The sequence below is a fragment of the Mus musculus genome, chromosome 18, assembly GCF_000001635.26.
Source record: "Mus musculus strain C57BL/6J chromosome 18, GRCm38.p6 C57BL/6J".
Classification (NCBI taxonomy): Eukaryota; Metazoa; Chordata; class Mammalia; order Rodentia; family Muridae; genus Mus; species Mus musculus.
The window spans coordinates 62898128-62967173 of NC_000084.6; the positions used below are offsets into that span (position 1 = coordinate 62898128).

At 45.3% G+C, this 69046-nt stretch overlaps 1 protein-coding gene across 1 annotated transcript; it reads left to right on the top strand.

Annotated features, from left to right (window-relative positions):
* The first annotated feature begins 24199 nt into the window (after positions 1-24199).
* On the top strand, positions 24200-55688 carry Apcdd1 (adenomatosis polyposis coli down-regulated 1). The gene is made up of 5 exons (NM_133237.4): positions 24200-24594; positions 35748-35931; positions 38779-39310; positions 51748-52069; positions 53703-55688. Exons 1-5 carry the CDS (start codon positions 24537-24539, stop codon positions 54149-54151), a joined length of 1545 nt encoding a protein of 514 aa, NP_573500.2. The 5' UTR covers positions 24200-24536; the 3' UTR covers positions 54152-55688.
* Positions 55689-69046: the final 13358 nt, after the last annotated feature.

Sequence of the window (69046 nt, forward strand, 5' to 3'; positions counted from 1 at the left end):
CCTTGAACAGGACATGACCCATATAACAAGACCTGACTTCTTTTGTTGGATAGAACCGTCCTCCAAGTCCACAGCCCCATTCCTCACCCTGGGCTCAGATCCATTGGCTGATAAACAACTCCACCTATGCCCAGAATTTTTGGCTGAGGAAACCTCAATCCACTTGCACAGGGCCCTTCAACATAAATACAGAGATAAAGTCCTTGAAAGTTATTAGGGTGATTATCTGTGCCAAATTTACATTTATAAATAGAACAATGAGGATTGTGAGTTAAACTTGAACTAAAACTAGATTTTTAAGATTTGTAAGTTTAATCGGTGAAGTATTCATTCATTTGAAGCCAATTATCCCATAAATAACCTTTTCAGCATATAAAATCATTGACCCAGCCTTTAATAAAAAGAATTCTATAAAACCGTGGGGGGAAGGAGGAGTTGTAAATAAACACATTGAAGTAAATTGCAGAGCAAGGGAGTTAAGCTGAGCATCAAAGGGAAACCATTACAGAATGAAAACGAAGGTTAGGAACACCAAGAACAAAACAGAGCAAGCAGTCAACCCCTAACCTAAAAGTCTGGCTCCAAAGAATCCGGTTAAATGTAAAGAGAACACGATGCCTATTAAAGAGTGTAGTGAAAAGAAAAAAGGCAACAGGATAAATTCTGAAAATATCCAAAGTCACAACAGGAAAGAAAATGTCTCCTGAGATGTAGAGAGAGGGGGACTTCCAGTTCATGATTCCCAGAAAACAGAGACAAAAAAAATGGTGACTCTTGAGATGTTTGCGTATTGTTATTCACCTTCAAGGGAAAGCTTCAAGAAGTCTTCAATATCAACACAAAGAAGTTCATGGGCTCTGGCTAGCTAGCCTCAAACTTGTGCATAAAAATATTCAGTGGAGCAAAGCAACGTGTGTGTGTGTGTGTGTGTGTGTGTGTGTGAGAGAGAGAGAGAGAGAGAGAGAGAGAGAGAGTGAGAGAGAGAAACAAAACAAAACAAAACAAAACAAAACAAAACCCAGAATCTAAGGATGTTACACCCTATAAAGATGGCATTCAAGGTCAAAGACAACAGATCTGAACCCCAGTGTGAAAGAAGTCAAGAACCAGAATACCCAGAGCCTTGTTTAAGAGGTGTGGATGGACAGCAAGCCCTCAGACCCTTCTAACCAGAGAGTCTGAGAGAGGATCAAGGAATCGGACATCCAGCCATGTTTTCCTTGCTGGCATTTAAGAATGAGACGTAGCCAACCAAGCAAGTGATAAATCAAAACAAAGGAACCACAACCGTAAAAGAGCAACCCGGGGATCGACAAATAGCTGGTGGCTACAGAACGGAATAAACAGAAACCTCAATGGAAAAAGAATACCAGAAGAGAGGAATCCAGGAGGGGAGCAACCTACTCAAATGCCCCATTTTCCCAACAAGCACAAACCTATCCCATCTAGAGTTGAAAATACCAGCACTTGGAAACTGCTCCTAGGATGGAAAGAACCTTTCACAGTAGAAGAAGAAAACAAACAAACAAACAAACAAACAAAAAAAAAAAACAAAAAAAACCCCAAAAAACAGCAATCTGGAGTCATGAAAGTTCTTTATTTTCACCTAAAGTTCCTCTTAACTTGATACAAGTTATACTTATTATTTTACTTACAGCCTGCACAGAGCGACACCAGACTGAGACCACTTCATGTCATACATGAGGCAGTTATTACTTTTGTGTCTTCATAAAGATGGCTAGGAACTGCCTCATGCATTACAATTGACATTCAATTCTTTCTGATTTTAGGTGCTTCTCCCCCTACCCTTCTTCCTCTGTATTGTTCTGTATTCCTTGTATCTTTATAACAACTGTGACTTGTTTTGAAAACAGCATAGGGTAGTTAGTTGTTCTTGAAAGGAAGTGACTTGGTCTCAGACAATGGGAAGCTGGTGGGAAGGGAAGAAAGGGCCATGAACAACCAGTCACTTGTGAAGAGCCTCCCCTTAGACACAGAATGCCCACTACTCAGTCTCTATGAATGGAAGAACACAAGAAGACATCAGGCACCCCCAAATATTTATTCTTTCCAATGGTCAACTATGGCTACATCAAAGTGTGTACCAGACTCTCTTCCCGGATGATGCCTGAATGATTAAGACAGATGTGGGATGGATGCCTGAAACACAGGGAGGCTAGAGGTGAAGGAAGCAAAGGTGACGGTCAGAAGCAACACTTGGTAAGGAGGAAAGAGCAAACCAGAGATGCTGGGATGCAACACAGCAAGGAAGGATGCCAGCTTGAGACGCAACATCAGTCAGTAACTATGGGGAAGAGGCACTAACTAGACAAAGCAACGTGTAGATAGAAGCATAAAAGAGATCTTTTTTGCAGGGCTGGGAGATGATGCAGTGGGTACCCAGGATCCACATTAAAAAGCCAGCACAAGGATAACCTCAGTGTCGGGGGTTGGGTCGGAGACAAGAGGGTCATTGTGGCTGGCAAGTTATCAGCCTAACTCTATATTCAATCAGAGAGACAGACAGAGAGAGAGAGAGACAGAGAGACAGACAGAGACAGAGACAGACAGACAGAGACAGAGACAGAGACAGAGAGACAGACAGACAGACAGAGATTTTCTCTAGGAAATCAGATGGCCAACGACATAATAAGATTCCCAGCTTCCACCTCTGATCTTCTTATAATGCACAAATATATACACTAACACACGCGCACACACACATGTATATACACACGTGTACACTCATAAACAAGCACAAAATTTTTTATTTTAAAAATTAGGAAGAAAGAAAGGAAACGTTCTTCTTTGGATTGAAGGGATTTGTTTGACTTTTATTTAGGAGGACCCTGGTTCGAATGTTGGTTTGGGCACCAGAAGTGTCCAATTGTAAGTCTAAAATATTAGGCATGTTCTAAGATGGGTTCCCCAACTACCCTCAGACCACTAGGAAAGTCAAATTCCAACGTTGAAAAAAAATGTGTGCTTAAGAAGGGTAAGGTGGCCAACTTCACATTTCACATCCTCCCTGTCAGCCGGATGGTCTCAGACCAACTGAGTCTACAGGACATGGGCTTTATAATAAAGTGAGCTCAAGGTAGCTAGGAGTCCATGGAAAAGGTTGCAAGCAGCTGTCTTCCTCTGTGCAGAGTAAGGGCCACACCTGCCCTGTTCACTCTGCAATCTGCGGTTTCAGAGCTGTTTACCGGCTGCAGAGCTCTGAACTGAGCAAGCCCCACCAGAGGCAGTAAAGCAAGCCAGGCTGTTTGCACAGCAGTCAGCTCTATTAGGCCAGTTGACTCACCCTGAAACCTGGATTTACTTCCAATTAGTAATGACGTGTGGTAGAAGGTGCTTCCCTTGCAGCCCCGAGACATTCCCACTGTGTCAACAGGGTTCACAAAAGTTGTGTTGGCAGCATCCACACACCATCGGCCAAAACTCAAGAGGGGATTAAGTCTGAGCCATAGAAATTCACTTAGAAAACAATGCGAGTCACTTTAGTGTACACCCAAAGACTGACAAAAGGCCAAGAATGCACACTGTTAATGGGAAACTTGGGACAAAGACTAGAGAAACAGGCGTGCAGAAATTGGACCAGGGACAAAAAGCCACAACTACCGGTGAAGTCAAGGGTGACCCTCCAATGGAGAGGCTTGACACTCCCTTAAGGAAAGTCAAGGCCCCAAAAGATTCTCTGAGTACCAAGCAGTGCACAGCCACTCTCAGGAGCACTGACTGGGTCAATGCTCTGCCTAGCCTAGACAAGAGCTGGGGAGTGGGGGGTGGGGGTGGGGCTAGAAGAAGACAGGATGTGCTCTAATGAGAGAAATGGACAGCCAGTAACAGGCTGACAATACAGGGACCCTGTGCTCACAGCTTCTGGGCCACTTGATTATCCTTAGTGCAGTCATCACTCACTCTCAAATCTGCTTTCTACCTCTGCAAAATACCATAGCATTTTGGAGAATGGGTCTCTACTTTATTCTCCTATAACACTCAGCCAACCATGTCCTTTGTTTGCCAGGCCGTCGCCCTCCCCTGGGAACTTTCTAGGGCGGTGGACAGAACACTGAGTAATTCTGTATTCCTTAGGAATTGTCTAGAAGTGTCTAGGAATTCTTTCCTATGTCATCGAACTTACAGAATCCGATATGAGGAGTAGAACCCAGGACTTTGCACTTTGAACAATTTTCCTGTAGGTTGCGATGCATCTTTCCCTGCTAGCAACTGATTCCAGAACACCAGAGCCACGAGCCCGCCCTCCCAGAGCCACCTTGCTAGCCCCTTTACATAGAGCAGTGAGACCTAGCTCCTGCTACCATGTATTTTTTAAAAAAATAACATTTTCACATAATATATTCTGATCAGAGTTTCCCCCTCGCTCATCTCCTCCCCGATCCTCCCCTGCAGAGTTTTGTTGTTGATTCTGGTTTGCTTCCTATTCTCATCATTGTCTTCCTGCACCACACTCACTTGCCCACACGTCTCTCCACAATCTGATGGTAAATTCTTTGAAGGCCACACGGCTACATGCTGCAGTTTTTCAGGTATGACCAATCTGTGTTTATAGTGCCGTGGCAGTTTTATTGGACCTTTTATAAAGAGAACGGACTTATTAATCTATATTTAGCTTCATAAATTGTAACCACGTTGGAGAGAAATATGTAATCCTAGGAAAAAAGAGTGTCAGAGAATGAAAAGGCGGCTCCCTGAGATTGCCTCTGAGCATCTGTGTGGGTAAAGTTTGCCCTAATTCTTATTAAAAGCCACAGCCTTGACTGCCCTCAACGAAGGTTGGGGTGACAGGTGGAGGCATCCTTCCCTGATCCAAGCATGGCCCCACTTTTCAAGCTTGCTTACCCCTTGAACTTTAAGGCTGGTCATGGAATATATATTTTTTTTTTAGGCATTTTGAAAGAAAAAGAGAACAGTAACTCAAAGGATTGAGAGTCATTTCTGAACATGTGACCAACTCCCCGTCCATACTGTCTCTACCAGGAAGAACCCCCACTTTTGGTCTCAATTAAAAACACGGCCACATGTCTGCTATTAATAATGACAGCCATTTACTTCTGTTGAAATTGAAAGCCTTTGATTCCCTTTGGAAACCCTAAATGCATCTCACATGGCACACAGACGCATTTCAAAGCTTCACTCTCTTTACAGCACCCCTCTTTTTTTGTTTTCTAAAGCGGAGTTAATCTTCAAAGCTCGTGATTGCCATTTGGTGTCTGAAGATACAGATCTAAACATACCCATATGTATGCATATGTGCACACATATGTCTGGGGATATTGTTTATATGTTTTGGTCAAACAGTTCTGCCTTCTATGGCAACTTGTTCATGTGAATATAATTTAACTGTATTTTTTCCTAACATTTTTTACTTGACATTTAAAGTCAGTAAAACTAATGAAAAAGAAGGGGGCCAGAGCGGTGGGAGCCACACAATGAAGAAGCTTAATTGTTTTCAACAAGCCACGTGCGACACTTCAGATGTGTGCTCTATATAGAATTGTCTTGAAAGAGTATAGGTTCAGGGAGACCTTTAAAAGGAAGTCATTAAGAGGGAACCTAAAACGACTAATTAACATCCATCAAGCACATGAGAAGAAACGGGGACGTCGACCACATCAAACGTCTCTGACTTTTAGCAGTCCGGCTCTGTGCACTGGCACTGCAAACGCAGACTGTAACTCAGGAGGAAGCTGCCATCCTCGAGCGAGCGAGGGCACACGTTCGGGAAGAGCTGGGAGGGGTTCTGAAGAGACACCTGCAAGCAATTAGGAATCTCTGCTATTCAATAGGAAGCAAATCCTATCCAGGGTCTTGCATTGCTAAAGAACTCAAGAAGAGCTGAAGGTCCAGCATCAAGCAGACAGCTGTCAGTTCACTAACTCTGGAAAATTCGTTTAAAGTTTTCTGAAAGCTGTGAATAAAACAGTGGGGGTTTCGTGATTGGATCGCCTTCATCGTTCATGTCTGTTAAAAAACCACTGAGCTATCCCATTTGGCTGACCAGATACAAAGTGCAGTCCCACTCAATCTTGTCACTACCTACAATGCTGTTGATCCTGGAGGCACTCCACACTTAGGAAGGACTTGTGGCACAGCCTCACACACTCATTTACTCACTTACAAATGCTAGCATCATGGTTAGCCCACTATGGAGTCAATGGAGATAAGTTTTCTCCTCAAGGTTCAGCTTCCAGCCACAACCTTCCCCACCCCCAAAGCCCTCCACTAACATGGGATTACTGCAGCGGAAAAAGTAGATCAGAATTTCTGAAGTACGTTGCCTTTTATTTTTTAGAAGTAGAGGATTTCTCTGAGTCAAATTTATTTAAGCTAATGTATAAAAGTATTAAAATATGAATGCGTATAAGCATCACAATGTTGTTTCAGAGAATACTCACATTGCTTGTTTGAGTCATGTCCTTAAGTACTTATCTTCTTGATAGTGTCAATACCTGCAGCCCTTATCTCAGAGTGTTGAAACCTAAAGAGTGAGATCACTATAGTCACCATACAGTACCCAGAACTTTCTCCAAGCTGTTGGAGCTTAGTACTCAGTGAGCAGCCTTCCCCCTTTCACTCTCCTCATTTCTCATTAATGAAATATATACTCATCGTGTATACATTTGGAAACTCTTCAAAGTCGTTCCCATAAGCAAGCAGGAAGCTCCCCATGGTACAGAGATTCCCGTGATGACTCACAACCTCGCCGCAAAGCCAATGGGTGAGCCCAGAGCACAGGAAGTAGGGAGCTGGGAAGAAGGATTCGTCCATCCTGCAAAGCTTTGGAAATCCCATGGGGCCTAGCTTGCGACTTGCAGCCTGGGACTTCTTGATATGCACACCATAGCCAGCTACCCTATGAAGTTAAAAAAATTATTATTTATTTTTGTTTCACTAAATTCAGTTATTATTGTTGTTATTGCCCAGAGTAACACTGAAAAGACATGCCAATGTGTTCTTCCTGCCCCCTGCCTCTCAAGAGGTGAGACATGCGCACTTGATCTGTTGCTTTGGAAACCAACCTCTACCCTCATGGCTCTTCCAGCTGCATTTGTTCGCAGGAAGCTCTAGCCTCCCTTCTCTACTCTACGGCCTGGGCAGAGGCCACCAAGCATCCACATCAAGTGGTATGGAGAGATGGCTCAGTGGTTAAGTGCACTGACTGCTTTCCCGAAGGTCCTGAGTTCAAATCCCAGTGACTAACAACCATCTGTAGTGAGATCTGACTCCCTCTTTTGGTGTGTCTGAAGACAGCTACATGTACTTACATATAGTAAATAAATAAATCTTTTTTTTTTTTTAAATAAAGTCTACAACAGACAGTGATATGCTGAGAAGGTAGCGTGAGCTCTCCATAGAGAGTGACCTGGAGCCAGGGAAAGAGTAGGTATGTTTTCCATGTTCCTGAGGATGAATAATCCTTAAGCAGTGAGGACAGGCCAGAGAACTTTCTCACCTCACCAGTGGGCTTCAGGGCCTGTGCTGGGCCTGAGGGTCTGTGCTGGGCCTCAGGGCCTATGCTGGGTCTCAGGGCCCGTGAGAGTTCAATACTACCAGTGGTATATGCTGATTGTACTTTCAGCCATTTCAGACCCTTCTCCTACAAACTCACACATTCCCTAAGAAGACTGAGTTCTTCTGAGCTCCAGAGCAAACCCAGACAGGTTTTCGGGAAGATATCTGAGGAGGATTTGGGGGACCTGAGGGGCTTTGTGCCAGATTACCCTTATGCACAGAGATTCCCCTTTTTTTCTTTGCAGTTTTGTGGGATGAGCCTAGAGATCAGACAGGCACTCTGATATATAACCCCAGCCCAGTTTTTGTTTTTGTTTTTCGTTTTTGGTTTTGGTTTTGGTTTTTTTTTTCATTTTGAGACAGTGTCCTGGCCAACTGACCCAAGCCAGCTTTGACCTACTCTGTAACCAAGATAGGCCTTTCCCATCTTCCTGCTTCAGTAGCTTTGAATGCAGGTGTCTTCCATTAGGTCTACCCACTATATTGTGGCTTTTAGATCCGTACATCACAGGAGGTAGGCTGGGAGACCAATGGGCTTTACCAGGAGTATCAGCAGGCAGGCCCAAGGGGCAGCAGTATAGACAGTACCCCAGGGGGTAAAGTACTCCGGACATAGAGAGTCAGTTCCACAGGCGAATCTCAGGAACAGAACTTTTGTTGGAGTATTGCCTGACGTGGTAACGGAGGCTTGCCCATGCCTGAGCTGGGGTGTTCCACACCAGTGCTTCTGTTCCCACCGCTGTGCCTTTCATTGTCTTTGACTTCTGTTCTTGGCTTCTTGCCAGACTCAAGATGTGTATTTTCTCATGATCAAAGAATCTCTGGGTTCTTGTTTGACACTACAAGCCCAGACTCAGGCCACCAGGCTCCCATGCAAGATCTATTCCTCAGTGCTGCTTAAAAAAAGAAAAAAATCTAAAGGAAATGAAGCTTGAGGTGTTGGGGCACAGAGGGTAGCAACCACCACAGCCCCTGGGATGATCAGAGGGCAAGAACCAGATCACTCAGGGGCATCAAGCACTGGCTGCATTCCAGGCTCCATCATGGGCCTCGCTGCTTGCTTTGTTTGTTTATTCTTCACATCCCCATTAGATAGTTATCCTAAGGGCTGTGCCTACTTTCCCAGTAAGCACACTGGCATCCAGGGATGTGCTGTGACTAATCCCAAGTCACAAAACTAATAAGAAATTGTCAAGGCCTTTCCAAAGCACTGTGTTGTCACACAGTGGCGGAGTTGCTTTCTTCAGAGAAGACCCTGGGCTCTATCTCTGACATGAAAAAAAAATTACTCTACATGCCCAGACACCATCCACAATAGAACCTGAATATTCCAATGTGCAAAAGACCTTCCACCAAGTGAGCTCAATTTCAGTCTTGAGGCTGTGAGGAGTGATCTTTCACTCTCAGCATGAAACCAGTTAACATAACCCGGGGTATAAGAGAAAATTTCCTTCCCCGTTCACTACTCAGAAAGCCTGCTTTCAATCTGTGATTAGTGTGTAGTTCATTATTACAGGCTAAGCATTCCTCATCCAAAATGCTGGGGACAAGAATAAGGGTTGTAGATTGTGGAGGTTTTCAGATGGTAAATTATCTATATTAAAAATAATGAGAGAACTTGGAGATGGCAGTGAGTTATAAATACAAAATTGATTTGTGTCTCATGTGTACTTTTATATACCGAGCCCGAAGTTACTTTTATAAGATACTCAATAATCTCCTGCATGGAATTTTTCAATTTGTGGGATTTTTTTTTTCTACTTGTGGCGTTGCCCTTAGCACTCAGAAATGTTTTAGACTTTGGAACATTTCAGTTTAAGGGTGCAGAATAGTGAAAGCTAAGGGGGAATGCTAAAGACATCTCCTGGGGACCTTGTCATGGACACCAGTCGTGTTTGCCAGACCCCAAGAATATAAATACATGTCTACTGATGGAATCAACCTCCTTTGAGAAGCTATGAATGCCAACCTCTTTGCAAGGCAAAGGTTTAGGTATGTGATGAAGACATGGCCAAACCAACTTATCTACTTTAAATTTAGGTCAGAGGCTGATGCCAACAAGGTGAAAAGCCTCTAAAAATCTATTGTGATTGAAGTGGAATGGAGACAGCCAGTCACCATCTTACAGAGCAGGAGAGAATAGATGTACTGGCTCTCTCCAGGGTCTAGTGTGCACAGTGTCTACCCAACTGTCTGCATGGTTTGGCCCAAGGGCCTTGCAGTTTTGTATTTACCCACACGAACTCTTTGCTTTGTTTTAATCAATCCAGGCAGGTCGGCAGCCTAGCAAGGGCACTCCTGGCTCAACCACTCGCATAAGTGCATTCAAGGCTTGCTGGCCATTTCTAAGTATTGGTCCTTAAATGGTGGTTCTCATTCACCAGGCACTGGTCCAGAGCAGCCAAGCTTTTCTCTTCAGACCTTCATAGTCTCCCTCAGCTTTTCTACCATGTCACAAAGGCACAGACAAGGTGTTTGGGAGATTTGGGGGTTGTGCTGTTATCACACCACACAGTAAAGATTTGAAATGGGGCCATTCGGCTACCATCTGCACCCTTAACTACTGGACCTCTTCAATCCCACCCTCTGTGTCCCCAGCACACAGATGTTCAGGTGTTGGTTCCCAGGCCTTTATGAAATTCACCCCAAATCCACTGTAATCCAGTTTTCACAAAGAAGACCAGTTTTCAGCCAAGGTCTTGAAGACAACAGCTGACTGAGCTCAGCACAGCTCAGTCTTAGCTGCCAATAGGAGCAAACTTAAAAATGGCTACCAGAATCACCAAGTCAAATCAGTCATCCATGGCTGTTGCTTCAGTATAACTAAAAGAAAACCAAGCAAAACAAAAGGGAAAGAAAAGGAAAGAGAAGAAAAGAAGCCCTTCTTGAAACAATGTCAAGTCCCTATTGGTAAGGAGGAGACCAGACAAAGGTTTCCACCGCTTGTCAAGCTGTGGCACCCACCCATGGGAACCTGGTACACAGGGCTGTTCTTACGGCCAGCTGCTCTTCACGAAGCAAGCAACTGGATGGGCCACATCACATAGTTGCTCAAAGTACTACTGACATCTCTTCTCAGCCCTGTCGGAACTTAACATATCTATGTTTTAATCCAATGTCTCTGTTATGTGTTAGGATTGGCCTAAGCCATCATGGTGCTTAGACAATAGAAAATCAGAATATCAAATGCCCATTCAATGTGGCTACAAGCCCCAGCACTGACTCCTTGTGCTGTGGTCTTCTTGAACAGATGGTTTACTTTAGCTTGACAAAGCAACATTTTGTAATCTGGTGACACTGTCTATACTTCATACATAAAAGAAGTTAGTTTGGGGCTCTACACTTTTAATATGTTCCTTCTTTTGGTGAACATTCATGTTAAAATGCTCAAAGAAGAGTAATCCAGCTGGAAGTATTAACTTTGTCCATTCTGTTTGTTTTTCTCTAATGGATTCATATTACCATGTGTATTTTGTAAACACGAAGAAGGCACCACAGAGAGAGGGAGGGATGGAGGGAGAGGAGGAGGAAGAGAAAGAGGAGAAGGAGGAAGTCATTTCAAGTAAATGTACTTGGTTGTTTATCTGCTGCCTGAAGATCGCTTCATTTGGATAATAAAGTAGAATACAATATCATTTAATACTCTTATTTTTCAGATGCAACCTTAGCTGCTCTGTATATTTTATGAACTGTGAGTTTCCAAAGAGCATCCCAAACAGCAAACGAATTAAAGCTAAGCCATCCATCTCTGCTTTGTAACAACTTCTCCACTTGAAATGAAATTAACTTAATAGTTTGAAGATGCTATGCCTTCATTATTCTAAAAGAAGTTGTTCTAGTTTGGAAGAAGAAAATACACAAAAGAGAACTTTTAAATAAACACAGACAGTGCACTCCATAGAACAGAAGAAAACTTTGCTCTGTGTTTCCCAACTCTTAGGAGACTGCTAAGCTGACCAAGGACAGAGAGATGTTTTGAAGTTTACTGTTTCTTTTATGTCCCTTTGTTTCTATTTATTTTAACTTCAAAGCATTTTGAATTCAAATGGAATGCAAAGAGGGAAAAATTTCTTCAGAAGTCTGGTAAGAAAATAACTCTGCTTGCCTCTGCTAAAATGGTGAGGCTCTTTCTGCAATACAAGCTGACATTCTAAGGTACCCAACTGTCTGCCTGAATGCTTATGTAAGTCAGTAGGCTAATATTCATAATGAAATATGCATATGTACATATGAATATATGCATGTCCAATATGAAACATACAGAGATAAATGGCTTCACTTTTCCTTAGATGATACTGAAATGCCAATGCCATTTTCTTGGGTCTCAAACCAGCCATAACTCACTCTGTCCAGCCCCACACCACTATTGTCCCTTTGGGAATCTTTGATCCATCTCAAGATTCATCTGGAGTTTACAAGTCTAGCATGCTATACGCTGTTACTTTCATGAGTCTTTGGCATCTTCCCATTGGGTTGCAGTCTTGTGTGATGTCGGGGGTCATCACCATGTTGCTGAATGATGAAATCATTGCCGCTCTTGAATGGATCCAAGACCCTGTGTTGTAGAGAATCCTATGGAAGAGACCACTGGCCAGCAGAGGAGAAATATTGAGAAGTTCAAAGAACCTTGGCTGGCTGGTAATGGGGAATCACCAACAATCAATCAAGATATGGGAACATGGCACAGTCATGGCATAGTCAGGGGAACATGGCATAAGCATGACATAGTCAGGTCAAGGCTTAGAATGGAAAACAGGAAGAGACTTTCATAACATTATCAGTAATTGCTTCAGCTTTGAAGCTATAGTTACTAGGCTTAAGACCCTGAGATACATGAGAGAGAGGAACAACAGATGGGAGAAAAACCCTGACATCTAAATGGGGCCTTCTGTAGCTATCCTTCTTTCTCTTCATGATCCGTGGGAAAAGGTTTCGCAACCTGACCCAGTCCTCAGCTTATTGAGATATGGGATCTATATTACACAAGGTGGAAAACAGACAAGAATTAGATAACATGCACAAGTCAGAACAGAACCAAAAGTCAACACCCAACGGCGTTACCAGATTCTCCATCTAAAAAAAATAAATAAAAGGATTGGAGCTCTAATGCAAAGGGAAGAAAATTCTATCTTCCTCTGAACCCAAAACAAACACAGAAGATGCAAGCCTGCCACACACATCTCTGCTCTCCCCCAAAGAGAAGGACAAGCAGACTTCCCTCAGACCAAGTGTTCACCCCTTGCTCTGTGAAGTGCTGGGGATGGTGGGTGGTATTCCAGGCAGCGCCTTGTGTGAATGCCATCCAGTTCCACCTTCACAGAGCAGGCTCATGGATTCACTGCCATTCCAAATTAAACCCTGATGAAAGTAGATGGTTAAGGTTTATGGATTATTTATATTTTAGTATATGAGCTTGTCACAGCTAATCTTCGTGGACTCTAGAATCACCAGGGAAACAGATCTCTAGGAATTATCTGCGATCAGCCATCTTTATAATGATCACTACAGTGAGAGGATCAATGCTAAATGTAGGAGGTACCAGTCCATGGGCTGGGTCCTGCACTGTATGGAAAGAAGGAAACAAGTTAAGCACAAGCATTTCCTCTCTCCACTTCCTGACTATAAATGCAGACTAACCAGATGCCTTAGGCTTCCATCTGCAGAACTTCCCCACCATGATGGACTGTATACTCTAACCATAAGCAATACAATCTCTTCCTCCCTGGAGTTGCTTCTGGTGAGTATGGTGTTGTAGAAATAGGACAAATAGCTAATAACAAATCAGCTGTTATCTTGTTAAGGGAAAAGCAAAGACCACAAAATCACTCTGCTTGGTCCCTGTGATGGTTTGAGTAGTTGTGGCCTTCATAGACTCCTGTCATTGAAAGCTTGGCCCATAGAAGTGGCACTTTTAGGAGGTGTGGCCTTATTGGGTAGGTGTGGTCTTGAGGACGTGTGTCACTGTGGGAGTAGGATTTGGGGTCTCATGTTCAAGCTAGGCCTAGTGCTGACTGTGGATCAAGATGTAGAACTCTTAGCTCCTTCTCCACCATCATGTCTGCCTGCACGCTACCATGCTGCTTGCCATGATGATAATGAACTAAATCTCTGAAACTGTAAGCCAACCCCAACTAAGTGTCTTTCTTTATAAGAATTACAGTGGTCATGGTGTTCCTTCACAGAAATAAAACCCTAAGACAGTACTTCTCACTAGGAAGAGCAATCAGAGAAATAAATTCTGAGCACGGGAAAGCAGACTCCAATCCAGAGTTGCACCAGAAGAGAAGAAGATTTGTAACTAAGAATCTATATCTAAGCCTGATATTTTCTTGTGTTCTTCTGATGAAATGGACCTCATATGCATGCAGACCATAACTAATACAGGTTGGTGTTGACTATACACTAAATGAATGATTTACCACAAACGCATAAGGGTCCTGTCATGTTCCAGGAAATGGCTATAACACAGGGCCCAGTATATGGGCTAGAGGAGGATGACCTGGGAACTGCAGCTTCCTGGGTGCCTTGCCCCTTAGTGCCCAATGTTTGCCATTGCTGAGGTCTCTGCAGGGACCAAGCACTATAGTAAATGTCTAATCCCACTTCTTAACCCACTACTCATCCTCACAAGGGACTTCACCACTATTAAGACCATTGTACACCCCACAAGGGCTCTGGGATGGTACCCCAAGAGCCAATTTTTTCCCACTTGACAGATCCCAAGACCTGAGGAAAGGGGAAGAGAAAGGAAAGGGGGGGGGAAGGGGAGGGGAAAGGAGGGGAAGGAAGAGGAGGGAAGGAAAACCAACCTACATGGTGAGCAAAGGTGCTAGTGCCTTTCCTGTTGAAACATAAAAGTACATTGCCAGGTGTGTCATGATTCTTTCTCTCCCCACATGTTTCAGAAGGAGCCAGGAAGAATGCAAAAGATGCTCATGGAAAACTCAAGAAAACCGGTGGCTTCCGAATAAGCATTGTGTCTGCCAGCAGAGTCCCCCGTGCACACGTGATTAGACTTGCCCCAGCAGAAAGTCCATATTTCAAAACCACATGTATAAGAGGGGGAAATGAGATTATTTTCAGTAAATATTTGTCAGATCAAGAAGACAACTTCCTTAGACAAGAGCTTTATTCTAAGTCTTAGGGTTTCCATTGCTGCCATGAAACACCATGACCAAAAGCAAGTAGGAGAGGAAAGGGTTCATTTGGCTTACACTTCCACTTTGTAATCCATCACTGAAGGGAGTCAGGGCAGGAACTCAAACAGGGCTGGAACCTGGAGGCAGGAGCTGATGCCTTGCTCCTATGGCTTACTCAGTCTGCTTTCTTATAGAACCCAGGACCACCAGCCCAGGGATGGCCCCACCCACAATGGTCTGGACCTTCCTCCATCAATCATTGATTAAGAAAATAACCTACAGGCTTGCCTACAGCCTGATCTTATGGAGGCATTTTCTCAATTGAGGTTCCCTCTTCTCCAGTGATGCTAGCTTATCTGTCAAGTTGACATAAAACTAACCAACACAACTTCCCACCGTGTTTCTTTTCTATATTATTTTTTATTATTTATTGTTCATGCTCGTTGGCTTTAGGGAGAATTCACATTTTTCAAGTTGTTTGACTACAGTATGATTTCAGTTGTGATATATGAAGAATCCTCAGATCATAAGCATGTTTAACATCCACCTTATTTCTTTGAGCTAACATTACCAGTGCTCGGCAGTATGACATGTCTGCATAGATATAATTTTACATGTCCAGGGGGATGATAACAATAATATTAGAATTGGTCACACATGGATGTGTGCCCTGGTAGCTACTGCAATAACTAGTTTTGTATGGATTGTGCCTTATGGTGTCCACTCCAGCACTTTCTACACCCCCAGGCTCCGACCAATACATATGCTGGGCTTCCCTGGCCAGGAAATTTCTTCTTGCCAGAGATGTGGATGCCTGTTGTAGGAAAAGAGAGGAAGTCCTTTATATGCAGGTTGTTGGACCAAAATGTTGGTACATCATTCAATATACTATGCTGGACCAGTACTCTTGAAATGACCTTTAAGCAAGGCATCAAAAGGAGTAGAGGCTATGTTGGAACAATGGCTTTCATGGAATTGGTGACAATGTGTAATACATCAAATTCAGCTTGAAGTAGAATTGACTTGGCCTCACTTTGGTGAAGCACAGACCATGCCTGCCTCTCCCCTCTAGCCACACTTTTGTCTCTCTGTATTCTGTATTTTGGAAAGCCACCAAGCCTTAGCAAAATCATCATAGTTATGCAATGGAATAGACAATGTTTCCAGACTCTGTTTTTCATTAAAATATTAGAAAAGGGGGTGGGATGCTGTGGAGGTATTGGTGGCCTGTGTGGAAAGGCAGCCTCTCCCTTCTCTCTTCCCCTTTTTCCTACTCTTTTGGTTTGCTATCTAACCTGATTGGACTCTTCCCAAGCAATGTTCTTCAAAGCCCCACTTACAAGAGCATAATGGCTTATCACAAGAAAGGGACACAGGCAACTACACTACAATGAAGACAAAGCAAAACCAGGAGTGCCACAGATAGTGGCACTGTTACAAACTCATCGCCACACTGTTACAAACTCCTACAATGAGAAATGTGCATAGTGGTGTGTGCCTAGAAATCCTTGCACTCAGGAAGTTGAGCAGGCCTGCTCGCTTAACAGTCAAATCCTGCCCAAACAATAAAAACAACTAAACTATGTCTATCATCTATACATCCAGTGGTTATAAATCAGGAGCTTATAGTAAAGTAAAAGTCTACTTGGTTGCTTAGACAGAAGAGCCAAATGCAACTCCATAAGTACCAACATCAACAATAGAGACAGTAGAGGGAAGACTTAGGTCCCTTGATATTTACAAGGGACTTAGTTTGAAAACTCTCTATGGGTATGAAAATCCTTAGATGCTCAAGTCCCAGGCAAAATACAGTTTTCCAAAGAACATGGAAAACACACACACACACACACACATACACACACACACACACACACACACACACACACACACACACACACACACACATACACACACACACACGTGCTGTTTGCCTACCACTGTAGACATTAAATAATCTCTAGATGACGCTACAATATAAATGAAATGTAAATAGTTGTTACACCCTAGTGCTACAGAATAGAGACAATTAGAGAAGCCTGTGCTTGTTCAGTTCAATTGCACCCTTTCCCCCAAGGATTGCATTGGCTTTTGGTTGAATCTATGATATAAAAGGCCAAAAGCACCCACTTAAAAGAAAATACAGAATTGATTCAACAGTTTAACAAACAATACTTCATAAGACCCATGATTTCCAACTTTTTAATCATCGTAAGAGAAAATATGGACGTAAAGGGTGGAGGCGTAAGATGGCCTGATTCCCAGATATGTGACCTGGAACTCTGATTTGGAAGGAGCTCATGTCTTTCATCCCTCTGGCTGGGTGTCCCCTGTCTCACAATCCATCCCAAGAAAGGCTGCTACTGCCTGCGTTGCAGCAATCACTACAGGATTTTTTTTCCCTATTGATTGTTATAGAGTTTCTTAACATTCTCAGACTCCAAGGGAAAAAAAACCTGAGGGCATACAGCTATGTGGTGTGACTCCCTGATGCTCTAGGCATCTTGTAGAATCTGTACATTAGGATACCTATCCTTGCTGGGGTATCCTCATCACTCTGCGTCTTCCCATCTGAATCAAGAACAGTCAGCTGGGCCCTGTTAGTCTGCACTCAGAGTACTCTTCTTTCTTATACATGCCAGCCCTGTGACTTGAACTGGGTGACCTTGCCACCACGTCTGATTCTTGGTTCAGGAACTCCCTAAGGGCTCAGCTGAACACTTGACTGAGTTTCTTATTTCCCTATTGAATGCCACAGCCTTGTATGCTGGGGGTTTTATTTTGTTCTTCATTTGATTCCGTATGCCCATTGCCATTAAATATTTGGTTTTACCTCATCCACTGAGAATCTGAAAAACTAATAATGTAGGCACTTGCTAAAGCCTGTGAAAATTTGGGGACAAATCAGAAAAGATGAGCTCTAAGGATATAATGGTTTTCTATGGTTTGGGGGTTAATTTTCAGGCCACAGGGGTCAGAACACCGGCGGTTATCAGAGCTTGGGTCTATTATGGAATTGTCTTGTTTGCTCTATAAGGATGAGAACATCACAATCACCAGGTTCTGCAAACACGATGCTAGATTAGGGCTAGCCTTTCTTTTCCTGTCAAAAGAGCCCTGATGTCCCCTGGACTTCTCCAACTTGCACGAAGACCAAAAGATCTAGAAGTCTTTTGAGAATTAAACAACATCACACAATGTGGAGATTAAACATCACTATAGACTGTTGAATCTGATACTAATGCTGACCCCCTACTAAGAGAGCTACAGAGAGATGGAGTGTTAGTGAGCAGGACCATTCCTACATGTTCCATTTATCTTTCTATACACAACTAAAAGCACAGATTCACAAGGGAATAGATGTCTTATACAGCTAACATTCAGGGTCCCAGAGCACTAGGCAACCTTTAGTCAGCAGATGGGTCCACCTGCCTACCCTAAAGATGGTATTGTCCAATTGTCTCCCTCTTCACACATGAAACTATGAAATTAACAATGTCAATAGATATGTAAACATCTACAGATGGGTAACAGACATTTTTGGCTTGGGGGGGGGGTACAGGATAGGAAATGTATGATAGAGATTTAAAGCTGAATAAATGTGGTACTTGCAAACCTAAGGGAGAAATGCTATTAAGCTGGGACTTTGCAGTAGGTCACTTGACTTCTTTGGCCTTAGTTTCCCACCTGCAAAGATAGACTGAGAGAGCTGAGCTAGATAAATAAAAGACAAAGGAGCTCAGGCAGAGCTGCTGGACTTGTAGGGAGCCATGGCATCACTGCGTCAGACACTACAGATTCATCCCACTGGGTCCTGAGCATGCAATTCAGAGCAGAGTTTTCTTCTTAGCTTTGACTTTGGTCTTTGGATGGTGGTCAAATGGTGGGAATACACTTAACCTATGTCTCTGGGAAATCAGTTATATGGAATTGATAACTGTGTTATTAAATCAGGCATCGGTGTAACTAATATAGCGAGAACACATCATATCATTGGATTTATTCTGTTTGAGTGTTATCATTCAGCTCTCTAAGTTTGAAGTTATCTTCAAATAGATACTTCCTTCAACTACGTATGTTGAAATTCTGCCAAGTAATCTCAAGTTGTAGTTGTGTATGGCAAGTACAGGGTGCTGAGCTTAAGAAACATAATGTGATTTTAATTGTCCACAGACTTAAGCTTTTAGTTTATTAAATATGAATCATATTAACGATCAATGTAAATAAAGCACATTACCTAAATCTCTTCATAACATTCAGAATTACATCCTTTTCGAGCCAAGCCTGCATTGATGAAATTTTACAAGATGCCAAACTAAAATAATGGTTCTAAGTCATGTCGTGAATATGGTTCATATGGAATTGTTAAATTATACTACCCACAGTACCAAATAAAATAATCGTCAAGAGCTATAAATAGCAAAAAGCCGTATTTCACTCTCCTGGGAGGGCAATTTTGCCATGGTTGAGAATGCAGGGTACAGTATAAATTTATTCTTGTCAATGAGTTATGTTTGATAATCCACTTATCTAATTCTTAATTAGGTACAGGCATCTGGTTAGATATGATACAGAGCTTGGTCAGAATAACATGTCCAAAGTCACACAGACAAATCACCTGGCTCCTTAGCATTTGGGATGCTCTTGATCGTGATGGGCTGTTGTCATTGTGGTTGCTACCTGCAGTGCTGGGAATGAAACTGGTGATATTGTATGTGCTACACAATGCTTGATCACTGAGCAATGTCCTTGGTCTAGCCATATTTGACACGGTTGCAAAGGGTTAGAGCTCACATCTAGGTATATCATAACATCTTCTGGCGGGCCCTGGTGAGTGCCAGTGTTCTTATGTCTTCCCGTGGCTGTCACACTGTGTCTTTTCAGTGGCTTAGAGTACTACTTAATGCCTTACTAAGACCCTGCACTGATCATCTAAGCTTATCATGTCTCATGTACCCAACTGACAGTCTGCATTATAAAAGACTTGTGAAGACACAATAGGAAGAAGAGAACAAAACCAAACAAAAAAATAAGCATCAACTACTTTTTTTCTATTCTCAAAATGCCAAAAGCTCCAACGAGCTGATCAAGCTCTTAGATTAGGCAGACAATCATCTTACAAGAATGTCAGTTTTAGTAATCACAGAGTTATAAATCTCCCAACAACGGACATTGTGGCATGACCCCAAGTGTTCAAGGTCTGAAACTTCCCATGAGTCACACCAAACAAACTGGTGACAGATGGTGAATGGCAGGCTAAGCTGTATCACTCTCACATGTTCGTGCTTTTGGAGGCACTTGGTCCTCTGCAGCTGGCCAGCACACCTGGGATGTGCACACCATAAATGAACTACTGGGCAAAGGAGTGGTCCCCTCTCAAGCCCTCATCAATTTCCTCTGGAAGCCCCCAGGATCCAAAATGCAATGTGACATGTAATTGATTAAGGTCAGAGTCTGTGCCATTCAGAGTGACATCTAATCTGTTGTATTATTTTAAATCAAGGTCGATCTAGGAAGTGAGTTTAAAATATACAACTCTCAGGAGAAAGAATCCTTTCTAAGGATACCCTGGCTGAGCTGAGAAGACAATAGCCAAGACAGTAATTTCCAACCTTCCCTCCTTCTAGTCTCTAGGAATCTACTCAAGTCACAGGCCAGGCTCAGACACTCAGCATGCTGTGAGGGGATCAATTCCTGGGGACACCTTCCAGCCTCTGAGAAGAGAGGTTGCAGAGTGCTTTCAAATGTGTCTGTTACTGGGCAGGTTTTGGGATGTGTGCTTCCCATTTCTTTGCACTCCCTTAAATATATCAGTTTCTTCAAGAACAGAGAGTCCTGGATCCTTGGAACATCTAGTGGCTCACGTGATAACACACTGTTAGCTTGATTTTGTAAGAATTATATTAGAAAACTAGATGGTGGCATGGGGGAGGGGTCTCACTTGCTGAGTAGCAGTGATGTTGGGCTTGCTCTTACTGTTTTGTGGCGCTTAAAAGCTGTGACACGGCTTTTATGTGTATGTGTATTAGTTATGTTTTTATTGCTGTGATAAAACATCATGCCCAATACAACTTCTAGAAGGAAAGATTTATTTGGGGGCTTACAGTTGCAAAGGGTTAGAGTCCATGATGGCAGAGTGGAGGTAGTTGGTAGTGGGTAGCTAGAGCCGTGGAGAGCTCACATCTCAAACCACAAACAGGAAGCAAAACACCAACTGGAAATGATTTGAGTATTTTGAAGCCTCACAACTTATCCTCAGTGACATATTTCCTCCGACAAAGCCATATCACTAATTCTCCTCATATACCTACCAACTATGCACCAAGCATTCAAATGCCAGATGACATCTCATTCCAACAACTGCTGCAAATCAAGCCAAATTGATCCCTGGCTGCTGTGAGCTGTACCACACCCACTTCAGCATTGACCCCTGCTCAGAATCCACCGCAGATGGGACATGTCCATAAAAATACATGGTTTGGTGAATGTGTTGGGAATGGCACAAATCTTGGGAATTCTGAGGGTGCCGTGTGGCTGAGAACATAGCTCTTTATACACATTCATCTGCATCAGTAGACATAAAGGATTTGGAGGGGGAGCAGACTTAGACTATTCTACCGCGCTTGCTGATTCTACTTGGAGAATCCTGTTCTACTATCTGTTTCTGGATCCTTTCCATCATTGCCGAGACCTGAACCACCTGGCTCTCACCTACAGCTCTGAGGATCCTGGAGTCAACAATTGCCCTTTCATCTCTTTAGATCTTCCCAACTCTGTTCCTCTGGGCACAGAGCCCAACATAGTCATTCCAGGACAGATTTATACTGTGCTTTTCATTATTATTCTCTAGAAGTAGGTATGCTAGCAACAAAGGTTAAAAGCTACTCCGTACCTAGAGCATTGTGCAAGTGCAATACCAGTTACTTGGGAGGATGAGGCCAGAGGATCATTTGACTCTAGGAGTTTGAGACCAGCTTGGGAAATATATTGAATAGAGTCATGGTCTAAAGGAGAAAGGAGGGAAAGAGAAAGGAGAAAGAGAAGGGGAGGGAAGAAGGAGAAGAAGGAGAAGGAGGAGAAGGAGGAGAAGGAGGAGAAGGAGGAGAAGGAGGAGAAGGAGGAGAAGAAGGAGAAGGAGGAGAAGGGAGGAGGAGAAGGAGGAGAAGGAGAGGAGAAGGAGAGGAGAAGGAAGGAGGAGAAGGAGAAGAAGAAGAAAAGGAGGAAGAGAAGGAAAGAGGGTGGGTGATGGAGAGAATGAGCTCCGTTGTTGGGGTGGATCTGGAGTAGGCAGCAGCAGGACTAGACTGGGACATTTCTGGGTATAATCATGTTGAGATGGTCCAGCACTTAGATCTAGAAGAGAACATGGGGAAAATACAACTGACAAAACAAATTTCAAACTGCTGACATCATGCTGGCTTTGTTTATGCCACATCAGTAAGACCAGCTAGGAAAACAAAAGTTGAAAGAACTTGAGTGTCGGGATGATGCCAAATTACAGCTAGCCTTTTGGTTTTACTCTTTTTTGTTTTATTATCCAAATAACACAATTAAACAATGACTGAAATACAGTGTATTACCTAATTTTCTGCTGATAGGTGATGAATGAGCTCCACAGTTTTGTTTACTTGAAACACACCACTCCAAAGACCGTCCTAAATTGTCAGCTCATTTAAAATATTCTCCAATACACTAAAAGACATCAAAAGCTTAAAAGACATAGAATAACTAAATACTACGTCATAAGTGTTCCTGGAGACAGGTCCGATGTTCTGCTTAAGTGGGCAAGTGCACTGTTCATGCCATTTCCAGCTGTCCAACATCTTTGAAGGAATGAGTTCAAGGTTTAAGATGAATATCTGATTGATCCTTGGGAAACATTCATATTTCCAAAGCCATTGTTCTCTAGACAATAGTTGTCTACTCAAGTCTAGCAACCAGGTGATCAATGACCAGGAACAAAGTCCAGCCCAGAAAAACTGAACAGAGCAGGAAAGACAAAATATAACTCCATCTCCTCAGGCACCATTTCTGAGACCCACCCCCCTCCCCATACACACACAGATTCTTTCATCTTTAAGGTTTGAAAACAGTGGCATAGATAATTCTCTTAAGATCCCTGTGCACCAGGCAGCTGCTGTACATTATGACCCTGTAATAATGATGGAAAGATAACAACAGGGATGAAAATGCATCCAAAACTATCAGTAGCATCACATGGAAACAGTCATGCACAGTCCACAGAGAAGAACCTGTAAGAGTGAGAACCGTCCAGTGCTAAGGTCCAGCTAGTTTTGAAAGTCTAATGCCCCAAAAGTTGAATTACTGCATTGTTCAAAGGGGCTGAAAACCCTCTTGGGAAATCAAACATGTAGCTAAAGTGTTTTATTAGGAAAAACACCAACAGAGTTGAGTCAAGAAATGGTTTCCACTCCATCTGGCCTCATGTCTGCTCTTTATCCCAATTTGAGGAGGAGGTGACCTGATGGTCATCTTTGGAGTCTGGTAACCCCCCCGCACCCCCCCCCAGGGGAGAAGAGGAGGCCCAGGCAAGACTTTTGTAGAGGAAGGGCTGTCCAGGTAAGTCAGCTACAGGACTGTCCAGTACAGGAGGACTGAGAAAGAGGTGAGGAAGCTCATTGCCCTGGGATATAAAGTTCAATATGAACTTGAACAGACCACAGACCACAAATTAAAGCAGCCTCATAGTGGTTATTCATGCTGGGAGAGGAAAGGACTCCGAAGGAGTCATGCAATTTTCTGTGAAAATTTCCCCAGTTTCAACAAGCCTAACAGAAAAAGGGGTGGCAAAGAGTAAAGACTCCTGCAGTCTAAACCCTGCACTGGTCAAGAAGAGGCCAGCTACAAGGCTTTGGTGTTTCCTGGGCATAGATTGGTAGAATTTGCAGAGAAAACTGTGTTCTCCAGAGAGCCCAGTTTTCCAGAGCTCAGGACCCTCCGGTCTCTTTTCCTCTCTGTAAGTTCCCATACAAGAGCACACCCAGCCTCCATTTAACAACAACAACAACAAAAACCGCTTAGCTGAGATCGCACTAAAAACTTAAGTCCTAACGACCCTCACCGCTTTTTGCAAGTGGAATGGAGAAGAGTCCGGGGCTGTACAGGTTTAAGGCTGTGAGGATGAATGGAATAGAAGGTAGCACAAGCTGTTATTGCCTGGCCCAAGGGTCTCAGTTCTCAAGACTCAGCAGTCGCGGAGAAGAACAGAAAAGGGGGTGAAGATGTGGAGATGCGCCCAGGCAGACGGGAAAGGCTGGCCTTTGAGGGAGAAGGAGGAGAAGACCAAAGAGCAGGAGCCCTGGAGGAAATGGGAGAGGAGTAGGAGGAGATATCAAGGAGGAGGACGAGAGGCACCGGGCTCTCAAGCAGAAGGGCGGGCTAGGGCAGCGGGGAGAAGGGGCGGGACTTAAGGCGTGGCCTCCCTGACACTCCGCCCCTCCCCGGCCCTGCCTCCGAGCCGCCCGCGGCGCTCTGCAAATATGAGGAGAGTCTGCCGCGGCGGCAGCAGCGGCCACTGTACCTCTGAGCTGTGCACGCCGCGGCCGGGGCGGGCCTCGGGACTGGGGCTGGGAGCCAAGGGGCCGGGGCGGGACGCGGAGAGGCTGGGCTGCGGTTCGGAGTCCCGCGCGGACAGGGGCCGGACGGCGGCGAGGGAGCGCGCGCCCCGCAGTCCCGCGCTGCGCCGGCCGGGGATGGGGCGCGCTGCTGCCTGAGGCCCGGCCTGGCGGGCGCCCGCCGGGGGCTGCGGCTGAGGAGCCGAGGGCGCCCTGTACCGGAGTGGCCCGCGCGCGCGCTCGGAGGGGGACAGAGACGGACTACAGCGAGGCCCGGAGGAGCCCCGAGATGTCCCGTGTGCGCCGCCTTCTGCTTGGATACCTGTTCCCAGCCCTCCTGTTGCATGGTGAGTTCGGGGATGGATGGGTGAGTGGGGACGGTTCCGGTCCTCCCATTGCCCCGACGATGAGTCGCGCCGGGTCGCTGGGTGCACAGTGTGCCCATTTGCCCTTTCCGGCCGGTGGGTGCGCAGAGCCCCTTTCCCCAGCGGCACCCGCAGTGGTTTTTGCCGCTGCAGTGTTCTTTCTGGAAGGATGCGAACCTCTCCCAGATACTTTTTAATCTCTCAAATCCGTAGCTGCACAGCCGAGGGAAAACTTTTTATCCAGTCTGAGAGCCTTTCCAGCTGTAAACTGTCACCGAATCGCAGGCTTTGCGGTCCCCTTTCCACCGGTGTCAGAGCGCAGCAGGGGCTCTCGGTGAGATCCTTTATGAGACTGTAAAGAGAAAGCTGTGATGGTTTACAGGGAGGACACGTCTCGCGGGTGTTTGTCTGCCGTCTGAGGACCAGTGTTTGTAGTCTGCCTGCACCCTGGCTCCGTATTGAATCTTAGTGTGCTGCCGGGTTGTCCGGGCGCAAGAGGACTTTGGTAGCGGATCATGGAAGCCAGGCTAAAGGAGCTGGATGCCTCACGCTGGTGTGGAATCAAGTTTTTCCTGTGCTGCTGCTTGCGCTGGTTCTCCAGGCTGCAGAACCACAGACATCTGCTCTCGAAAGGGGTTCTAGAAATTGCACCGTGCAAAATAAGACAATTGCATTGGGGTGGACAAAACATGTTTGATGACAGGTGGTTGTTGATACTTGTGGTAGGCAGTGGTGTGGTCCTTCTGTTGTCCAGGGCAATAGTCAGACACCTGACGTTTCAGCGGAGTGGCTTCACGGCTCTCCTTCCTTAACATCCACTAAAGCCATCCGAACCTGCAGCTGGCCTATTGGGGAACAGTCCCCACCCCCACTCCACCCCCACCCTGTACCTCAGAGAATGAAGGGAAGGGAACTGCAGGCTTCTGGGGGTGCTATTTTCTTTGTAGTCTTTGGGACAGCTTTCGAAGTTCCCCCAGGCTTTGTGGACCTGCCTGAGCAATTGATTGCCAAGGTGTACACTGAGCCCCAGCCATCGCAACATCTTAAAAGTCAGAATGGAAGGCTTGCAGTTCCAGGGCAAAGAGAGAGAATGTATAATTATAGGGTTGGACTTCTAGGCCCATCTGCTTAGAATTACAGAGCAGTTTTAATCTTTGGCTGAAACATGAAACAAATCAGAGCCAATGAGCAGATCAAACAGCAGCTGCCACACACACAAGAAAAAAGAGAGGATGAAACAGGGGAAATTGCCCCTGGTTTAAAAAAAAAAAAAAACTGTTACAGTGTCTGCTGGGCGGCAGGGGGGGCGGGCAGAGAGATAGTAGTGCTGTCAAGTAAATAGTTACTTAAAAGTTTCACATCCATAGACTGTTTCGAACAAAATCATTACCAGTTGGGTTTCAGGGACCATCTTCACAAATGTACCACGCATGGCCCCACTCTGAGCCTTTTGCTGCCTCTTGAGAAACGGGATGTTCGATATGCCTACTTAGCAATCCAACTGAGATAGGAGTGGCTGGCCGGTATATACAAGTGTATCGTTTGGTCAGTGTGGCCAGAAATCTCCCACACTGAAGTCAGGAGTCTGTGATTACTCCATGGGATCTGGGAAAGTCTCCCCACTGGTCCCAGGAGAAGAAGAAGACAGAGGGAGTAGCAGCAAGAGGCAGTCTGGGCTGCAAGTAGGAACGGGGCCAGAGAGCATGCATGCGTGTTTATGAAGAGAACTTCAGATAAAAAGGGAGGTTTGAAGAGCTTGATTGGACCACCTGGATAAACTTTCACAGAGTAATACAACTTCGCATGGAGTCTGCAATGATGCAATTATTAAAACAGAAGTCGCCCAAAGATCTATCTACTTGGATCCAAGAGGGAGTTGTGGGATCGGCTGCAAGAAGGGAACACACGTTTCAAATGCTCATGGTCTAAGACAGGTTGGCCATAACTGCTTAGGATAGCAGAAAGCGTCAGAAGGGGGTTGCAATCCTTCCCTGCCACAAGTTGGATACGATTAGAGCATTTTAACAGAAAATGAGTATTAATCAACTTAACCCCAGAGAGTGGCTTGATGAGCTGCCCCATTTAAGAGATGGGGGTCTATGGGCTTCTAAACCATCCTGTGGCAAAAGCTAGAGCCCGCTCAATTATTTCAACAGAAGACACAAGTTATCCTAGAATGGATTAATGGTTTCTTTTCTGCTCTGTAGGCATTTGATTCGCTAACCATGCAATGCCATTTGACTGTTTGTGATAGCAGTTTTGTAGATAAAAGCAAGGGTCATGTGGTTCTAAATGTGCGAGTAGCAACTTTAATACATTTCAGGCTGCCCATCTAGAAGATTTGCTGCACGGACAAATGAGGTTAAAGAGGAAATCACAGAAAGGCTTTCTGAAGGACCTGGGGGAGGATGCTGGTGGGCAGTGCCATTATGTATGTGATCTAGTCTCTGTTCAGTTCTGTAGCCAGTTTTGATTTCAATTCATTGGAAGTCACAAGTCACCGCCCGCCCCCCCCCCCCAAGCCTTATCCATGAGCAAATGAGTTATCACAGGACCTTGGACTTTCTTGCTTTTATTCTCTTATACAACTGTGGATGCAGCGGCTCCAGACCCAAGTTCAAAGTGTGATGCACAGGCATGTGCCTGTCAGGTTGCTTTCCTCCCCCTCGGATTCTGCAAACAACTGCACTTCTTAATCCAAATAAACGCCCTGAGTGTCACAAAGGTACACAGCTGGCAGCTATCCATTACCACTGCTTTCTCTGCTTCGTTGAGAAGGCGCTTACGTTCACATGTCACATTTTGAAACTCATTCAGCTCTCGACATGGACTAGCAGGAGGTGTGGAGAATATGGGGGGTTGGAGGGGGAGCTACACTGACCTTACAACCAGCACATTTCCACAGTGGAGCAGATGTTGGGGGAAAGTTGTTGCTCAAACACTGTTTACGTTTGTAGAGCCCTTTGACTTTTCAGAGAAGTGGAGACCTTTTCAGTCCTTCCCTTCGATTCAGCTTTATTCTATCAGATGCTGAGGAGCTGAGGACATGGCTCAGTTGGTAAAGGGCTTGCCTGAAAGCAGCAGGACCTAATCGATCTCCAGAACCCATATAAGCATATTTGTCATCCCAGGGCTGGGTGGTAAAAGTAGACATATCTCTGATCAGCCAGGCTAGTCTGCTTGAATAGTGGGCCAATGAAAGAGGGGGGGGGGAGAGAGAGAGAGAGAGAGAGGGAGAGAGAGAGAGAGAGAGATTTAGATGGTATTATTTGAGGCTTGACACCTGAGGTTATTTTCTGGCTTCTACACACAGGAATATACCCATATGAGCCTACACACAGCAGACAGACACACACACACACATGGAGGGGGAGGGAGGGAGGAGAGGATAGACTTTAAAAACCTGCCAATTGCCAAATCAGTGCTTAACCAACAAATTTCAAGAAAACATTGAAATGGAGTGCAATAGAGATCTTCAAAATGGCATTTTTCTGGCAATCGCCTTTGTAACGGAGAAAACATTTTTTCCCCATTGCTTTTCCCTCTTTGTCATCAAATGGAATCCTGATAATAGTTTGTTTGTACAGAGTAAGGGGCAAGGACCTTGGACAGATGTCAGATGTTCTTTTGTTAAATAGATGGGCTTGCATCCTACGTGGCTGAGCAGTCCTGTGATCATGTGTGATGTGACCATGTAGCTGCATACTGTTGAGGGACACATGAAGACTGACGCAGTCGAAAGGAAACATGAACCATGTCAGAGCAGGGATAGGATCTGGCACTCTGGAGGGTGATGGGTAGAGTCTGGGGGCACACAGAGCAGGTGTGCCTGAGCTGAAGTGATCCCAGAGGAAACTTCAGGAAGACACCTGCCACCGTCTGGCAGGACTGCATGCTACTGTGTCATGATTGAACAGTTGTGGGCTATTGCTGAGTTCTCCCCAGCTTCAGAGTGACTCACTCTGGAAATGGTTTTACCTAAATACGAGAAAGGAAGGATCCTTAGGTGAAATCACTAAGTGTATTCGGTTCCGTGAGTGCTCTCTGATTTGATTCGTCCAGCTAGCCATTTGTTCAAAAACGTTTGTCTGCAGGTCCACTGCCAGGATGTCACAGCTACTTGGTGCAGGGCTGATGAGGGAGTTTTCCCTTTTTAGAATCCTAAAGAATATCTAGTAGTAATGAAGAAATGACACTGAGAACCTCAGATCCAGGAGGGTGGCCAACTGTGGGTCATTGTACTAGTCTGCTTTCAGAAATCCCACATGTATAACACACACACACACACACACACACACAAATATCACACATAAACATGCACCATGCACAGCACAAAGATCATATCACACACAGGCACTTAGAGACACACATACCACATATGTATATATGGTATAGATATCATAAATATGATATACCACAAACATGACACACAAATACCCACATACATCACAAACACCGCACACAAACATGTATTAAAACAAATACCAAACATATACCATATTGATATACTATAAATAGTACATGTATGTATGCTGTATGAACATATATCACATATATGTGATATACAACACATAGACACAGAAGACTTGGCCATCTCAGTTCAGCCCATATCCAGTCCAAAGGCCTTGGCAGGTATTAAAATATGCTCACTAAAATCAAACATAGCCAGAAATTTCAAAATTTTTTGCTTTATTAATTTTTATAAAGGGTAAATATTTTCTGTAGGAAGTTCACAGACAGTATAAGCAGTTCATTTAGTTTTTGTTTGCTGCTGGACAGAAACTTGGAACTAAAACCAAGAGTGTGGTATGCACCAGGGCCCACATGGTGTTTAGCCCTGGTAACATCTGCAGTACACAAGCTCTCACTCCAGGACCGGGGAGCTATGCTGGGGCTTATCTCCCTGTATCCACTTCAAAGCATGCTTTACAGTAATGACTGCTCATTTAATTGGGCAGGGCGATTTCATGGGTAAGTAATTACCTGTAGTTAAGCTCATCAGTCTCATTTTCTATATCATCGCTAGTGCTGACTTGAGATACCGTACCCCTCTGATTATTGAGGCACACACATTATGGAAAGTAGGGAAAGCTGCAAACTGAGTTGAGAAAGGGATCCTTCAGAACCCTCTGCCCAGAGAAAATATTGCTAATGTGTTAATATCACATTTATTGACTTTCTAACATTAAGTTTTAAACATTAGTGTATAACTCTAAAGACTGGCCTGACCAAAGTTTATTTCAGACCCAAGTGTGTGCTTGAAAGTTATTGTTTTTCAGTGAATGTTGCTTTGTGTTATCTATAAAATGCCTTAGAAGATTTTTCTTCCCAGTATGTCTACATAGGCATGTGGAAACCAGAATCTGTAGATAAATTGAGTTCTTAAAATATTGAAAAAAAATCAAGGATCTAGCCCCCCCCTATACTTTTCATAAGTCAACAATGATCTTTGTATATGAAAGAACCCAACGCATGGTTGTTATTTAGATCTTTGTTGAGTAAATAAATGTTGGCTCTCAGAAGCTGAACAACCACTGCCTCCCTCCCTTCCGTCTCTTCAAGGGTCTTCTTCAGTTTCACAGTAGCCTGGCTTGCTCCTGAGAGCACTGTGGGTCTGGGTTCGGGGGAGATGTGTGGGTGACAATGGACGTTCCAGTTCCATCTCTCCCCATGAAAGCTGTTAAGTACCACCTTCCAAGAGTGTGACCTGTGCTTTTAAGTGATGTAAGACCTGGGCACTTCAAGGTCTGTTATTTGGAGCACAAACTTCAGTGTAAGTCAACCTTGTGCTTTGTCTTATTCAAGCTAATCTGCGTTTTCTTTGCCATTGTTGGGTACGCCTACTGTCTGAGTAGCTGACTGCTGGGTGTTGGTGGATAAGATCATAGCAAAATCTAGGATTCCTGAGTGCGGTAATTCACCTCCCTGCTTAGGGTCATGTCACTCATGCATCTATCCCTGTGTGCACAGTCCATATTGACCCCCAGGGTCTGTATAATATTCAGAACCTGGTAACCTATAAATGCTTAACCTCACAGGACTTAATTTTTTTTCAATAAGTGAACAGTTTCCATCTAGACTTTTACATTACACCTCCCTCACATCCCTTCAAAAGAAGAGAACCGACCTGTTTGCCATAATGATTTTGGGTGCAGGCCATGCTTGAGGTCATTTCCTGGAGAAGTCGTATGATAACTTATTCACAGTTCCCCTGGGCTGGGGACAGTGATAGGCGCTTCCCTGCCAATGGGTGCTGAGGACAACTGTTCATAAATTGACCTCAGACTGTCTCTGTGCCTAGGTGGTAATAGCAGTTGACTAAATGAGGCAATGTTTCTGAAAAAATGAATTGTCAAGTGCTGTGTGACCACAGAGTCCCCTGGGTTGACCAGGAGTCTAAGGCTGGGCTCCTTGACTGACACACCAAGGCTATGCCTTGAAAAAGAGTTGTAAGAATGGTCGCTTTAGCTTCTCCCCCAAATGAAAATGGTACATCAAATAAGCTTCCAATTCCTAGACATCAAACAGAATTAGCACTTAAAAGAAGGCCATCCATATGTTTTTATATCAGCCCAAAAAAAAAAAAACCCAAAAACCAAAAACCCAGAGATATTTTTATCTACCTGCAAAGAGAAAGAAAACAAAACCCAATACTGTACTTAAGACATAGTATGCTCTTCAAGGGATCATTTGTAGAAAGCTGTGTAATGATGTCAGATAGTGGAACCTTGAAAAGGTGAAGCCTAAGCCAGGCTGTGTTGGTACATGCCTGTAATCACAGTTTCTTAAAAGCTCAAAGGCCAAGGCCAAGGAGAGCTACAGAGTGAGTTCAAGGCCACCCCAGGCAACTTAGTGAGGCTCTATAAAAAGGGCTGAGGATGGGGATGTAGCTCAGGAGTGAAGAGCTTGCTTAGCTTGTGTAAAGCTCTAGGCTTGTTCAAGTCTCACTACAGCTCCTCTTCCCCCCAAACTGGAGCCCAGTGGGAAGTGATTAAGTCACTGGAGACATTGCCCTTGGGGAGAATTAACATGATCTCAGGGAGCAAGTGGCTCTAACAGATCTGTGGCCCCTACCTGTGTCTGAGTGTCCTCCCATCACAGTGCCATGAAGCATGCTGGGACCCAGCACAGTGATAGGAGTCATAGCCCCCAGCAGAGCCAAGCAAAAGTCAAGGCCATACTTTGTATTAAAAAATAAACTTAATTAAAAAAAATTCTAGCCTCAGGTGGCTTCCTCTAACCATGGGAAATAAATGAAGACAATTATTAACACATAAATTCACTATCACACCTGTTGAGTTGTCTCCATCTGCTGGTCATGTGTTCCCTGGCTGAAGTGTCTGCCTCACCAGGTTGCTAGGCTGTGTTCATGACCAAGAGCCACATCCTAGGCTGGTGTTTGTCTCCTACGTTCCAGTGATTTCCATAATGGATTTTATTTCTCTTGCCACCTGCTAAGCACACAAGCATAACTTTCCTTCCCGGTGTGATTCCATTCTTTTGAATGACCCATGTAGATACTACCTATCACTCCTTCCTCTGCCTTTGAGGGCCTGGTTGTATTCCCAGAGTCTTCCTTAGTCGTCTCTACCCATTTCCTATCCAGACTTCCAAGGCAACAACGCTTATCTTAATTCATATTTGTATGTCCTGCCTCTAAAATGCACAAATTGTTGATCGGTATTAGTCAAGCTGAGCAGAACTTGCCAACAATCAAATGCTTGGTGCTATATGCTCTTCTTTGGAATCACTGTAGAAGGCAGGCTGCCAGCCCCAGCCTTTGCTCTCTTCTTCTTCAGAATCATTAATAGATTGCTGGCTGCCAGCCCCATGCTTTGCTTTCTTCTTCAGAATCATAAAATGTTGTCTGACAGCCCAAGCTTAATTCTGGGTACTTCGTTCTCCTCAGAGCTCAGAGGGAGGCCCCCTCTGGACCACCATTATTTTAACTGTTTGTTAGGAGAGACTTTGGGAGATTGGCATAAAAGTGTCATTATTGAACAGTGTTAACAGTGCATGAAAGGCACTGTGCTAAATTAGACCCTACCCAAGAGGGGTGGGCTCATTACATAAGTGGGCTGAAGCTCAGAGAGGCTAAATAATTTGTGTGAGTCTATCAACTTACAGTGTGTTTCACCAACCACAAGATGGCGTTCTCCCTTTTTTTCTGCTTTAAGATCTCTATCTGGGGTGAGTGGTATTATGGATGGGGGGGGTCATAGTTTCTTTGGTCTGTAAGTCGTAGTAAAGAAGAGTGGGGTGCTCTGCCACTGATCCATGACGTTGCTCTTGACTTTGGCAACTTGGACACAATTGCTCCTCATGTCTCTGAACTTGTTTCCTGCATGGGTATCTTGTACTCCTTATTTTGAGGTTAGTTAAGGTAGACTGGGTTTGAAAATCAAAAGAGTAAACTATCGATTCAGCACGTATGCCTTCTCTCCATCGCCAACTGGTGACTACTCCGAGCCTGAGGAGGAAAACTATTTTGAAGGGTAAATGGGTCTTCCAACAGAGCAAGGGGTGTTAATTTGTCCTCAGTGGGGCAAGTATTTATTATGGAAAGAATATCTGCAATGCCATAGTTTCTCACCCAACATGTGTTGGTGGCTTGAACACGAGTATACCCACAAAAACGTGAAACTGTTTGTGTTTTGTGACCAAGACACATGAAGAGCAAACATTTGCCACCAAAGGCCAGAAGAATTGCCAGCTCTCCCTGAACAGATAAACGTCAGAGCCATCTCAGGCTGCTGTGAATGATTCTCGGACATTGTTAAAGCATTATGTCATGGCTGCAGCCTTGTGTGTTGTTGCTGGTAATAAAATAACGACATATCTCAGACGCCATGGAAGTCTTGAGTTGAATAAAATCCTGTTAGCAGCAAATCCAGTTTCAAACTCAAGCAGCCTGGCTGGGGTGACCTCAGCCTCTTCCCTTGAGCTCCTGGCTTTAAAGATCCAGAAGTTTGTACATCAAGCTTTAGGACACCATTTGGCCATCCCCGAGATAGCATCTTTATTGAATGTCTAGAGTCCCATTTCAAGTAGAATCCGCTCCCGTTCTCTCATGCCTGAGGTCTTTAATTAAAGTCTATTAGAAGCCAGTCACATTATAACCGACTATATTATTGATCCACCAGATAGCGAGTTGTGTGACATTTTGTTCTTTGATTGCCTGACAAGGGATGGACTTGTTTACTGTCATCAGGATAATTATAGCTGCTGGCGTTGGTAGAAGTGAATGGCACTTTTGTTCCCTGTATTAGTTCAGAACCACATGAAAGATCAATGTAGATGTCAGACAAAGAGGTATTAAATATTAAATGATCAGAGTTGTGCTAAATGCTGCATGAGAGAGCAGGGCATACGGTGTAGATGATGTCCATTACAGAATTGCCAGTAGTTCACTCCTGACTTGTCCTGGCCCAGTGTCTTCACAGCTGAACAACAGGGGGAGGGTTCTTTGTCGAAGTCTGAGATCAGCAAGCTTGCTTCTTCTTCCATTGCCCAGGCCGCCCATCTGGGATAGTACATGTGAAATGGAACGTAATGTTAGGAGAATTACTGGAGGACGTTTCCCTGGACTATGGAGACCCTTGCTGCATAACTATGACTGTAACAACGATGTCACAATATTGCTATAATAATTGCCCACAACCAGCTCAGGTCAAAAGCAGTGGTCTTCGCCTTCAACTGAGCACCACATGTATCAGCAGTGTTTGCATCATTATGATCACAATATCTGACAACAAAGAATACTCTCATTCTGGCTCCTTCTTTCAGACAACTCAGTCCTCCATGATGGGGAAGGCAGAGGAGATTAGTTCAGCTTATGATGGTGAGGTCATGTGATGGGGCTCTTCACTTTACGTTGGACCAGAAAACAGAGAGGGCAGTAGAATCAGAGGCAGGGCTATATATAACCTTCCAATGCCTATCTCCAGTGACCTACTTCTCTCCCTGCAAGGCTCTGCCCCCTAAAGGGTCCACAGCTTCCTAAATAATGTTACCAGCTAGGGAACGAACATTTCAAACCATAAGTCTATAGGGAGACATTCCACATTCAAACCATAACGTATCACCATCAACTTAAGTCAAGAATCTCTTACTCAGGTTTCCACTAGTTGAATGGAGCCCATAGGTGGCTTAGACTCATAGCTCCAAACTGTGTTTGAATAGTGCTAAGAAGAAGCAGTTGCTCTGTCAACAGGGCAGCATTTTACAGAGGGAGCCATGAGAGGTCATATTCAGAGACATATATCTTCTAACTGCTAGGACTGTACACTGGCAACCCATTCCGTCCTCTCAGTGTTTGAGACACTGGGAGCAGATATCTGAATATGAGCATCCCGCAGGGTCTAGGGTGGCTCCCACAATGCCCTTGATGACAACTATTGGACTTCATTACTGAAAAGGCCCTACCATCTCTTAACATCACATCTGGAAGCCAAGATTCTAATTCATAAGCCCACAGATAAACCATAACAAGGGCATCCATCTGGAGACTGTGATGGCCAGGAATTATGAGACTCGGTGCAAGCATATGGGAGGCCAGCCAAGGAGCAGGTCCCAGCCAGGAATTGAGAACTGTCTCCTGGCCACTTCTCTTTCCACATCTGCCAGGCTATGTTTTCAACACTGTTGATCTCTTTGCTCTTGTTATTCCTCACCTAAATATGCCAGTGTGTGAAGGTCCCCTTCTTGATATCCCCTTTCCCTTCTCTTTCTTCAACACCACCTTTTCTTTTTCATGTGCATCTAGAACATGCCTCTCTGAACTGACCCAGTGAGGTCCATTCAGGGCTCTACCACATAGGTGCTTGTGCATATGTAAAAACCTACGTAAATGTACCTGAACCTTGGCTTTGCAAAGAACCAGCGGGGTGGCCCCAAGCAAGCTAGGTTCTGATTCTCGAAAGCCTCCGTTTCCACCTGGGAAGTGATCTTCAAGAGTGTCCCCGACTCCGACTCTGGCATGGGAGTTCTGAAGGAGCAGGTGCAGTGCACAGCCTGGTGGAGTGGGCATGCTTTTCCCACCACACTCACTGCCAGTTGCAGACAGGACGGTCTGCCTGACTCACACCAGGGACTGCTGATTTGCTTACTTTCTGCTCTTGGTTTGTTTTTTCCAGGGCTGGGAGAGGGCTCTGCCCTCCTTCATCCAGACAGCAGATCGCACCCTCGGTCCTTAGAGAAAAGCGCCTGGAGGGCTTTCAAGGAGTCACAGTGTCATCACATGCTGAAGCATCTCCACAACGGTGCGCGGATCACAGTGCAGATGCCCCCGACCATCGAGGGCCACTGGGTGTCCACAGGGTAAGAGCTGCATTTGAGACGGGAAGTGCAGAGAGAGCAACCTGGGAAGCAGGGCCTGAGGAAGACCCTCTGATGGGTTTAGATGCTAGCTTTGCACAATCAACAGCAAGAGAGAGAACCAGGCATCTCTTGGAAATTATGGTTGGTTATGCAAGCAGAACTAAGAGCTGCAGAAATCTTACTCCAAAGCAGCAGCGGTAATCATAGCTACACTACACGGTGTGAGTGAATGGATCCTTGTTTACTGAACTCGGTGGGACCACTCGTGTATAAAGAGAAACCATTAGCAAGTGAAATTAAGCGTCTGCGTTTTGCCAACCCTGAAACATGACTGCAAAGCTTCTTATGGTCTAAATATTCTCTCCATACTCCGGTAACTTAATCTACAGTTTCAGGGCACTGAGAGTAAGTTAAGAGCTGCCTTCACTAGCCAGTTCTTAGATTCTTTTCTGTGCTGTGAAGCTGAGATTTATCCTAGTTTGAGCTCTGGCTTATCTTCTATTAGAGCTTTTAAAAATAGCCTAGAGGCGGATCAGCGATTTTTTTTTTCTACCCATTAAATTGTTGAGCATTAACAAGACTAACTGGGATCTGATGACGTCTCCCTATGCACAGTCCCTGGGATATGGAGAGCAGCCTCCAGAGACCTTCCGGGAATAACTCAACACATATGGACATAAGACAAAAGAAATCCTATAAAATGATGAAACTGATTTTTCCCCTAAAAGTGGGTCTCTTAAAGTGACTGTGATAAACTCTTTGCAGATACATCTTAATTAAATTAAATTAAAACTTGAAGATGGTCATTTATTAGGTGGCTGCTATGTAGCCAGCAGTTGTGTATATTTTGTGTATATAGCTCAGACTTGGTCCATATTGTCAGAGATGTTGCAGATGGACCCAGAGGATCAGGAGCTCAATGACAGGAAAAAGAGAGTGTGAGAGAGCCTTGCGTTAGAATCAGGATAGGCCCTGAAAGTCTACTTTCTTCCTGCAGGAAGAGTTATCTATGTAGAGAAAGTAGCAAAGTTAGGGCTGGATATAGAATGGGCGTGGCTTGACTAGCCTGGAGACCCCAATGATCGCAGCCCTGCAACCCAGCTCCCTGTGTGCAGGGTGGCTCTGAGCTATCTTGCCATCTTGAAGATTAGGTTCTTTTTTTGTTGTTGCTGTTATAATTGTTAATTTAGAGTAGACTTCTTGTTGATGATGGTTTGACTTTGTTTTGTGGTTTTGGTTTGGTTTGGTTTTGAGACAGCATTTCATTGTGTTACCCTTGAACTAGCTTAGTTCAAGGCTAACCCTTAACTCCTGAGGTAAATGTTTCTCCTGCTTAAACCTCCGAGATAGCAGCACTACAGGTATGTGCCACTGTGTCCACCTTACAGGTATTCTAATCTAAGAAAAGTTGGAAGTACTGCTTAAAATAGGATCCAGATTTATTAAAGGGCCCTGCAGCAGTTTTGAGCAAATACACAGGGGCAACCGTAGGCTGGGAGTGACCCTTGAGAGATGCACACACTTCTGGCCAGAGCTGATGGTGGCTGGATTGCAAAGGAGAAATGGCTGGGTCTGAGATGCACTGAGTTCAGGAGGCAGAGCCCACACACTGTTGATGTTGAGATTAAAAGCAATAGATCAAAAGAAAAAAAAATGAAGAAGGAGCTCTTCCAATCTCCACTAATCTCTGTCGTTGCTCATGCTCAACTCTAGTCCCTTTGGGTCAAAAGCCTAAGGTGGGCCTTTGCCCCTTTCTTCTGCCTCCAAAGACCAGTGCTCAAAGGACTACTTGTGTGTTTTGCATCCACAAGGCATTATTTAACATTAACAACTGTATTTACCTCGCACAAGGTACCCATATTAAGTAGTAGTTATCCCTCAGCAGTCTGCCGACTAAAAGTCCAAGCTGTTGTCGGTTTGGGGAAGCACCTGTGCTTTGGATGGTGTCCCGGTTGCTTGATTTAGAACAGCTCAGTGTTGTTCCTGAGCAGAGGGAGAATTCTGATGAGCCAAGACTCTTAACTGGAAAGACCAGGCTCTCAAAAGCTTCACGGACAAACTCTGGGCAGTGATTCAAGAGTCCCTGCCTCTACTGGTCTAGGCTCTGCTGTGTCCATACAGATTGGTGACAAACCATGTTCCTGAGCCTGTCCAGCCATTTTGCTCCATAGGACCCAGTCATGGGGTTTCTGGCTTGGGAGCCTAACATTTATCTAAGGGCATTTCCTCCTTGTCAGTCAACACAAACCAAAGGAATCCTGGTCTCTCTTATTGTGTTAACTTTGCTTCCATTTAACAGCCTCTTAATGTTTTTTCCCACTGAGTGGATAAAACTTTTGAGTAGATAGAAGAGCAGACTTCCATTTCTGCCAAGATTCCATTTCAGAACAAAGGACATCTCGTACCAGCCTAGACAAGGACCCTGATTTGAAGGATTCATGAGTCTATATGTACCAGGTGGGTGTTCCTGGTCTAGGGCAGCGGCACACTACTCCCTTTTCTCCAGAGAGAGGGGAGCTTCCCTAAAGGGGCCCCTGCTTCTCCTCACAACGAGTGAAAGTCTTTTAGAATAGAGTACTTAGGGTCAGTTACTGAAGCTGCATTGCCTAGATTCATGGTCAGACTCATGTGACCTTGTACACGTCTCTTCATCTTCTGCCTCGGTTTCCTCAGAGATGGATGGTAGGCATACACAGTACCTAGCCTACTGTGAAGATTCAAGACAGTGACGTTTGTCAAGGACATAGAAGACATTGTTCTTCTTACTGCCATGACTTGCCATGTCTTCTCTGTCTTCCACACGCTGTTGGCTTTATCTAGCTCTTCCCCTGTTCTTGTCTTCAACAGCTGTGAAGTAAGGTCGGGTCCGGAGTTCATGACAAGGTCTTACAGGTTCTACAACAATAATACCTTCAAGGCCTACCAGTTTTACTATGGCAGCAACCGCTGTACAAACCCCACCTACACCCTCATCATCCGAGGCAAGATCCGGCTTCGCCAGGCGTCCTGGATCATCCGTGGGGGCACCGAAGCTGACTACCAGCTTCACGGCGTCCAAGTCATCTGCCACACAGAGGCAGTCGCTGAACAGCTCAGCCGACTGGTGAACCGAACTTGCCCAGGCTTCCTGGCTCCTGGTGGTCCCTGGGTACAGGACGTAGCCTATGACCTGTGGCAGGAGGAGAGTAACCACGAGTGCACCAAGGCTGTGAACTTTGCCATGCACGAGCTGCAGCTCATCCGTGTGGAGAAGCAGTATCCCCACCACAGCCTGGACCACCTGGTGGAGGAGCTCTTCCTGGGCGACATCCACACGGACGCTACCCAGAGGGTGTTCTACCGGCCGTCCAGTTACCAGCCGCCCCTGCAGAATGCCAAGGTACTTACCTAGCCACAGAGCCCTGCAGAATCTGTATCTCTCTTGATTAAGTTAAATAGGTGGCCCACTGGGCATGTCAGAGAGATCCTGGGGAACCTGAGGAATGTAGGGTTCTACCTCATAGAGGAGGCGTTTCTAGAAAGCAAAGGGGGAAGTGTGGAATGCTGGGAAGGGACATGTAGCTGGGAGCTCAGGGCTGCCAGCCCCCATGGTTCGTGTTCTGAGGAGTAGTCATGATGCCCATCAACAATAACTCCAGCATCCCAGAAGCTCAGCCCAGAGGACAACATGAGGGTCATGAGGGGTACCATAACCACTATGCTGGGAAAGACCCCCATCAGCAGCACACCCCAACTTTGGAGAAGATAGGACAAACAGTGGGAAGGAACAATGCTGTCCCATAGGACCTTAGACTTCCCTGTGGTCATTTACCTGTTCCTGTTTCCAGGTTGCCAATGGCTTCCTGAGACATGCTATCGTTACCCTGTGAGGTTCTTGGGTCAGGTGCCTTTGTTCTACACTTGGTGAATTTTAGTGCCAACAGTTGAACCAAATCTCTTTCTTCAAGACTCCATCTTCCTTTTTATTAAATGACTGTGATTAGAAGGGGGAGGGAAGAAGGCAGGAAGCAATTAAATCATATAATTCTCATTATTTGAGTTATGTTCTGGTAGTATTTGGAATTCACAAGACGTTTCCTCCCCCACGCTCCAAGTCATGTCAGTTGATGTCTTGTGGTTATGGGCTTGGGCTAGCAGACAGATTCAAGCTTGTAGGAGCAGCCAGGCAATTTTTCTCCATAGTGTCCACCAGCCCTGCTAGCCCTGTTGGCCTTGGTGGACCATAGCTAAGAACAGTGGATCTGGCTGACTTTTCTTCATTAATCAAAGTCTTCTTTATAGGTCCCACTGAGTTTACTCATCACTAATCAAGCGCCTCAGAGACTTCTCCGATGGAGATGGTGCAGGGCTGCCTGTCTTTCCATCCGCTTTTGTATGCTCATGCACAGGCGCTTAACTAAATAATCATCTTCGTTAAAACTATGAAAATGATGTCCTGTGTGCAAGGTGGTGCCTCATGGAGGCCCAGAGCGCACAAGCTCGCACAAGCCCGGATTGCCTGGGGTGATGGTGCACTGCTGTAGGCAGCTTACCAGCAGGACCAGCAGGGCTCCTGGAGCTTCCTTCCCACATGGAGGAGGAGGAGGAAGGTCCCTTGTGCTCTGTCCTTAAAGTTCAGAAGTACCAAGAAGCAAGGGAAGCTGTGGTACCCAAGGAAGGCCTGGTATCCTCTTACTGCGATGGGCAAGAGACCTACAGCTCCATCCCTACATGGTGTAGGAACTGCTTAGCAGGGTGCTGCCTGCTTCTGGGGGCGTGGTTCTAGACCAGGCTTCAGTAGATCTTTTAGAAAAGCAGGTAAGGACTGCTGGCTTCCATTTCTGTTCTGAGTCCCGACTGGAAGGTAGCGCCATCTCTATTCTGCAGTGAGCGTCACAGACGGTACCATCTTGCTTCGAATTGGATTACAAATGGAGGGAAGGAGGGGTCATTTCACACCTACATGTGAGGTGTCCTTTGAGTAAAGAATGACTGACTGATTTCATGTGGTCTGGGTTGTCCACCAACACTCCCTTAGCCAGGGACATGCCTGTTCTGTCACTCCAAACCATCTTGGCAATCTGCCAAGCAGGCAGGGTCATTGTCATGCCCTGCACCCCTTTCAGTGAGTAAAAAAAAAAAAACAGCTGTATGCCTAGTGTATAGGCTCATGACTAATTCTAGCACTCAAGAGGTTGAGGCAGAATTGCTGAGAGGAATGCCTGGGCTACATAGTGAGGTGCCAGGGCCAGCCTGAGTATACAGCTTGCTGTCTATAGTATAAGACATTGTCTTGAAGACAAACAAACAAACAAAAATATATAAGCAGCAAAAACCCGTCCCCTCAGTAATCATGGGTAGAGGTCTGTCAGGCTGCCTGTCCCTTACCTAACCTGTGCTGCTGTTTGCGCGGCCAGGACCAGGTTCTGTTTCCTTGCCAGCATGAGCCCACCTGGGCTCTTTGATATCTTAAGCTCCTTTTAAATGTCAGAAAGAGAAGAATTGGTTTTGTTTCCTGTTCCCCCCTCCCTTTTTTTTACATGAATCTCTTCCCCTACCTCCTCTGCCTCTAGAGTGTGAAGGTTTCTAGGTAAACCTCTTACCTATGGCCCTCAGTCCAGGTGAGGAGGACCTATCCTGAGGTTTCTGTTCCTCCCCGGTCAGGGGTCAGAGCCAGTTATCCCGGCCTGGCATGGGATTTCAGGGTGACAGGCACGATGCTGACCTTCTCTGGGGCACTTTTTATTTCTAAACAGTTAAAAGATTTTCTTGAACTCTGGATAAATTGGCAAGCCTGTGGAATTTGGAAATGGAAGCTAGTCCGAGTACACAGCTGTCCTGCTGGCACCAGCTGGGGTCAAGTGTTCCCTTTCTGACCCTTTGGAGGCTCCGTCCGTACTTTTTTCCTTTACAATGGAAGTGCTGTACAGATGCTGTCCATCCTGTCTCCCTGCGCTGGAGAGAGGAGCCTTTCTGGCTGGCGGCTCCTGGAGAAATGAAAACGGCAGGCTGGAGAGTGTACAAGCGCTGTCGGCAGCCACATCCTCCTGTCGTCTCCTCCCTTCTCTGGATGAGGCGGTTGTGGGAGCATTTATCTAGATTCTCAAGACTCAGACTCCTTAAACCACCCCAGGTCCGAATCCAAGATTCCAGAAGCATGAATGGTGGAAAGAATTTGAGGAAGTGAGGTTTATCTAGGACATTTCTTCATAAAAGGGATAAGAAGACCAGCATGTGTAAAGGGATCTCATTTGTGTAAAACTAATGCTGCAACTAGAGGGGAACAGAGGGTGTGAAGAGGGGGAACCTAGCAATGGATTCCGAGGAAGGGTGGGGGTGGCTTCTGTCATTTGTACCATGGTCTTGCAGAACCTAAACACCATTGCCAGGGAAAATTAAAATTCAAGAAAAGAAAAAAAAATCCCAGCTAGGCATCATAAGGAATAGTGAAACCATAGATAAGGCAGGTAGCCACTGGGAGGAAGGCTGAGGTTCCCCTAGATCAGCAAGACCTATGCTGTGGGACCACTGTGGCTGCCCAGCCAGCGTGGTTGCAAGACTGTAAGGCCACTGGGCTCAGCAGCTGAAAGTAGCCATTCTTCTCTTGTTGTCACTTGCCTTGTACCTCTTGGCTTTGGTGCATCGTGATGCCCCTCAGGAAGTTTTTAGGTCTTTACCCAAGACAGCTAGGAGGAAGTGAGTGGACTTGGCCAGTGTCTTTCTAGACACTGGACATGGTACAGCCCAGTTGCTCGTGCCCATGGGACATTCCAGCAACAGGTTGTTTGGGCTGGTTGTGGCTGTCTAGCCCAGGACAGGAAGCAACTGGGAGAGAGTTTCTTCAAAGAGTACACACGCCCGTGCAGGGGTCCTGGAATCTCTAGCTTTGAACTTGTTGCCTCTCCCTAATTGCTGGTCCATGGAGACCTGGCCGAAACTTAGTTTAACGCTAAATTGAGTTTGAAACCGCTAGTCTTAGCCCCTGTGGAAACAGGACACCATGTAAAAATAGAAACTTCAAGGCAGCCTGTTTTTCTAGGCTTTATGCAGCTTGGCTCTAAGGCTCTGAGTCCTGTGGCAAATAAGAGCTGTTTGCAGACTCAGGTGTGTGGGGATTTCTTTCAGGAGGAAATTGGCTACTCTTCCTTAAGAAAAATCAAGGTGGCCTAAAATAACCCCTAAGAAGATGCTCCGAGTGGGAGTTTAACCCCAGCACAGCACCACCCTCTGTCTTGATTCCTGAGAGCTGTATAGTTGGAATGTATACCCAGTTCATTCATGCAGTGATAGACTCAAATGGTTATTAAAAGCAAATGATGGCCAGGAGCCTTGGAAATGGCAAGAGTTTTAAGCTGATGGAATTGCTCAATCTCCAAAATCCTCTACAGATCCATCCACAGGGTTGCAAGTCAAAAGGATTGTCTAAAAGTAACCGCCAGGCATTGCGTGTCTTAAACATTCTGACCTAGCAAACTTGCTCCTACAGCTGCCTGGGGTTGGGAGGGAGGCCTTCACAGCACCTGACCCTGACAGAAAGAAAGGGGTCAGAGCTCTGACACACTCTCCAGGTCTACAGAAACTCCCAGGCTGGGAACCAGCATCAGTTTCTTTCTTTTTTTTTTTTTTCCATTTTTTATTAGGTATTTAGCTCATTTACATTTCCAATGCTATATCAAAAGTCCCCCATACCCACCCACCCCCACTCCCCTACCCACCCACTCCCCCTTTTTGGCCCTGGCGTTCCCCTGTACTGGGGCATATAAAGTTTGCATGTCCAATGGGCCTCTCTTTCCAGTGATGGCCGACTAGGCCATCTTTTGATACATATGCAGCTAGAGTCAAGAGCTCCGGGGTACTGGTTAGTTCATAATGTTGTTCCACCTATAGGGTTGCAGATCCCTTTAGCTCCTTGGGTTCTTTCTCTAGCTCCTCCATTGGGAGCCCTGTGATCCATCCATTAGCTGACTGTGAGCATCCACTACTGTGTTTGCTAGGCCCCAGCATAGTCTCACAAGAGATAGCTACATCTGGGTCCTTTCGATAAAATCTTGCTAGTGTATGCAATGGTGTCAGCGTTTGGATGCTGATTATGGGGTGGATCCCTGGATATGGCAGTCTCTACATGGTCCATCCTTTCATCTCAGCTCCAAACTTTGTCTCTGTAACTCCTTCCATGGGTGTTTTGTTCCCAATTCTAAGGAGGGGCATAGTGTCCACACTTCAGTCTTCATTCTTCTTGAGTTTCATGTGTTTAGCAAATTGTATCTTATATCTTGGGAACATCAAAGTAAATGGAGAGAAGCTGAAGCAATCCCACTAAAATCAGGGACTAGACAAGGCTGCCCACTTTCTCCCTACCTTTTCAACATAGTACTTGAAGTATTAGCCAGAGCAATTCGACAACAAAAGGAGATCAAGGGGATACAAATTGGAAAAGAGGAAGTCAAAATATCACTTTTTGCAGATGATATGATAGTATATATAAGTGACCCTAAAAATTCTACCAGAGAACTCCTAAACCTGATAAACAGCATCAGTTTCTAATGCAGAGTCTTGTTTGAGAATGAGGGCTTTCATTGTCTACAAGGTATTCCTTCCAAGACCCCAGAGACATCAGAAGATGGCTCAAGTCCTATGCTGGTGTAATTGTGCATGGGAGCTCCGTATACCTCCATATACCTATACATCTCAAGTGGACTTACAATGTCTAAGAGAGCCCGAGTCTATAGAAGTGCCTGTTATACTGTATCCTTCAGGATCCTGCGAGCAGAAACACTTGAAGGGTTAGCACAGGTGCAGGGTCTCTCCCTTGATATTTTGATCTGAATCTCAATGTATCCTCAGATAAAAACCCCATTCATGGGGAGGGATGACCGCGTGTGAAAAGTGATCTGTGGAACTTCCTGCCATTAGTGACATCAGAGGGGCTGGAAAAGGTGGCCATGGGCAGTAGACTTTTTCAGCCCATTGCTGCTGCAGACTAGGTTGTTCTTTGAGTGTATGCTATGAGAGTCCTGGGTAATGGGACAAGACACCAGCTCGGGGGAAGGACAAGGGGCTTTTGTGGAAGAACCCTGTGTGCTTTCTCTTAAGGATCGGACATGGCAGAGATGATAGGAGATGGATGTGGTGGTACAAAGTTGAAGGTTTGGGGGTGGGACGGGGACCTGAGAGTTCCCCATGCCATTCTTAGGTAAATTTTCGTAAAGAAAATTCTTCCCGTTACTGGGCCAAGGTGTTCACTAGGCAGCAGATGCCCCATGGTGTATATACAGACAGGGCGCTGGCGGTTGGTTATTTCTTGCTTGGTTGTAAGCATCACACCATGGCTGTGCTTCAGCCCTGCTGCCATGCCCCGATCGCAGATATAGATCTTGTTATTTCTTGACTCCTCCAGAGGATTTTGGCAGACAAACAGGCATGCAGGGTTGCTTTATTTAAGGAGTTAGCAGGCTAGGAAAGATTTGTTGTCAAGGACAATGCAAGCGGTAAACATTTCATCCCTTAAAAGGCAAAAACACTGAGAGGCCAGGGTGAAACCCCCAAGAAGCAGGAAATTGGCCATTTAAAAAGTATGTCTCAGCAGCTAGGGAGAGAGGAGGGGAGCAGGCAGGAAACTTCCTCTGAGACCAGTGAAGTCATCCCGGCCCCTTTAAAGGGATCAAAATGAACCAGAGGTCATGGGTTACCTGAATCCAATTCTGAATTTATGCATTACATTTATTTATTTATTTATTTATTTATGTATTTATTTATTTATTTATTTATTTACTTTGTGTGTGTGTGCGCACATACAGAGCTTGGCAGCCAGTGTCCATATCCACTGAGCCATCTCCTTGACTCTGAATCTGTCTCCAGAAAGCACTGCAAGATGCTCCTCCCACAGACAGCATCTCTCCTGATGGATAAATGTGACTTTCATTATTCCACCCCTTAAATATCCCGAGATCCTTTCTCCCTATCAGTTTGTCCATCAGGGGCCACATCAGGCTTGCCAGTGTTCTGCCAGGGGACCTAGGGAATGAGGGAGGCTCTCTGGTCTTGGCCTAAAAGGACTAATGCGGAAGCCAGATGGTCTGGAACAGAAATGTCACCCAGCACACAGCAAATTGCCATTGCAAGAGCATTCACCATGGGCTTAGCTACCCGGGGTTTCTGTATGGGACTCATGAATACTTTTTTTTTTTAATCCAATGGAGCAAAGCCTTAGGAAAGGAAGTTTCCATCTTCGCCTCCCATTTCTCTCCTTGAACAAAACTTTTAGCCAAGAAAGGCTACTTTGAAGGCTTGTGCTTTGTCCAGCCTGCTTCTCTAATTGATCTTTCACAAGATCTTCTCAAGTAATTTCTTCCATTCTGGGAAGCCCGTGGAAACAAGTGGGCACTGTCAGCAGATGCTGTTGACCAACCCTCCAGAAATAAATGCTGGCAGGAAACAGGAGAAGCCTGAAGAGCCCCCATCAGTCATCAGCCTCAGAGCCCTTTGCCATGGGGCTGCAGTGCTTGGTGAGGGGACATTTGCTGTGTGTAGAACCTCAAGCCTGAGAGGGAAAGAAGTTGGAGGTAGCGTTCCATAAGCCCAAGGATTGAATTAGAGGCCCAAGATGGCTTTACGTTTGTGACGTCATCTGACCCAGGTTATTTTCTCTCTCTACATCTTGGTTACACAGGCTGGAAATTATGCCAACATTCTCATTAAACTTAAGACCTAGATGTACTTGAATGCCTCAGAATCCTGTATTCTTATGCACAGGCTGTAGTTCTTGAACCTGCTGCCCCAGGGCAGTGTGCAGACAAGCAAACCCTGCTCCCTGTCAGCAATACCGTGTACTTGGGAACTGCAGGGTCGATTTCCATTTTTAACACGAGTTCTTCTTTTTCAGAGAACACTTGTATGGGGCTTATTTCTAGCTCCAACCCTCTTGAGCTAAGTCTTCCCCCAACCCCTGGTGCCACGCATGGAGCCCAGAGTCACTTACATGCCAGATGAGCACCCAAGGCCTTAGATTAAAGCTTTTGATAGAGCTTTTTATAGTGTGTGTAAAGAACAACAGCAAAGCTACAGCTACTGCGCCCCCCCCCCCACTCCCAATCTTAACCTTCAAACCCTGTGTGTGCAGAAGTCCTGACTTTATATAGTTCTTTCTTACGTGGAGGGAAATGAAGTGCTATAGAGCCAAGTGGGTGAGCCTCGGAACGGACACTTCTCAAGTGGGAATCTTCTATCAGAATGTCTTTCTTTCTTTCTTTCTTTCTTTCTTTTTTTAGTAAAATAATTTTACAAAGCAAATGCTTTCCAGTGGTGCAAATCTTCTTCCGTGTGAACGATCTGCATCGGAGTTCTCTCCTGCTAATCTGTAAAGGCTCTCTCATTAAACCACCCTAGAAAGGGAGCTGTAGGGCAATAAATACAACGTGTAGGCTTTATTCTCCATGACTCTGACACAGTTGCTGTAGATCCCTTTAATTTTCATTCACGCCAAAAAGTATAAGAACTTAAGGAAACAATTTTTCAAACTTAATTCACACACAGAAGCATCGCCTTACACACCCCCATGACTAAAATTGTCACCTTCTTCACCTCATCCACTGAGTCCAAAACCTCTGCCTCTGCTTAGGACATCTTCGGTTGCTTAATGGTAGCTGCAAAACTGCTTCAAAGGGATGGGGAGGTGGGCAAAACAGACCCTGCTCTAAAGAATTTTACAAGTGACAGATATGCTTTTTATCAAATTGTTACGGAAGGATAAATTTAAACCACAATAGGAAGTTGCCCATTGGGACAACTGTTACCAAAGGGGGGGGGAGTGGAAAATAAATCTTGGCAAGGATGTGGGGGAATTGGAACTCTTGTAGTTTGCTGATAGAGATGTCAAATGGTACAACTGTGGAACCCAGGCTTCTCCCTCAAAAATGCAAACATTGCACTGCCATATGGTATAGCTATTTTACATTGCACATGTGGTATAGCTATTTTACATCTAGGTATATACTCGAAATGATTGAAGAAGGATTGCAAATATATATACCCATGCAGCCATGTTCATGGCGTTATTCACAGCAGTCTAAAGGCCTAGGAGCTGATAAGCAAAATGTGTCCCTGCCTGAAATGCTTAGGCCTTAAAAAGGAAGGCCATTCTGATACATGCTCTAACATGGGAGAACCTAGAATACATCTGCTAATGACCCGCCACAAAATTGCAAATATTATATGAGTCTCCTTATAGGAGGCCCTAAGTTATCTCTCATAGGAGGTCCTTAGTCTTGTCATGTTCAAAGACAGAATTGCAGGGGTGGTTGCCAGGGGCTAGGAGAGGAAGACAAGAAAGTTCTAGAGATAGTGTAGAGATAGTGTGATCGTTACCTCATCATGTGACTATTCTTAATGCCACAGAATGGTACACTTAAAAATTACTAAGATGATAAGTGCTACAACCTTTTTTTTTTAACCACAATAAAACAAAAATAACCAGAGTAAAATGTTTGGTAATACTAATGCTTAAGAGCCAGGTTCCTCCTGGCCACTGCACATGAACACAAATCCCACAGGCCCACTGGTTCAACCATGCCCGGCCCACTTTTGATTTCTGCCCAGTGGAAAACCTTTTATCTCGAGAGCACAATTCATCTGGCAGAACCACAGGCCGGAAGAATCCTCTTGGAGTCCAAGACTCCTGTCTGCTGTTCTTAAAGAAGTGTTATTCGTGAACACCAACCTACCACTCCTGATGCTATTGTAGTACAGCCTGGGTGACAGCTGGACCATTTCCCCACTCATCCCTTTCCTGTTGAACTAAAGAGCATTGATCTTCAGTGTTGTGCCATCAGCACTGAGCTGTCCCTGAACCAATATGGTCCCAAAAGGGGAAAACACATCTTTTCAGGGATTGAGACTTATCTTCCTAGAAAGGCCAGAAATGAAGGTGGCACAGTGGATGGTCCGAAACTCTCATTGGATATAGAAAATGAAGTTGTGGAGAGTGGGGTGGAGAAGAAGTGGAGGTAGAGATGGGTGACAGTAAGTCATTGAGCCCACAGAACCTTGTAAGAACCCCCTGGGAATCAGATGCGGTGGGCAGCAAGCATCTTTGCGGTGCAGATTCCAGCAGTAGGGACCCAGCTCTGTGTGTGTGGACCACTGGAGACTGACTGAACATCGGCTTCTGATGCCTCCTCTGGAATGTAGCAAGCCACCTGCAGGAGCTTTAGACTGTCATGGATGGCCAGGGCCTCCGTGGCATTGTGAATAGGCTTCATGCTGATTGTGGTAATATTCTGACATACTCTGCTCTTTGCAGGAGCCCCAGAGTGTACATGTTATAGACACCACCCTAACTTCCCATCCTGGCCTTTAAATGTCAGAACAACCCATTTAGGGCAAAAGCTTTGGATCCTTCACCTCCTGGCAGCTTTCAGAAAGGACATAGCATGTCAGAGCTCAGGACTCCGGGTTCTCTTTTACTTCGGTTCGTACTTTCCTTCCTACCATGAACCCAAAGGACCATGACCATTGCTTTGGTCTACTCAAGTGGGGACCCTGAGTGGGAACCACCTTATTCCTCCCTTTCTCTCCTGCAGCAGTCATGCAAGCATGTCCAAGAGTCACCATGGTGTAAGTGAGGAAGTTGAAGTAGAGAGAGATGAATAACTTGTTTGTGGCTCCCGCCAGCTGTGAGGTAGGCAGCAGGGGTAGGGGGAGCTCAGGCCTTCAGGATCTGGCCAGAGATAGTCTCATCAGCTCTGATTCAGCTCTGCTTTCAATGAGCTGTTTACTTGTTATCTCCCTGGGTCCTATCACCCTGTGGTCTGCTGATAACAGGCTGGAGCATGGTTTATATTCTCCCCTTGCCCCAAAGCCCTCTGCAGGAATCCCAGGCCAGCAAATGCACCTGGACCCTGGGAGAGGGAAGGCTTGTCCCCTCCCCCCTTTAACTCAGTACCCAAAGTGATCTCACCATCTGCAAGCCACACATCACAGGCACAAAGGAAGTGCTCTCTACTGTAAATGGTAACTAAACTCATCCAATGGATGGAAAGGGTCATGTAAGTACAAAGTCTTCCCTTAATGGGGGTGTAGAAGAGGCAGGTGGCAGCCACCTGCCTGCTCTCCCACCCCCACCCTTACCACAGTCTTCCAGGAAGGCAAACTTGTCACCGTTGCCAAGTCACATTTATGAGGGCTACCACCCTACCTTGTGGAAGGAGGTGAAATTTTGACTTCAGGAAAAATGCTGAGCAAGTGTGTCCCTCTCTCAGAGGGGTGAAGGTGTGACTGTGGGTCTGACGACATATGACCTGGGAGTCCCAGGGAGCTCTGCCTCCCGGTCAGAGGGCAGAGATCGAAGGCTATGGTCCAGCTCTGCTCACCTCTTGTGCCTTGTACAAACTTTGCGGGAGTTGAAGAGTAGAAGAGACCATTGGGTTAAGAGTTGTTGGTGGTGTGGTGACAATGTTCCAGTACTGTGCCCGGGGCCAGTCCTCCTGACTTACAGTCTGGTTCTGGTTGCCAGCTCTGGAGCCTCCAGGCAAGCAGGTTAGTCAGAGGTGACATCTGCCATACAGGCACCAAATAAACGCTTCACAGACTGTGCCTCCTGGCAGCGAGAGCACAGCTTTATGGTGGACCTTAAGCTGCAGAGAGTTGGGAAAGCAAGCATTTCAAGAGCTGAGGAGCTGTGAGCCTTGGCCTCTGAACACACATGGACAGGCTGTGCACATGCCCCAGAGGTCCCCCATACCCTTCTGTGTAGCTCCTCTGCCTCCTGCATTCACTTTGTCAAAGGAACCCCGTGATTCCTCTCATGTGTTGTCACAGCTCTGTGTTTTCCGTGGTGTGTTTCTCCCTTGAAAAAAATATAATTGTGCTGAAGTACACCCATGGATCTGTTTCATGGGTACCCACTTAAGGGCACAGTTAAGTGGCATGAGTTACATTCATAATGGTGACGTTTCACCACTGTTCGTATCTGGAACTCTCACCTTCTGAAACTGAAACCCACTACCTGTGTTCTCTGTCCCTACCTCCCGTCCCATCCCTCAAAGTCACCTTCCCACCTCCTGTCTGGATTTCACCATTAAATGTCTCTTAAATTAATGATGAAATCAAGCAGTGTGTGTGTGTGTGTGTGTGTGTGTGTGTGTGTGTGTGTGTGTGTGTGCGTGCCTGGCTTATTTCATTTAGCACAGTGTCCTTGAGGTCCATCCGTGTTGTAACTTGTGTAGAACATCCTGCCTTTTAAAGTTGAGTTCTCTGCCATCACACATACAAAGCACAATGTGCTTCGCCGTTCGTTTGTGGCTGCACAGTTGGATTGCTTTCCTTCTCACTACTGTGGGTCAGTCAGTGCCCTTGCTTTGAGTTCTTCTGGACCTGTATTTAGGAGGGTGATAGCTGGATCGCATAGTAATTCTATGTTTGAGCGTTTGAGGAACCGTCCCTCTCTTGTCCACAAAGGCTGCATCATTTTACATTCCCACAGACAGGACCAAAGGATTGGGAGGTCTCCACATCCTCACCCACATAGACCCTGGATTTGTGATGATCTGAAACCTCAACATGATCCTAAAGGGTCCACGCCATAGCTGACGTTAGGCAGGCTGTCCCGTGACAGCCGCATGCATTGTGTGACTACACATACTGGCTCACACTGTTCTCTACTCTCTGGGCACCAGAGCCTGGCTCCATTTCTTTTGGGGGTTTTGGGTATAAACAATGGTGACCCAAGTACCTAATCCTAACCTTGGTGAACCCACCCCCTGCCCATTTTCAGGGATACACATGTACACTGAGCCCATGAGAAGACTAAAGTCTCTAAATGTCTTGGTTTCTTTGTTTCAGAACCACAACCATGCGTGCATAGCCTGCCGCATCATTTTCCGGTCAGATGAACACCACCCTCCCATACTGCCCCCCAAGGCTGACCTGACCATTGGCCTCCACGGGGAATGGGTGAGCCAGCGCTGCGAGGTACGCCCCGAGGTCCTCTTCCTCACCCGCCACTTCATCTTCCACGACAACAACAACACCTGGGAAGGGCATTACTACCACTACTCAGACCCTGTCTGCAAGCACCCCACATTCACCATCTACGCTCGAGGCCGCTACAGCCGCGGTGTGCTCTCATCTAAGGTCATGGGTGGCACGGAGTTTGTGTTCAAAGGTAAGTCTGCTGGTTCGCATCTCGCAGCACGGCTTGGCACATTTCTGCTGGGACAGAACCTAAGAGAAAGGGTATCTTTGCTGCTTGAGATCTGGGGATGAAGTGAGAGCCATGTCTGCCTTAAAGCATCCTTGGAAATACCTCCTTCCTGCCTAGAGCATGCTAGTACCAGACCTCCACATGACACTCAGGTACAATGGAACCCAAACCATCACACGGGCCACTATGATGTGATAGTCAGGAATGCTCCTGCAATGAAATCTAGCAGCCTCTCTGATAGCATCAGGCCTGTCTGCATGCTGTGTCCTTTTCCTGAATGAGGAATACGGAGCAGGTGTCAGTTAGTTCTTGATGCTCAGAGCTGTCACTTCCAGTCTGAGCTGAGGCTGCATAATAGAGCCTGTGTCAGGCCGGAAGGCGAGAACATCACAGGGAACGTTCATTCTGACAACTTCTCACCCAAGCAAGGAAGCTGGGGTTGGGAGGCACCTGCCCTGACCCCAAGGGAGGGCTTACTGCTTTAGTTTTAAGTTTGAATGCCCGAAAGGTGGTTATCAGTAGGTAATACCAAATAAAGAGGGTAGCTGGGTCATTGGGTAACCCCTTCAGAGTAACACTGTATCTAATGATTGTGAGATGTCTGTGTTGCCTTAGTGAAGCCCTGAGCATGAACACCCTCCTTTGATGGAGGAATTTAGCTCGTGGACACTGGCCTTGTGCTAAACTTAATCAAGACAAATCTGTCTACTCACTAAAAATCCCACTACACCTGTATGCAGAGTTAGCCCTTAGGGCCCCAAGGGTCTGCAAGAGCTGGGGCTTATATTTATTTCTTCTTATTTTTGTTGTTTGCAACTTAACTGCATTTAGATTCCTGACTGATGGGCCCATATTAATCCATGAAATTGGTGATTCAGATATGTGTTCAATGTGAGACCTCTTGGATATTTCAAAACCTTTTCATAAAACAAACATTTGAGTTTTGTTAAATATGGAGGGTTTTTTTTTTTTTTTGCATCCTAGGGAGTAATACCAATTAAAGGGGGGCATATGGGTCATTGGGTAATCCCAAAGATCACTTTTGACTTTTGAGAAATGCTAGGACAGTTGTATTTCACAAGGACATGTGTGATCATCTCCAAACTGGACTTGGAATATAAACCAAATGTCACTGTTTTTTTGGTCATATGTACAGTATACTGTCATGACTTTACATTCATGGGAATTACTTTCAGGGCTCCCTGAAGATACCAAAACGCAAAGTTGCTTTAGTTCCTTCTGTGAAATGAATATGCTTGCACAAAACCTGTGCATATCCTCTTATACTTTACACCATTTCTACATTACTTCTGATACTTAATGAAGTCATTGCAGGGCCGTGTAGTTAAGTTGTAGCTGCGGAGTGCGTGACACTGTGAGCTGGCTGGCTGTGTTTGGTATGATCACCATTCAAGTCAGCATATGGAACTTCCTACCAGAGCCTACTTTTTTGATTACTGTGGTCAGCCAGGCAAGCAATTGGATTGTGCTTTAAAGAGAAAGCTGTGTTGAAACAGTGCCTCTAGCATTTGCCAGAAGTGTCTGCCTCCTTAAGTTGTGTGCCTAGAGTCATAAATATCTCTCTTCTCCACAGTGAATCACATGAAGGTTACTCCCATGGACGCAGCCACAGCCTCCCTCCTCAATGTCTTCAGTGGGAATGAGTGTGGGGCTGAGGGCTCCTGGCAGGTGGGTATCCAACAGGATGTGACACATACCAATGGCTGCGTGGCTCTGGGCATCAAACTACCTCACACAGAATATGAGATCTTCAAAATGGAGCAAGACACCCGAGGCCGCTACCTGCTGTTCAATGGCCAGAGGCCCAGCGATGGCTCCAGCCCAGACAGACCAGAGAAGAGAGCCACATCCTACCAGATGCCCTTGGTCCAGTGTGCCTCTTCCTCACCAAGAGCTGAAGAGTTGTTGGAAGACAGTCAAGGTCATCTGTATGGCAGGGCAGCAGGGAGGACAGCTGGGTCCCTGTTGCTTCCTGCCTTTGTCAGCCTTTGGACTCTCCCACATTGGCGCATCCTCAGATAGAAGACATTTCCTGAACCAAGACTCTTTACCGTGTATGACTTTCCTTCACACAGAGAAAGGACATTGATTCTTTTGATGCACTTGAATGCCTTGAGACCTGCCGTTGCCTCTCCTCTCCCCACCTCTTCCAGCCTCTGCGCCATGAGCAGTGTGTTTGAAGTTTCAGCTTTGAATGTCTTCCCGCCCGATCCGTGGCCTGAGAACTTCATAGAGGTGTGATTGCACTTTATGTCTGCAGAGAGCTGGGGCGAGTGTGTTTAGGGGTGGCAGCTGCCTTCTTCTCTCTGTCCCCTGACTCCTGACTGTGTTTCTGAGCTGAGCTTAAAAGATACAAATGACAAGCTGCAGCTCTCTCTGCCATTGCTTCTCTTTATCTCTCCAAATCCCTTCCACACTCGAGGTTTTCGACACTGGAACCCAGTGCAGCGTTGGCTTGGGACCGCCATGAAGACCCCATGTTTGCGACAGGAGAGCCTGGGTTGGTGTTGAGTACATAAGAGACGAGGCAAGGTTCAGCTAAGTCTTTGTCCCAGCCTTAATGCTAACCAACACTTTCAGAAATGTTGAGTAGAGAGGTGTCCCTAAAGCTTCAATGGAACTTAAACTCTGTTGACAAGCGAGTGCCGGTTTTCACTTGTTGAGAAGAGATGTGTGCCATATACTTGGTTTGGTGGCTACAGAGTACAGCCTGCTGCTTAACCCTCAGAGGAGACTGATCCAGTTGGGAAATTCAGAGCAGCTCCTGCTCCAGGCAGCCAGAAGCAGCAGTGGGGGGTGGGGGTGGGGATTCCTTGTGTTAAGTGCCACACAACTGACAAGGAGATCTGTGGAGTTTTTCTCCAAGTGAACCAATCCCCTGTGTCCTGGCTCACACTGTGGTTAGGGTGGGCACATCCACTCTGCCATCTTTAACACACAGAAACCAAACATCAGTGCTCCAGTAGCTTACTAATGGAAAGAGGTTGGGGTGAGACTCACCCACAGATGAGCCACTCTGCTAGGAGCCAGCTGTCCCTGTGCTCCTTGGTGGGGTCTAGGAGGAGTCACCCTGTTACTAGAATTACCAGCTTGATTCGGCTTCCTCTCTGCATTTCCCTGGTTCTGCCCCACCTGCGAGGTCCAGAGCCATCTCATTCAGGGTTCGCCGCTTCACAGTCATCCGAAGGGAGGAGGGGATGGCCGCCACCCATTCCTTTGTATTATTGCAACTGGTGCTATAAACACCAAGTGCTATTGCTCACAGAGACCCATGAAGGTAGGTGGAGGAGAGACAAAAAACCTAGCTGGAACTGAAAGCAGACATGGAGACCAGGACCCAGGAGAAGAGTCAGTCGTGTATTTAAGAGTTCACTTTGTGAAGCAGTAGCTTTCAGTGCGGTGTTAAATTATAACGAAGGCATGGAGTACCAGAGTGCTTTATATTTAGATTATATTTTAAGTCATGGTGCATACTTGAGGGGGTTTATTAAAAATGAAAGTACTAACTTAATGTCTACTAAGTTTAATAAACAAAGAATTTGGAAGTAACCCCACGAAATACGTCTTCTTTGTCGACTCAATGAATTCTGACACTGTCTTCAAAGTGTGAGCCTATAGACACACTTCAGTGACCAAGAGTTGGGTTTATAGCCACTTTGGTTCACTGCAACCCACCTGGACTCATCTATCTCTACCCTTTAACAATATGCTGCATATATGCCCACAAAGGGATGATAGATATTAACATAGTGTAAGCAGGATGAGTCTGTGAAGTTTGTGTGATCACTTTCTGATGTAATATACATCTCTACAGAGAAATAATAACAGCTTATTCATAACTCACTGACACATTGAAGTATGTCACCATCACTCCCAAGTGCATTCATCTCGGCTTGGTTATATCATGCTAACAGCAATAGGGTCTCTAGAGTCAGGTCCCTTATGTGTGCCAAGGTGATCTTGATGTTATGTGTGACCTTGAAGCCACAGTGGAGCTCGAGGCCATCCAGACTTGAGGGTCAGACATGACAAGTCAATACTGAGATGCTTTCGTTGTTCTTTCGATTTCCCTTGTTTTAATTCATGTGTATGTGATGGAACAGGTAGATATAGTCACATCCTATACCTATACCTATACCTATACCTATACCTATACCTATACCTATACCTATACCTATACCTATACCTATACCTATACCTACCGAGTACAGCTGTCACACAGTGCAGAGAGATTCCTGAAGCTGGAATTACAGGTGGCTTAGAGCCACCCAGTATTGGTACAAAGAGCCAAACTCTGCTCCTCTGCAAGAGGAGTACACCAGTCTATCCTCCAACACCTGCCTACTTTTAAGACAGTGTCTTACTATGTATCCCACGTTGGCCTTGAATTTATGGTCCTTCTGCCTCCATGCAATAAGTGCTGGAATGACAGACCAGTTCTACTATGTCTGACTTGGAACAAGTCTGAAAAAGGTATGCCTGACCCTAGACTAGTCCATTTACATAGCAAGTTTGAAATCCACCATAGTTCAGTACTCAGCACCTGGCAAGTCCCCCTGTTAGTCGGTGGTGGGTAATTCTGCTAGTCAACTCTACATCTGAGGGAAGTCATACATCATGGAAGATTCTTGCAGAACTCACAGGTCAGCTGCAACTGGGCTTTAGGCCACTGATGTAGCAGAACATGAGGCTGGATGGTTGGCAAAGGATGCAGGTTTATTTTGCTTTGTGGTTCTGGAGACTGCGATGCCTGCACTCCAGCAGCTGCATCTGACGAGGGTCTTCTGCTGCTTGGTCGTGGCAGCAAGCCCCAAGTGAACGTGAGGCGAGCATGAAGGGTGGACTTGCGTTATCAGGTCTGTTCTGGCAACAAATCCAGTCCCACGAGATTGAAGCCCTGCTGAAAACAGCATCATTCCGTTCATGGTGGCTCCATCATTGACCTCCGGCCCCTGCTATTGGCTCCACATTCCAGCCCTGCCACAGTGTGGGAATGGGACTCCCAATCATGAATGTCAAAGCATAGCGCCAGCCTTCTTTTCTTCCTGAGGCGCTTGCTGGTAAGCGTCAGAAAAGTCCCTGGAGTTGACAGTAAAGAGTTCAAACTGCCCCCGCCCATCAATCTCCAAAGAAAACTCATGGAGTCTCCTCTCCAGTCACCACAGAACAAAGGGTCCATTTTCTCAGACATGGGGCAATTCAGCAGTGCCCAACATAAAGAGCCACAACCAGGGTTGCTGGCATTCCTGAATGCCATGGTGGCCTGCAGAAACAGCCTGTGGGTCTTGTGGATTCTGCTTGGAGAAGAAACTTCAGGAAAAGAACCAATTGGTATTCTACCATCTCTCCCAACTTAGCCCGAATGCACGATTTTCATGCCACTGCACAAAGACCATGCAATGTTTTGTTGTGAATACTGCCTTCCATCCCTACAAGATTTGAGATACATGACACTGAGACTCAGAAACCAAGAAGGAATCTAGTCAGGCATCAGGTACTATCGCAGTGGAAAATGGAGAGGAAAGTTGGATGGAGATAGAGCAGAGCCCATGCAGTGCCCCACACAGGTGTCCCCCCCAGGCTTTACATAGACACCTGAGCTTTTACGGGTCCAAACAGCTCCCACAAGGCTATGTCTGCAGAAAGAACAAATAAAGACAGTTTAGGTAAATGCATTCCACAGATATCTAGATTCTAGAGAAAATTCATGAGCACATGTCCTGGAAAAAAAAATCCCGAACAGAAGGCCAGAGTGTCACTGGCTTGCAGCACAATCACCAATGATGAAGATAGCTCCTTTTTAGTCATTATCCCACTTCGTTCATGGTTCGACTGAAAGAAATAATAGTATTTTAGGGGAAAAAACCATACGGGAGGCTGTGGCCTCTGACTTCTCCACCACTGGGATATGATCAGATCAACAAGTTAGACTGAGTTAAATTTCAAAAGAACCTAACAGAAGTGATGTACCTCCGAAGACATGAACTCAGACACACTGTCTTAGTTGCAGTTTCTATTGCTGTTATGAAACAATATGGCCAAAATCCAAGTTGGGGAGGAAAGAGTTTACTTGGCTTATGCTTTCACATCACTGCTCATCATTAAAGAAAGGCAGGACAGGAGCTTACGCAGGGCAGGAACCTGGAAGCAGGAATTGATTGGAAAGCCAAGGAAGGATGCTGCTCATTATCTTGTTCCTCCTTGTTTGCTCAGCCTGCTTTCTTATAGAACCCAGGGCCACCAGCCCAGGGATGAAGCCACCCACAATGGGCCAGGCCTTCCCTCCTCAATAACTAAAGTTTTTAAATGCCTTACAGGCTTGCCTATAGCTGGATATTTTGGAGGCATTTTCTTTTTTTCTGTCTGCTTTGTTTTGTTTTTGAGACAAGGTTGCTCTGTGTAGCCCTGGCTGTCCTGGAATTTACCCTGTAGACCAAGTTGACGGAAAACTACATAGCAGCAGTGTGTACTCACACATCTGTGCCCAGCCTCCTCCTGCAGGTAGACGTCCTAGCGAGTGGATTCTCTTTCACAAAGCAACCCATGTCTGTTCTCTGTTTCTGGTCTCTACTTACGTGGACTCCGTAACCCTACACTCTCTGAAACACCACTGGAGTGATTTGACCCCTTCCTGTGAGCCACTGAACTGCTATTGGACACCAAGGGAGTTTGCGAGTGCAGAGGGTATCCTGACTGTCCTGGCTCAGCACTGGCTCAGCATTGGCTTCCTGCTTCAGTGGCAATGGACACTTATGCCCATGCCCAACCAATAGGGAGCTGCTGCAGACTTTTTCTCATTCAGTCTAAATAAATACACCAAACAATCACGGAGGGATGCAGCTCAGTAGTAGAGTGCTTAACCAACAAGTATGAAATTCTTCTGGATTCAATCCCCAGAAGCAGGAAAAATAAATCCACTGATGCCTATCAAGTTGAGGGTGCATTTAGCTTGATGGGCCAGCAAGATGGCTCAGTATAATGATCTTGCCGCCAAGCCTGTTGATCTGAATTTGATCCTAGGACCTGCATGATAGAAGAAGAGAACCAACAGATTTTCACCAGCAGACATACCATGAGTGTGCATATCATGGTAGGTGCACACCCATACCTATTAACTACATAAAAGCAATGCGTATTTTAAAATCAATGACACAGGGTTCACCAGGAATTTGTTTTTTCCGAGAGGACTTTAGGGCCAGAAGACCTCTTCTAGTGGTCCTCAACATTCCTAATTCCTTTAATATAGTTCCTTGAGTTTCGGTGACACCCAGCCATAAAATCATTTTCATCATTAATTCATAACTGTACTTCTGATACCATTATGAAGTGTAATGTAAATATCTGTGTTTTTTCAATGGTTTTAGGTGACCCCTGTGAAAGTGTCATTTGATACCCCCAAAGGGTCATGACCCATAGGTTGAGAACTGCTGGCCTAGTCTTTCTGCAGCTAATGGGACAACCTGAGTAAGAAATTCAAATTGAAAGAAATCTTCAGAAGACCAAAGTTAGGGTGAACATGAGTCTGCCTAAAGGTTCTTTGCAAACCATCTTCCTGTCTAAGCAAGCAGGTCAGAGTCTCACAGGCTGGGAGTGGTGTGGCAGAAACTTCCCTGGGATTGGAGACAGAGGTTCAAACACTGTCTCCTCAGAAAGAAAAAGAGGCTGTGAATTGACAACTGGTGGAAAAATCAGAAGGAACCGGCTACTGTTCTTTTTTATTTATTTATTTATGTGCACTGTCCAGTCAGGCATGGGACACAGTCAAGAGCAGGACGCTGGACTCCGTTACAAGTTGGTCTTGGTGTGTGTGTGTGTGTGTGTGTGTGTGTGTGTGTGTGTGTGTGTGTGTGTGTATTCCCTCACCAATACCATAATTCAAGAGAATGGGTCTCTTGTTGAAATCTGAAATTCCTCAGGTGAAAGGCTTTGGATGGGAACAGGTGCTGCCCATTCTGGCTCTCCAGCCGAGAAGGAAGCGTTAACGCCTTGAAAGCAATGATCTTGAACATGTTTCAAACTCAGCAGCTTTGATTCAGCAAATGCATCAGTTACAAACAAGGAGATGCTAAACCTCTTTCAGTGATGTCTGTTTCTGGGGGCGGGGAGGAGCAGTGCAGTGGGCAAATGTATAAAGCCCGAGTTATTCAGCATCATGAGCCAGATCCTGGATTGTAAGAACAAATTGAGATGTCTTGGAGCACAATAAAAGGCACACATCAATAGAAAAAATAAATAAGAGACTTTAAAAGACATTGCTTTCCAAAATATATGGCATTTTATAGTGGTCCCTTCCATGACTGCTGTTTATTTATCATGAAAAGCACTGAGTGATGTCACACGGAGTTTTATAAACATGGAAGTTCAGGCTTTCAGGGAAGGTTTCCTAAAAGAGAAGAGACCATTCTGGTTCCTCCCACCAACGCTTTCAAGAGTCAAGAAAACCCCGGTGTGACAAAGTACATTGTCTAAAGAACCTTCTGGGAGTCTATCCTTGCACACTCCCATATCCATAGCAAATTCTAGGCAACCACAATGTTTCCTTATTAGCCTGGAACTAAATGGCAGGAAACATCCCGGAGAAGCAGTGACTCTTCGGAACCTCGTGCCAACTTAAACCTGAGCAGGCAGATCTGTGAAGCTCATTTCTTAATACTTTGAGAAATTCCACTGAAATGAGAGATAACACACTTGAAAGGCAAGCACTTTTTTTTTGCATCAATAAATAAAACATCAAAGTGATTTTTTTGTGTGCCAGAAATCCAAGGAAGTTGTGTGCATTTTCAGCATAAATAGGTAGGGCATATGATCAGCCCTGTTTAAACCCAGCAATCCTTCCTGCCCCTGAGCGAGCTCTCTCCGAGGGAACAACACAGACACAGAAACTGCGCCTTCCACTAGACCCATTTTTTTCACTTAAAGGGTCTAAGATTTTGATCATTTTTCCAGACCTTGTGAGCTGATATGTTAACTTTTCCATTTTAATTCACTTGAGAAACTACCAGGATTTTAGAGAAAATGGTAGTGATTGAAATAATTAGGAACCGAATAGAAATTAGGAACTCGACGTACATCTAAGAAGGATAATGGTGCCCCCCCCCTGGCTTCAGGCTGTATAAGGAGGTGGAAGAATCACAGACCTTGCCCTAAAGATGGTTTCTCCCTGGTTGCTCTCTCCAAAAAGGTCTGGCAGAGCCGAGTCAATTTCCCCCATTTTTAAGTAGAATATCTTTCCTGCTTGGTACATTTAGCTTTCTAGACAAGAAGTAGAGGCAAGCATTGACCAGTCAGTTAAGACACTTGCGTTGAGCCTAACAATCGACCTGAGCTCTATCCCCCAAGCCCTCACAGTAGAAGGAGAGAACCAACTGGCTCCTGCAAAGCTATCTTCTGAGTTCTATAGTGTACTATGGTGCACACACACACACACACACACACAAACACACACACACACAAACACACAAACACACACACACAAACACACACACACACAAACACACATACAAACACACACACAAACACACACACACACACAAACACACACACACACAAACACACACACACACAAACACACACACACATACACACACACACATAGTGAAAAAGAAGCAAAGCAAACAGACCTGTGTGGATTTGTGCTCCCCCACTACATGTGAGTCCTTGTGGAAGTCCTTACCATCTCTACACTCGGCTTCCTGACTTACAAACTGAGAATGAAGGGGCCCAGAAAGAAGGCTCAGCTGGTGAAATGCTTGCTTGCTGTACAACCATGGGGACCTTATTCCAGATACCCAGTGGCATACACATGTAACTCCAGCACTTAAAGGAGGAGACTATAGGATCCTGGGGGCTTCCTGGGTGTGCCCGTCTAGCTAGACCCATGGACATCAGGTTCAGTGGAGGGAGGAGAATGACAAAGCTACCTGCACATACATGTAAAATTCTGTGCCCACCGGTATCAGAGCACCTGGGTAGTTTGCTGCAGGTTCATGATTCTGCACTCTGTTTAGGCCTCTGAACATACTTTTCAATGGGATTTCCCCAGGAGACACCTATGGACTCACAAGTTGAGAGAGAGAGAGAGTCATGGTTAGTCTCTAAGCATCTGCCACCAGTGAAGGTTCATGTCCTATCTTGCACCATCCCATGTGTGAGACTGAGAGAGGCCGAATGGGAGATCAAAGAGGGTGAGCATGCTGGCTTGTCTTCACAGGGTTGTCTCTGAGTAGTGATAAGGGAACATCAATTAAGGCTCTCTGTGAATCCTGGTATATGTTTCCATGAAAGAGTGGCATACAGTTAGACTTACATAAAAACAATGCCTATGTGTAATTTACCTGTCTGAAAAACACACAGTGTAGATTGGTTATTTTAACCATCTTCAAGAGTACAATTCCATGAAACACAGTACTTCACCATTTCACACAATCATCTCTATTATCTACTTTGGGAGCATTCCATCACACACAATGTCCTCTTTAAAAAGTTCCTCTTGGAGCCATTGGGATCGATCACTGGTTAAGAAGGTTTGGTGTTCATACAGGGAAACGAAGTTTGATTTCCAGCACCTATGACTGGAAGCTCATATCTGTCTGTAACAATAGCTTCAAAGGATCCAACAGCCTCTTCTAGTCTCCTTGGATGCCTACATGTAAGTGAGACATGTACATAGGCACACAAAGTATACACACACACACACACACACACACACACACCAGCAACCACCAATTTGCTTTCTGTCTCTGAATTTGCCTGTTCTAGATTATTTTGTCTTGTCTTGAACTTCTATCCTTTTTTGAATGAATAACATAACTTGTGTTGATCTTTTCTGGAGGGGAAGACCCCGGATGCTGAAACTACCCTGGTCTGAAAATCTGAGACCTTGCTAACCCTCTAAATTAATTTTTATAAACACATTTTATTGCATTGCAGAAGTGTGGTCTGTTCTTATATTTACAAAAGTCCTTGGATGCCTCAAAGATAAGTCTGCTTACTTAACAAAGTCTTACAAACTTTAGTTTGGGGGGGTGGATAAATATTAAGGTCTTTTTCTTTAGCTGATTCTACTTCACAATATTCTGTCTGCCACAAAAGGACAGCTGCTGGGAATAAGACATCACTCATTGTGTTCATTAGGTTACTTTTGACACATATGAAGGAACTGTGATGTCACAGCCTGCAGCCTTATTACACAGCTCTGCAGGTGATGCTCACTCCAAAACTCTCCTAAAAAATAAGTTTGAGACAGCTACCTGGCCTGTTCCCATTAGGTCTGTGAAGTGCCACCATGTTTCTTCATGCTAACTACCCAGCCTGTGTTTTCCCAGGAGACATGCTAACTAAAGCTCAGGTAAGTGAGAGCCCCAGATGCTGCGACTTAAGCCAAGTATTCTAAAGTCTAAACATCTATCCCAGCAACTATCCACTAATTTTTACAAGACCAGTGTGACGTAAGCTGACCACTGGGGCTTAACCCTTTCACTACTGAAGGGCAGAAAGTGTGTGGAGACAAACTAGTATTGTACACGAGAAGAAAGCTTTGATTTCATCAGTTTCCACTGAGATCCAATGTAGTGATTCTTTGACACTATAACTGATGAAGGATGCCCAGTGCCAGTTGGACACTTCCAGGGACATTGCTCAACTCTCTAAGGCATCTTATTCCACTTAGAAACTTGGAGTTCTAAGAAACGTTTTCTTCTTTTGCGCTGAAATCAATCTGTTTTACCCATGGCCCTAGTTCTGTCTGAATAGTAGCCTCTCCTTCCACTTGGTTCCCTTCCAACTAGCGGCCTGTCCTGTCTATTCCTACTCTTCTGAAAGTGCAGCTTTCCCAGTCCCACTCGGACACCAGCGCTTCCAGTCACTTCTCTGTTTTTATCTTTTTTACTCAATTTCCAGTCTGACAGACAAATATTTCTAGATGGTGCTGCATAACCCACCATCACCATGCAGGAGGCACTGTAAATAAGATTGTACAGTCCCCATGCTAAGTGGAGTGCACAAGCTCGCGGAGCAAAGCCTTGGCCCTCAAGCAGAGCTATGGGGAGGTGGTGGGATCTTTAGCTAATGGGACTGTATAGACGCAAGTTAGGTCAACAGTGTTTGGAGGGGAAGCCAGTGTATTCTTCTGTCTGTTTTACCTCCTTATGGCAAGTGAGCAATGTTGTTCCACCATGTGCCATTGCTAAGGCTAGGCTGCTGTAGGCCAAAAGCAACAGGCTGATGATCGTGAGCTGAAGTCTCTAAAGCTGTGAACAACAAGAGCAACAACAACAACAACAAGAGCAACAACAATTCCTTTGTCTTTCTTTTTTTTAAAGATTTATTTATTTATTTTATATATATGAGTACACCATTGCTCTCTTCAGACACACCAGAAGAGGGCATCAGATCCCATTACAGATGGTTGTTAGCCACCATGTGGTTGCTGGGATTTGAACTCAGGACCTCTGGAAGAGCAGTCAGTGCTCTTAACCACTAAGCCATCTGTCCAGCCCAACAACTCCTCTTTCTAACTTAATTAGCTCAGATATTTGTTATAGGAATAGGAAGCTGACTCACATATTTTCCTGAATCGAATTAATTCCAATGGAATCAGTAAGTGGCTGTTTCGAAAATAAGACATTCAACTTTGAAACTGTTGGTTGTCCTTAAAGCTTCGGAAGAGAGGCCAGCTCTTTTATGGGGTATGATACAGAAACACAGGGGTTCAGAACACCCCAGCAGCATAAGACTCTGAGGAGGTTCAGCTTGAGGGAAACTTACTGGTAGAATGTCCACATTGCATGTGCAAAGGTTTAAATTCCAGCCTGCACATCCTTATTCCCACCTCTTGCTTAGAAAAGAATTTGAGATGACTCAATGTTTATGAAGAGCAAAAAACAAGTCATGTATGCAGTTATGATGGCTGTCTGAAGGTAAGTAGAGTTTAACCTCTTTGTGCCTAGTGTTCACGGGATGCATTGCTCATAATCTACAAAATAGCACACAGTGCATGAAGATATTTTTTCAACTATTTTACCTTTGGGAGACTATCCATATGGAAGCTTACAGAAGGTACTTACTTAACACAGTGGATCCAAATAGGTGAGTCGGCACGGAGAGACATTCTGGTATATTGATAGTGTTGCTGGAGGCACTGGGTTTTATTTCCAAGGACATCCCTGGTCTGATGGGTAGGGCCCCCCCACCCCCTGGAGCAGAGGGTTGGGCTGTGAATTCAGCTTTTGCTCATCTTGGTGCTTGGTTCTTTGTGTCTGAATGGCTGTTTTGCGTTCTTGGCTTGGATCTTCCTGCTCTAGCTTAGACTATATGGTGAAAGCATCTGAGTTCTTTATTGTGTAGTCAGAGATTCTTTATTTACCTATTCATATCCGACTTTATTCCAAAAATGGCTCAAGGCAGTTTACGGAAATACCTACAACTCAACAAGACCAAACGGTATAAAAATAGATCCGTACATCTGGACAACCAGAATGGAAGGCCATGCAAAATAAGAACAATCCAGATGTGGCCTTGGTATGCATTAGGATATGCTGTCAACGAGTAAACTCTAGCTAGAGGTGAGCCATGGTCAGTGCCAAGTCCTCTAGAATTGTAGTGGCAGCGTGGCTGAACATTTCACGAAACTAAAAGGAGTCGGTTGCTCCGGGGGGGGGGGGGGGAGTGTAAACGTTTCCAAGAGCATGAAGAGGTATCTATCTCTCCTTTGGGAATCCCATTTAATGGAGAATAAGCTCTTGTTTATCTTGGCGGGTTTCATTCCCATTCAGGAACAAGGAGGCAGAAAGGAAGACCTTTTCAGGTGACCCACTGCCCTAGAGGTCACTGTTGAATAGCTTTTGGAAAATGGAGTCAGGGTACCTGTGTTCCAGGCACTGTGCTTCCCAGGCCGGCCCAAGTGTGGAGGCTTCCAGGGGTGTTTACAACCATGGGCTCATCTGAAATTAGCTTTCACTGGCCCGTGGAGCTTCAGAAAGCATACTCCTCTTATTCTGCACACCTTTGATGTGCGTGGCTTTCATGTCGAATTACTGTGTTCACCACCAAGGAGATCTTTCCCAGGGATTTTGGTGGAGCAGGATTTGACTTTCATCTTTCAGTTAAATGTAATTAAGAAAGCCAACCGAAGGAACTTCCCATAAAATGAGATGTTATTAAGTGCTAATAAAAGACAGACAGGTAGAGCGAGTCTCTTGGTTCACAAGTCATAAAGGCAAAGCCTCCTTCCCTTCAGAGAGCCTAATTATCTGTCTCTGAGCTTTCATGTGACTGGGACAGGCTATTATTAGGTGTCAATAAATGCCCACAGGATGCCATCTGCATACAGAATATGCTCTGTCGTGTGATGCGCCTGACATTAGCTTTTGGCTAAGCCGCGTCAGGTTTAAGGCTGAAACCTGCTCTACTTCTTTGTAGCAAAAGTACTTACCATGTGCTATCCAGGCAGTTTCTAGAACACTCACCAAAGATCTCAGATGGACTATTTGGGGGAGGCGGCAGGCACTGCCTGCTCGCTGTTGTTTTTCACAGGGTCCTAATGTAGCCATTCCTGGAGGGGGTGAGTGGAGGTGGGGGGGACTCTGCCATGGACATGGGCCTGCATAAGTGTCTTCTCCTCCTGTCTGTTGTCTCACAGGTTGGGAGTGGAGAGTCAGTTCCCTGTGTGGTCCTCTCACTAGCCAGCCGACCCTGATAGGGCACAGTGAATCATAACATAGTGGCTTCGTGGGAGTGCTCCTCTGGCCCCTCCCGCTCCTCTTTATTCATGTCCCTCTTCTCTGCTCCTGGTCCTCCTAATAGAGGTGTGCGCACGCCTCTGTGTTTCATGCGTGTTAGTGTCTTCCTGGTGCACATGCTGCTCAGCGCATGAGCATATGGATGTCCAGTGTGTCTGTACATCTCTCTGTGTGGTATGTCTGTGTTTCTGTCTGTGTGTGTTTGCATTCAGCATGGCTTGGTCTCGAAAACCTGACTAGGGCAATGGAGGAATGAAGAAAGGATAGCGACACAGGCACAGGTGCAGAAAGTCTGGGATCACGTGGGCTGCGCACCCTCTGTCTACATACAGTGTGTGACAACTGGAAGACTTGGCACTTTTATTGAGTACAGCATAGGAGGGGGGGGTTAGCTACTCTCCATGGAGGGTCTCTGTCGGGGTGGGTGAGCCATCTCAGGCTCTCAACATCCAGGAAGAGGATACTGCTGTCAAGGCTTTCCGCACTCTCTGTCAACATTCACACATGGGCCAGAGGAAGGCTTGGCCTAGTGCCTGAGCCTGACCTGCATGGCTTTGCCAGTCCTGTGCATCTGAGGACTTGTTGATAATACACACCCACCCACAGTTTCCTCTGCTCCCCATAGTTTACAGATGTGCCTGTGTGTGTTGTGTGTATCTGTGTGTATCTAGATGGCTTATGTGTTTGTGGTTTCTGACTTTGTTGTATGTCAGATGTGTGTCTGTGGTGTTTGTGTCTTCTGTGGGTGTACATATAGGTGAGTGCCAGTGGTATGTTTACATATATCTTAGTATCTAGTGTGTGTGTGTTCATATGTCTGCATAGTGTTTGTCACTGTATTACACACATGTGTCTATGTTGTGTATTTTATTCCTGTGAGTGTTTGCTATTTATGTGTGTACATATTTGTATTTTTATGCTATGTGTCTTTGTGTGCGTGTGTGTGTACGTGTGTGTGTGAGAGAGATTGTATGCTCTGTACATGTGTCTACACACATGCACCTGTGGGATTGTTTGCATATGCATACATGAGACTTTGTGGTGTACTCCTCTGTGCACGTGAATGCTTCCTTCTCTGCATGTGCACACATGTGTCAATAGAATAGGCTCACATTGTCGGGTTGAACAAACACTCCCTTGTGCCTTTTCATTGTACAGTGACCTAGGGTCCCCATCCAGGGTCTAGTGGGTGGTTCCTTTCTCCATCATGTCACCTGCTGAAGTGTAGACACAGCAGCTGAAAGCAAGCTCTGAAGAGCTCCCTGCATGTCCTTCTCAGTGTCACTACTGTGTGACCTGAGCCTTCTGTCACCAGGGGTTTCCATCATCAGGAGCAATTGTTCTATAGCAAGACAGACACTATTCATTAATTTCTTCCTTCCTTCTTCCTTCCCTCCCTCCCTCCCTCCCTCCCTCCCTCCCTCCCTCCCTTCCTTCCTTCCTTCCTTCCTTCCTTCCTTCCTTCCTTCCTTCCTTCTTCCTTTCCTTTCTTTCTTTCTTTCCTTCCTTCCTTCCTTCTTCCTTCTTCCTCCTTCCTTCCTTCCTTTCTTTCTTTCTTTCTTTCTTTCTTTCTTTCTTTCTTTCTTTCTTTCTTTCTCTCTAAACTAACGTTTTAAGCAGCTCCTGACTCTTTTCTGGAGATCCTTGCAATATAGGAATAAACTTAGAAAACATTAAAACCTTTCCTTTGTCTCCTTTCCTCCCATGCTGCCTCTGCTCTCAGCAGCCACACATAAGGACCGATGTTCAAAGGGAGTGCACACTATGCAGTCCAGTTCCCTAGCAACCCCAAAGCCCCGCTTCATTAACAATTGCTCTACATGAAATTAAATGTATAGGATATTATGAAATAGAACCGGAGCATGAACAGATTTCATCAGAGTTCTGGCAAGGAGACTAAAGAACTTTTACTTCAAAAACTGTCTTGCAAGTCAACCCCAAACACTCAATTCTGTGCAAAAGACATACTTTTTTCCCTAATAGGAATGTGACTTTAATCTTGGATCCAAAACTACCATCAGGTGCAAAGCAAACTATAAAATGCCCTCTATTACTTAGTGCAGGAGTTGTGAAAGAACCAGGGGAAAAAATCTGGGAAAACGTCACAGACTCCGCAACAAGTGTCCCTAATGTTGTGTTCCTGACAAACAAGGAAGCCAGGCTCTAGGTGCTGTCAGAA

Excerpts from the sequence above, each read along its gene's own strand:
- Apcdd1 (NM_133237.4), top strand. The coding sequence starts at position 24,537 with ATGTCCCGTGTGCGCCGCCTTCTGCTTGGATACCTGTTCCCAGCCCTC. Across the intron at positions 35,932-38,778 it reads GGCCACTGGGTGTCCACAGG|CTGTGAAGTAAGGTCGGGTC; the intron begins GTAAGAGCTGCA and ends TGTCTTCAACAG. Across the intron at positions 52,070-53,702 it reads CACGGAGTTTGTGTTCAAAG|TGAATCACATGAAGGTTACT; the intron begins GTAAGTCTGCTG and ends TCTTCTCCACAG.